The sequence below is a fragment of the Abrus precatorius genome, unplaced genomic scaffold, assembly GCF_003935025.1.
Source record: "Abrus precatorius isolate BTA unplaced genomic scaffold, Abrus_2018 Scaffold7, whole genome shotgun sequence".
NCBI lineage: Eukaryota > Viridiplantae > Streptophyta > Magnoliopsida > Fabales > Fabaceae > Abrus > Abrus precatorius.
The window spans coordinates 32181267-32242654 of record NW_020874417.1 but is presented as its reverse complement, the minus strand read 5'-3'; the positions used below and the strand labels follow the sequence as shown (position 1 = coordinate 32242654).

The 61388-nt window shown below is 33.3% G+C and overlaps 9 protein-coding genes and 1 pseudogene across 14 annotated transcripts in view; 3 read left to right on the top strand and 7 right to left on the bottom strand.

Moving 5' to 3' along the window:
* Nucleotides 1-2049: 2049 nt before the first annotated feature.
* Nucleotides 2050-8492, bottom strand: LOC113872184 (silicon efflux transporter LSI2-like). 3 transcript variants are annotated; one of them, XM_027509520.1, is made up of 4 exons: nucleotides 5323-5788; nucleotides 3642-4897; nucleotides 3352-3541; nucleotides 2050-2719 (listed from the first exon to the last, which is right to left on the bottom strand). In XM_027509520.1, exons 2-4 carry the CDS (start codon nucleotides 4794-4796, stop codon nucleotides 2457-2459), a joined length of 1608 nt encoding a protein of 535 aa, XP_027365321.1. In that variant the 5' UTR covers nucleotides 4797-4897; nucleotides 5323-5788; the 3' UTR covers nucleotides 2050-2456. The 3 variants fall into 3 exon arrangements, with proteins under 3 accessions (XP_027365321.1, XP_027365320.1, XP_027365322.1); XM_027509519.1 differs by having other exon boundaries at nucleotides 5437-5788; XM_027509521.1 differs by lacking the exon at nucleotides 5323-5788 and adding an exon at nucleotides 8466-8492 and having other exon boundaries at nucleotides 2060-2719.
* Nucleotides 8493-9669: 1177 nt separating this feature from the next.
* On the bottom strand, nucleotides 9670-13862 carry LOC113872621. The gene is made up of 2 exons (XM_027510316.1): nucleotides 13588-13862; nucleotides 9670-11918 (listed from the first exon to the last, which is right to left on the bottom strand). The coding sequence occupies exons 1-2, from the start codon at nucleotides 13678-13680 to the stop codon at nucleotides 10527-10529; spliced, it is 1485 nt and encodes a 494-aa protein (XP_027366117.1). The 5' UTR covers nucleotides 13681-13862; the 3' UTR covers nucleotides 9670-10526.
* Nucleotides 13863-18308: 4446 nt separating this feature from the next.
* Nucleotides 18309-23702, top strand: LOC113872104 (sec-independent protein translocase protein TATB, chloroplastic). 3 transcript variants are annotated; one of them, XM_027509378.1, is made up of 6 exons: nucleotides 18309-18743; nucleotides 18814-18923; nucleotides 20556-20615; nucleotides 20705-20837; nucleotides 23114-23260; nucleotides 23364-23702. In XM_027509378.1, exons 1-6 carry the CDS (start codon nucleotides 18527-18529, stop codon nucleotides 23432-23434), a joined length of 738 nt encoding a protein of 245 aa, XP_027365179.1. In that variant the 5' UTR covers nucleotides 18309-18526; the 3' UTR covers nucleotides 23435-23702. The 3 variants fall into 3 exon arrangements, with proteins under 3 accessions (XP_027365179.1, XP_027365177.1, XP_027365178.1); XM_027509376.1 differs by having other exon boundaries at nucleotides 23338-23677; XM_027509377.1 differs by having other exon boundaries at nucleotides 23105-23260; nucleotides 23364-23565.
* A 634-nt stretch (nucleotides 23703-24336) lies between these two features.
* LOC113871641 (N6-adenosine-methyltransferase non-catalytic subunit MTB) lies at nucleotides 24337-29595 on the bottom strand. 2 transcript variants are annotated; one of them, XM_027508741.1, is made up of 8 exons: nucleotides 29431-29595; nucleotides 27724-29343; nucleotides 26822-27669; nucleotides 26313-26396; nucleotides 26060-26164; nucleotides 25822-25930; nucleotides 25371-25522; nucleotides 24338-25071 (listed from the first exon to the last, which is right to left on the bottom strand). In XM_027508741.1, the coding sequence occupies exons 2-8, from the start codon at nucleotides 29246-29248 to the stop codon at nucleotides 24637-24639; spliced, it is 3258 nt and encodes a 1085-aa protein (XP_027364542.1). In that variant the 5' UTR covers nucleotides 29249-29343; nucleotides 29431-29595; the 3' UTR covers nucleotides 24338-24636. The 2 variants fall into 2 exon arrangements, with proteins under 2 accessions (XP_027364541.1, XP_027364542.1); XM_027508740.1 differs by having other exon boundaries at nucleotides 24337-25071; nucleotides 26822-29343.
* Nucleotides 29596-30542: 947 nt separating this feature from the next.
* On the bottom strand, nucleotides 30543-37538 carry LOC113871807 (annotated as a pseudogene).
* A 2268-nt stretch (nucleotides 37539-39806) lies between these two features.
* On the bottom strand, nucleotides 39807-43006 carry LOC113873316 (protein DETOXIFICATION 35-like). Its single transcript, XM_027511380.1, has 7 exons — nucleotides 42454-43006; nucleotides 41345-41970; nucleotides 41068-41124; nucleotides 40748-40986; nucleotides 40537-40655; nucleotides 40227-40313; nucleotides 39807-40115 (listed from the first exon to the last, which is right to left on the bottom strand). The coding sequence occupies exons 1-7, from the start codon at nucleotides 42718-42720 to the stop codon at nucleotides 40038-40040; spliced, it is 1473 nt and encodes a 490-aa protein (XP_027367181.1). The 5' UTR covers nucleotides 42721-43006; the 3' UTR covers nucleotides 39807-40037.
* Nucleotides 43007-44740: 1734 nt separating this feature from the next.
* LOC113871806 (ferric reduction oxidase 2-like) lies at nucleotides 44741-48391 on the bottom strand. Its single transcript, XM_027508907.1, has 9 exons — nucleotides 48202-48391; nucleotides 47459-47568; nucleotides 47400-47403; nucleotides 47178-47352; nucleotides 46852-47086; nucleotides 46384-46711; nucleotides 46028-46271; nucleotides 45183-45886; nucleotides 44741-44880 (listed from the first exon to the last, which is right to left on the bottom strand). Exons 1-9 carry the CDS (start codon nucleotides 48389-48391, stop codon nucleotides 44741-44743), a joined length of 2130 nt encoding a protein of 709 aa, XP_027364708.1.
* A 4605-nt stretch (nucleotides 48392-52996) lies between these two features.
* On the top strand, nucleotides 52997-56220 carry LOC113872874 (probable receptor-like protein kinase At5g24010). The gene has a single exon (XM_027510747.1). It carries the CDS (start codon nucleotides 53266-53268, stop codon nucleotides 55735-55737), a length of 2472 nt encoding a protein of 823 aa, XP_027366548.1. The 5' UTR covers nucleotides 52997-53265; the 3' UTR covers nucleotides 55738-56220.
* A 1433-nt stretch (nucleotides 56221-57653) lies between these two features.
* LOC113873487 (deubiquitinase DESI2-like) lies at nucleotides 57654-59373 on the top strand. Its single transcript, XM_027511627.1, has 4 exons — nucleotides 57654-57788; nucleotides 58437-58698; nucleotides 58804-58871; nucleotides 59056-59373. The coding sequence occupies exons 1-4, from the start codon at nucleotides 57654-57656 to the stop codon at nucleotides 59287-59289; spliced, it is 699 nt and encodes a 232-aa protein (XP_027367428.1). The 3' UTR covers nucleotides 59290-59373.
* A 1657-nt stretch (nucleotides 59374-61030) lies between these two features.
* Nucleotides 61031-61388, bottom strand: part of LOC113872320 — a 2916-nt gene continuing 2558 nt past the window's right edge. The window contains exon 2 of the mRNA XM_027509789.1: nucleotides 61031-61388. This exon is cut by the window's right edge and continues 947 nt beyond it. Within this exon, the coding sequence (XP_027365590.1) occupies nucleotides 61344-61388 (45 nt within the window). The 3' untranslated portion in view covers nucleotides 61031-61343.

The window sequence follows — 61388 nt, the reverse complement described above, 5'->3', positions numbered from 1 at the left end:
TTCAAAATAAATCTTAAATTTTCAGAGGCTTAAACAAATACTGAAAAATTTTAAAACTCAGTTTTTTCAAATGCAAAAATATTTTTTCTGAAATAAAAAAAAGAAGCTTATCACTACCTCTCAAAATACAAAAAGTACCTTTTACAATTATCAACAAACAAGATAAAAAATCGATATTGGCCTAAGAATTGATCATTTAATTATTCAATCACAATACACATTGAATGAAAGAGAAACTTTATTCTTTTACCAATTTTGTTCGTTATCAAACCAAAACATTTATTTATAGGTCGTAAATTTGAGCCTATATTTCTTTATTTAAACTGATATAAATTATAAATACAAGCTTTAAGCATTCTTTGTGTTTGAAATATTTTCTTATCTTAAAATGAGATATCATTTTCTTTTTCTAAAAATTTCTGTGTTCATGACAAAAAGGTTAGTATTTTAAAATATACTAAGACTTTGTGCATTTTTATAACTAGTAAGTTTTCAAGCACTACATAGATATTATTAAATTAAAATAAAAATTTTGTGAATATTATACGATTATTTATTAATTCAATATTTTTTATAATTTTTAAAAAAATATTATAAAATATTAATAACAAGTATCATATTAAATAAAATTGAATAAATAGATTTTTAAAAAATTTTGAACAAAATTATAAAAATATTAAAAAAAAATTCAGTTTGAATTTTTTTTAAAATTCTCAATATAAAAAAAATCACATATGATAGTAAGAAGGAAGATTAATTGTTAAAAGTTATTTAATTTAAATATTTTTGAGATTTTTTTAAGAACTACGAGCAATAAATTATACATAGAAGATAGAAATATTAATCTTAGATGTAAGATAATTATTTAATATATTTTCCTCTAAGACACATCATTATACAGTTATTTAACAATTTAATTTTACTTTTTATTAACATAGATTAAAACTGTTTTTTTTTTTCAAAATTCAGATGTTTATATTTTGAAATTAATTACTAATTTTTTAGTAGTAAAAATTCCCCTTTATCTTTAAATTTCAATTGTTTGTTCTCTCAAAATTATATATTTTATTTTGAATTTTACTTTTTCTGTATATCTCAATTATTTTAGTTTTATATATTAAATTAAACATGCTATCTTAAATCTAATTTAATCTTCAACACTAACATACAACAATCTTTTTATGTTTTGGGTGCTTTTTTCACAAACACTATCTTATAATGTAATATTAGACAAAATTTTTATTTAATCGACCATTAGTACAAGTAGCATATTTGTTATTATAAATTTATGATTGTAAGAGTCCAGAATGTCGATAAACGTTTGTGGGCTGTAGCTGTAGCCGCCCACCTTCTTTTGTTTGGTATATAAAACATAATAAAATATCCATGTTAATCATATAATCACTTTCCTCAATAATGGAGCATGCTTTTCGTTGTAATAAATCAATTCTGAGTACGTCAATAAATCCAAAAAACCTTATAGAGCTTTGCTATTTTCTTTCGATTATCTTCCTACTATATTAAATATATTTTTATCACAAGAAATCAGAATACAAGATTTGAATGTTCATGTTCACTAAATTTACCAAAAGTACTTTAACTTTAGCATCTTGTATTAGTTGCTTGATAAGTAAGGAGAATAAGTTAAGTCAGTTAGCAAAGTTCTGTATATATAACAAGTATACTAGTACTTTAAGCACATTCACTAAGAAATTAATAAATATGGTTTTTCTTTTATTAAAAGTGACGATAAAAAGTGTAGCAATAATTTATTTTTTATTCTTTAACTAGTATCATAAAAATACTTATTAACATTCTTCATAACATAACTAGTGGTTCTTTCCTTATATCCAATGTATATCTTCATTCAAATTAATGAAATCATTTATAATAGGAAATATACGCAAGTTACATGCCGAAAGGCAATTCGGATTGTGCCAATAACCTTCTCTCTCTGATCCAACAATCATTTTATTTATCTTTTACTGCTACTTTGAAATCATCTGAGATTCAAAACGTGCATAAAATGTCTAGGAATCACAATATCTTCAACCTGCCAACATATATAACTGATTTCTGAATCCAAAGGACAGAGTGGCAACACAATAATGGAGGAATAACAACAAATAGTGACAAAATTGATGAGTTTTACAACCAATACTTGGCCTTACTAGATAAGCAAATAGGAAGAACCATTCACATTTGCATACTTTTTAGAAATGTTTATGAGAATTTGATTTGCCCTTACCCTTCCCCTTTTTACTAAATTTCAAAGCAACACTTGGCAACTACCTGCACATATTTATTTTACATAAATGATCAATAACAAGAAGATCAACATCTATTTTCTTAATAAATACCCACAAGTTAAAATATATTGACATGAACTCCGATTTTTCATTCCTTTATTTTGTGCAAATTTTGACAAGAAGTCTCTTTTCAATAAAAAGTCATTATCATCTTATGAGTGCCAAACCAATAGCAGTGACTATGATAGTAGAAGGAAGGCCAAATTTCAGATGACTCCAGAAGGTTAAAGTGTATGGTAGGTTTGGAGCTCGGCGAGCCTGTTCACACACTATCAAGTTAGCAGCTGAACCCAACAGTGAGAGATTCCCTGATATTGTGCTCGCCCAAGCTAAGATCAGCCATGCCTTCTTCTCATCAGCTTTCGAAATTGCAGCAGCTGAGGCTGCTACCCGTCCTCCAAGCAAGAGAACTACAAAATATAAATAGAAGATAAGATTAGTCAATAATCATGTATCATGATATCAAAATTCTTCCATACAGATGGATATAAGTTTGGTGCAGATGTGTAGGAATTCTTATACTTATGACATTGTCTAGTCTACTGAAATTTTCACGAAACAAGTAATCTGAACATAGTTCTTTTGTTGTAGGTATAACCTGCTCTGCAAAATTTTAATGACAATCTAAAATGTTCACTTTCAAGAAAATGACAATCAAGGTTGTCCACTAAACCACAACCGCACCTTTTTATAAGAAAGCTCATAGTGTCAAATTTGTGAAACATATCTTTCATTATCTTTTTTATTTTGAACCTGAACTTTTTTATAAGGTTAGGCCTATGGAGAGCCCAAACTCTCAAGCGCGTTCCCTCTTCTCTGTTTGATCACAATAGAGATGTGTGCATTCACTATATGTCATTTTATATAATATTTTACAATTTCTTGTATCGCTTAATTGTTTTGCAATTTGCAATCAAGAACTTATAAAGATTAAACTCGGTGAAAATGGAGAGTGCAGATTTTAGAAGTCAGGTTCCTATCCAACAAGTTGATGCATTCAATAAATGGTGAATTACTTTGTCAGTAGAATAGATCCACTTACCTGTTGGTACATTTGAAGCCAAATTTGACAGGACAAGTATGACAATTGCAAGCACTGCAATTCCACTAGCGCGATCAACATGAGAATAGGGCTCCATCAAGTCCCACAGAGCACTAGGAATTCCAGTTTTATTGAGGCCATCTACTGTGATAAACATTCCACAAAAGAATATCAAAAGTGAATATGAAACCTGTTACAAGAGGGAAAAAAACTATTCTGAGAGGTTGAACAATATTGTAGTTAATATTTAAAAAAGAAGACAGATAGAAAGAGAAAGATAATATTTATACCTTCTCTAAGCACGGTCTAGCATCTTTGAAATCAAGAACCACTAGAGCAAGCGCAGCAGTAATTGCAGTCCATGACATATTTAAACCTAGAAGTAAAGCAACCAACATTCCTAATGTGATGGCATAAACTCCAGATTTCCACAATACCCTTTTCCACTTTATGATAAAATTGTTTTTTCTTTCTGAAGAGGGCATAAGTGTATCTGCTGCTGCTGAAGTAACCGAAGGGCTAGTTTCCTCTTTTGTCAGAGATGGCACACCATTTGATCCCTCCTTTGATACATTTGAGATTCTTGCAGAATCAAATGTGCTGCTAGGAACACCAAGAATTTCAGTTGCAGTTGCAGTAGCTCGGTTTCTTAGAATTTGAGCTTGAGGAGAGTTCTGAATATTAATAGATTCAAGATTGGAATTCCACTCTTGAGAATTTAAGGACGAAAAATGAGACATAGTGGCTGGTGAAAATCGATGGGAATCAAATTCATCTTCAGCTGCAACTTCTGCACCAGCATCTTCTTCATCCTTATGAATAGACAACAACTTCCAATACATGATTAGAAGAATTAAAGCATTGGCTATAACTCCAGCCACCATAGCTGGAAGAACACCAATCAGAAAATTCCCAAATGAGATTTTACTCTGAACAGCTATAACCAGGTTTTGGGGGTTGCCAATTGGAGTGGCTGAGGACCCTATATTAGCACTGGAAGCAAGGGCAAGTAGGAAAGGAGTTGGTGGGAGGTTGTGCTGCCTCGCAATTTTCAATATGAATTCAGTCAAAACAACACAAGAAGTGTCATTTGTGAAAAGAGCACTTGAGACAGCAGAGATAATACATATTCGACAAAGCAAGTCCTTTGCTCCTCTACTCTTCCAAGCGAGCAACTTCCCTATGTATTTAAACATGTCTGCTCTTTCAAGATACACGCTCACCACCATTGTCCCAAAAAGAAGACCAAGAATTGGGAGATCAATTGTGGCATAAGCTTCATCTGGAGTAATAACTTGAAACAAGACCATAAGCATTGCACCAAGAAGGGACCCTGCAGTTCTACCAATGGGTAGAAAAGGCACAGCTGGGAAAACTGCTAATACCCAGAAGATTGCAAATGCAATTAAACCAAGGACAACTTTTGCAACAGAAGCCAGTGCCATTATTGTGACCAAACAAGCCAACAATTAGTTCCCAGTTTCAACAAAAGAATAAAACCTCCAGCTTTATGCTACCCACAGTAGTTACTCCGTGAGCAAAATTCCTGAACATGAAATGTCAATTGGAAAGTAAGACTTCAGGAAAAATTCAGCCTGTGATACACCATTCTCTCATTCAATCAACTAGACGAGGGTATTATAGTACAAATCAAGAGTGTCAAAAAATATTAGCAATGAAAATAGTGGAGCATATATACACAGACATAACCAATCATTTCACTAGTATCATCTTACCGGGCTTAAGCTGTAGCACAAAATCAAGGTCAAAGTTGAGTAAGAAGCATGATTTATAAGGTTTCATATGAAATAAGAAGGGTGAACAATTCATCCACCACTCCTTTCTGAAAATGCAAGTCTATGCTCATCTTAGGAAAGAAACTGGCTGAGCCATAGGACAACAGTTAGAGCATATATTTAACCAACGGATTCAGCTAAATTGAAACGAAGTAAATGCAAAATCCAATAAAACCTTTATGTTGAGTGTACTATGCAAGTTCTGAGCTAAGATATCATCCCATACAACATTTGCTGGAACTGAACATGAAAACAAAAAACGACACAAACGTGGGACCTTACATCTTACCTATGAAACAAAAAGTTGTGATTGAGTGAAGCCTAACTCATGGATGTGCTGTGGCTAACACGTGAAATTCGGGGATTGGGTGTGTCATTTGAATAAAAAAGGAAGCAACTTGTCAGTTTCTTTTTCTTCATAGAGAATAGCTTGGATTACGTTGACGAATATTTTGGTGAGTCAGAAAAATAGCAAGTCACGGACCGTGGAAGAGAATTGGAGCATCGTCGGTCTTTTCAAGGCACGCCCACGTCAACTCATACTCTATCTATCCACAGTTCACTCCACATGGTTAATAAAGAGTTAAAAGGCCATCGTCAGCACTTACTTAGCTCCTAGCTTCCCAACCACAATTCTGGGAACCAATAAAATATTCTTTTGTTTTTATCGTTGTTGGTCTTAAAACTATGTTATCCTTTGATACCCTCATTGTTATTTTAATAATCTAGGCACTCAATAATTATTCTGTAGTGTAGAATTGAAGAAGCATGCTACCTGATCCATTTAAGGTACTCCACAACGACCAACAAGTTTTAGCGGTTGAAACAAAACTGTTTATATTCAATTTTAACTCATAAAAATGATATTTAAATTTAACAAAAATCTATTTTTTTATATGTTTTTTAATATCTGCATGTTTAATCTGCGTATCACTGGATGAGTTTCGGGTAAAAGAATTTAAATTTAAAATTAAAATCTTACATTTTATCAAACAAGTTTAAGTTAATCACTGAATTGGTCTTCACCTCTAGTTTATACTTAGATTAATTAGACCAATCTCAATTTCTTATCATTTGCATTGACGAAAGGCACAACGCCACAAAATCTACTGAATTAGATTACGTATACCAGTATTTAAGTTTTTAAAATTTTTAAAACCCATTTTTTAAACTATTTTTACAGTTATTTTATATCAAATTAAAATAAATAATATTGTGTATTTAGAGACTCAAATAAAGGATCCAAATCAATCAATCTTGAAAACTGTTATGAAGATTTACTCATTAAAAAAAACCACCATGATTGGATTAAACACGCTCTGTTGAATTAGTGGACATTGTGTTCGAAGACAAAAGGACGGCAATAAAATAAGTTGTATGATAGAGCGAGCTTAATGTTAAACAAGTTTTTCCATATAAATTTAGAAGAGATAGAGACCGTAGAAGATTGATGAAGGGAAATGCTTTAAATGATGCTATGAGAGTTTTCGTGGGCACTGTGTGAAAAGGCAGAATAAATGCATCCAACTTTAGACCATACAACATGTCATTTTCATATCATGAATTCATGATCAGAAAGCTAAATCGCCCAAGTAGGGTAGGCTTCATCTGTTTTCTGGGAGGTGTGACCTTCACCAAATATTGGATGCTATTGCTTGGAGTTGATAAACAATATATATAGTTTATGGATGGAGTCACTCTCAATCAGAGGACACTTTTTAATTATTTCAATTAGGTATGCATTAACCGTTATTTAATAAACAATGGGAAGTCCACTTAAGAAAGTATGTTATATTTTTGTCTATCTTTAAACTACGAAAATAAAATAGTTTTTCTTAGTTTTTCACTCTATCTTTTCCTTATATACGGTTGTAAACTAGATTATACATTAAAAATTATCTATTTGGAATAACACTAAGAAAATAAACGAAAATGCAAGAAATCTATAAGAAAACCTGAGTTTCATTATTCCATGTGTCAAGCACACATATGAGTGAGATGCTACGTGAAATAACAAAATAAGCGCTTAAGTTGTAGTGGCGCACAAGAAAATAATAACAACAAAATATAAAATGTTATTATGTGATAAGTAGCCTCAAACTATAAATAGTTTTTAAAATGCATTTTTTTGGAAATAAATTTTTAAATTTACTCAATTTGGTTAATACGTCATCATACTGTCACACATATATCGTGTAAATGAGAGAACGTTGTTGTTTTAGGATAAAATTTGCATATATTCCTTTAGAGCGTAGACACCTAGAGGTTTAAAAGAGAGATAGAAAGAAATTAAAAGATTATATATAAAAAAAAAATAAGAGAGAAAAAAAAGGATTAGGGTAAGAGTTAAGTTTTCTATGCCTAGAAAATAAAAATAATTATTTTAACTTTTTTTATTTATAAATTGAATTTAAACGAATCATACTTCTAATTTTTTCACATTTGTAATAATGCTATAATTTTTTCTTTATTTTATTTTCTTTTCTCGATCTTTCCTTTATATCATAAGCTCTTTTTTTATGTATAGTTTTTTTAAAATTTAAAAAAGATGAAAATTTTGACAAAATTACAGGAATATAATTTTTTTAAAACTTTTGAATTTATGTATCTACACCAAAAATTATGATTGATTATTTTTAAACTTCACACTTTTATAATTTTCAAAAAAACACCATATTTTTATATATATAATTTATAAAAATCATATATAAAAAAATAATCCTTTTACCATATCACATCATTATATCTTTCACTTTTTCTTTTCCTATTCTGAAAATATATATAACAATCATGTTCCTATTAATTTTATGATTGCAGAGTCTTTAGCTTCTATGCAGTGTTTTTGTCGTAGGGTGGGTAGATGTTTCTTATGTTGCGTGTATTTATCTCCATTATTGAATGCTGGTTTAGGCCTTAGCTCATATGCTTATATGGTATGGATTTGTCTCCTGTGTGGGTGCACTTGCACTTATTCTGCTCTTACTTTTGCATCAAAAGAAAACAGGGGTGGGAAGGCTGTTAATGCATCTAACTGCATGTTTGAAAATTTAATAAAATACGTAAAAGTTATAATCTGTAGTGTTAAATAAAATATTTGTTTTAAAAGAACAAAACTGAAATGTAATAAGATAAGTATTTTTTGTAATGTTTTTTATTAAAACTAAAATTTAATTTCAATAATTTACATCATGATGTGTTTTGACGACTAAAAAAAGGGATGAGGTAGAAAGATCCATAGTGTGTGTAAGCAAAGAATGAGCAACAAACAGAACATTGCATTGTATATGCAAGGAATGAAAGGGAAGAATTGGAGCTTACCTTTTCCAATGTTGTTCCAAAGCAGCCTCCCTTTCTCTTCTCTTCCTCTGTGTCGTGACTCGTGAGTGATTGAGTCATTAAGTAGCCAGTGGATCGGTAAACGGAAGTGCCAAAATTCAAAATTGTGATTGCACCTCTGTTTTGGTTGCAGAGTGCAATAGTCAACAAAGCACCAAATGCATTAATGCAGACTGACGTGTAGTATCTCAAGTCATGTGAGATTCAGAGAATGAGACAAAACGTCAAAAGATTATTAAGAAAAGACTAAGCAAGCAAAACCCACTTCCACAATCTTTATCATTTGAAGAAACTGCTCCTTGGCTAGTGGATGATTTAAATGTTTATTCTTGAGAATAAGACAGTATAATATTTATACGTTATATTCAAATAACTAATAAAATATTTTTAGAAAATTAAAACTTGAGGTTTTAAGTGCATTTATTTTAACATTTTAACTTATAATTAAATTTTTATTTTTTTTTAACATTTTGTATATTTAAAATTGCTCATGTAACACTGTTAGTCTCACCACAAATTCCTGTTGAGGTTGCTTATTTCCATACATTTTCTTCACTTGTACGTGCATGTGTATGTTGCAGTGCACATTTGAATTGTGAGAAATTTCAGTCATTTTAATTTGAGCACTTTTTTCCTAACTCATTTAATGAATATATATAAAAAATAAGATGTAATAAAAATTTATATTTTTAGTAAAATTTATAAGATTATTTTAATCTAAATGACATTTTTCCTAAGAGATAATTTTATTCGAATTACATAAAATTACTATGAATGACAACTTTTTCTTTAAAGTACTTAATATATAAAAATTAAATTTATCGTCATTTATAGAATCGTCCATTTTAAAAGTGTTTAAAAATTACAATAGTAAATATGATATGCGTATACCTATGATTCCTTCTATATATTTACATATAAATCATTGGTTATACAATCATGTGCATTGAAAAAGCCCATCTAGATTATGTTTGTAAAACTCTTGTTTTGTTCGTGTGCAGCATACTGCATATAATCTTTGGGGTGTTTTTAACACCCACTAGGGTTTGACAATGCTTGTTGCTGGAAATGCACACTGCTTTGTTTTTTGTCAACAGAAATGTATACAGCTTAAGCTCCCCATAATTAAGGGCTAGTCACAGTTATTGAAGGAAAAAGTCAATAAAAGAGTGTAATCCTGCCGTGGAAAACGAAGAGACAACCACCTTTTATTACGAGAAGAGTGAAACATTTCTCTAATGATTGAGTTATCTATTTTATGATACTATTTTACATTTTCTCAATTCATTTTTTTTTTCTATCGCGTCACTTTTTATTCTATATTTTTCTCTTTACTCGTATCTCTTGGTGGAAAATTTGAGTAGAATAAAATCTCTTTTCCAACAAGTTTACAGGGAACTTAATTTGTGAACTAAAAGAGATAACACGACAAGAATAAACAACAAAGACAAGCCCAACATACAGTACATAGCACCACAGGCCAGGGGTCCCCCTCTCTGATAAAATCACCTTTACATTTTTCTTTTCTTTGGGTTGAAAAGAGAAATCAATTTGTAGTTTGAACATCCAAATGACGAGCCGGAACAACTTGTTGCAGCCTTTCAGCAGCATATTGGTCCATAGAGGCTATGCACTACTTAGTGGTAGATGGGCACCAGACTGAATTTTTCTTCTTCATTTCCCCTTTCTTTTTTGGGGTAGCCAAAACATCAACTACGCATGAAACTATTGCAGATAATGGAACTAGGGCCTCCATGAAGCTGTAGTTTTCCATAACCCAAGTTCAAAAATACTTTTTTTCCCATTATTGCCCATTAAATGTCCACAATAATTGGTCCCTACTAACTTTGCTCCATTTGTATTCTACTTTAGGTCCTAAGGGACTACTACAACGGCTGTCTCACCTATGTCTTTCACTCACCTATCAATTTACTGTTATTTCCTCGAGACACGTTGAACTGCACTGAGAACAGTGTCACAAGATATGCATCTACTCTTTTGTTCCGAACCATACATGTTAGGTTGTACTGCGGAACTAAACTTTTAAATGATTTCTGACTGTAGCATTGGGAAGAAAGCCCAACTGTTGCTTGATCTACCTTCCTTTCCAACAACCTTCTTGTTCCACCATTCGGAGCCATTGGCAGGATTATCAGAAACATTACCTTTTCTGTTGTCAAAGTTAAATTCTTTGGAAGAATTAAAAGAGTGATGCTTTCGACAGCACTGCTCGTCTCCTTCTCCAGGAGCATCGTCGGCCTTATCATTTGAAGTTTTCCTTGAACACAAATCACAACAACTATTGGAGTTCTTTTGTATAATTCCTCTGTCAATAGGGTCTTCAACCAGTGTACCCTGAGAAGACCCTGGCATGCTTCTAAGCAATGAAGACCCTGATTTATTTGCAAGACATCGTGCAACATCTTCCCCAGTTAATTCAAATGAAACCCTGTGATCGACTAATGCTGCATTAGTTTGACACCCATTCTCCAAATTAGCAAGGGATGCTACCTCGAAAACCTGTTTTCCAACACAGATGCCATTTCTAGAGGTTTCTGTTGCACAATCAGGTGTCAAAGACCCAGAACCCAACCTCGTGTCCTGACACAAACCATCAGGTGTCAAACATCCAGAGCCTAGTTGTGAAGCTGGCTGAACAGCATCAGGTGTCAATGATCCTGAGCCAAGTCTTGAGCCTTGCCCTGCACCATCTGGTGTCAAAGATCCAGATCCAAGCCTCGAACTCCATTTACGTGTAGAGAAGTGTTCAAAGCTCAAGAGCTTTGGTGCTTCCCCTTTGTGGAATTCAAGAACTGGGTGTCTATCAGGGAAAGGAGTAGAACTGCCAGAAGTGGAAACAACTGATCTGGGTGATATGAGTTGGGCGCCAGGGCTTCCCGGATATTGTAAATGAGACTGAAACTCATAATTGGATAATGCAAACTTCTGATTTGTGCTGCTATTTTTACAATCCCGATGTAGAGAAGACGCCAACAATTGAGCAAATGGAACCTCAGGGGATGATGGTGTTGTCAGCTGCACAGATTCTGGAGGTGGAGTAAAAGGAGCAGTAGATGGTTCAGTTGTGAAGTTAGAAAATACAGGTGGTGAGACTAACTGGGTCTCATAGGCATAAGGACCTATGGCAAAAATGGATGCAGGTCCACGAGTAGAGCAAGTATTGACAGTGAGAGAGAGCAATGCAACCGATGATTGAGTAGCAGATGGAGGATCAGATTGGAGAAAAGATGCAGGTGAAGAGGGGGGGACAATGAATGGCATTACAATGGCAGTTGAAGGATTTGGTGCAGTAGTAGCAACTGGGCCTGTTGGTTCAACAGGTTCTGGAATAAAGACAGCATCGCCAATTCTCTTGCTGTTCTTATGAGATCCAAAACACCAATATAGGCTCCAGCAGCCTCCCCAGCGTTTTCTCTGCAGTTAGTGAAGAAATATATGGACATTAAAAGTTGAAACCAAATCAAAAACAGTTCTGTCAATCATAATAATTTAAATTTTTGAACATGTTGATTTTTTATTTTTTTTCCTTAAGCATCAAATTTGAAAAGTTATTTCATTCCAAGTTAAATGGTCCAAGGTCTTTTCTTTAAATATAGACTCTAGTTGAAATGATTCCAATTAATTGAAAGTTTGAGAATGAGATTTGAAAAAGACAGTTTAGAACACAACTAAAAGTAGTCCAAATGTCCAATGTTTCAGGACAGAAATACTTAAGCCCAAACAGAATACATTGCATGATAAGGAGCACAAAATAGAAGAACATTAAATTTTATGATAGATAATCGACATACACATGCGCTGGAGGAGTTGAAAACTTATCGAATCACTTCCTGCAAATTGATATTGTCCCTAAGCGGATGCCACTAAACCATTATAAGGAAAGCAGGGGAAAAATATTTTCGATTCCCTGGGCCTATCGATCATAAGCGTCCCAAACCCAAATGTTTACACTAACTTCTTGATAGTATGCGGAGTAACAACATCAGCAGCCGGTAGAAGTAAAAAGGAATAAATAGCAGCCTTGAACAAAAAGAACATCCCGATATCAGGCAATGATATTGATAAATATCATCCCATTCTGCCATGCTAGATAACGAGAATTCCAACCCATTTACCAGCAGCATTAGGAAGACTTTGACTGCCAATTTCAAATGTAAGTTTTCCAAAAGTAAGTGAATGTGTATCAAGGTTCCCAAACATGGATAGATGCAGTTAGATGGATGAGAAGCATGGAAGGGCAGTTGAATAAGGTCAGTCCTAGGTAATCACTATTGAGTACTGACCAGGGTTTTTAGTCTACCTTAGAACTGAGTCATTGTCAAGACACAATCCCCAGAAAAAGAAAAAGAAAAAAACCTAAATTATCAGCAAAGGCAACGCAAGACAGATCATGGAAGCATTATACCAAGTTGCAGTTCAAACGGTCCAAGAATCAAAATCACCTAGTTCAAGCAGGGCACAAGTTACAACTACGTCATGTACTAAGTGAACTGAATCCCTCATAGATAAGTGGATCAATCACAGAACAGAAAAGGTAGAGAACATTTAAAAAATAAATAAAACTGAAGGTTGCTTTGCTTGCTCCATCTAAGAATGTATTATTTGCATCACTTGAAACAGTTCAATGAATCCCAGTAATTGATTTGCAACATAGGAATTGAACTGGGTTTAATTATGTAAGATACACATGCCTAGCTAGATTGAAGTCCTTAACAAGCCCATCGAAGAACCGAGTTGCTAAAGGTACAGCTTCAAAGTGAAATCAAAGCTACTAGGATTCATAATTAGCTGGGTCACCCAACACCCAAACCTCAATTTCCCACTTTTTGAGAACAACAAAGATCAATATTAAAAAAAAATTAAAAAGCAAAAGAAAAGTGAACAAAAATTTCGATGCCACCACTTGGTCAAAAAAGAGTATGAAAAGTGGAAAAAGAGAACACAAAGCCCGAGATCTCAAGTTCTCTTGTTTCTCGGTAACTAAGCAGAACAGCGAAAAGCGAAACCAAAACAATATGCACATAAATACACACACGAATATAACTGCATGTGAAGCGAAAAGTGAGAGAGAGAAGAGAGGGACCGGCACGGAGGTGGGTTGGACTCTGGATTCAGCGGCGACGATGGCGGAGGCCGCAGCATTGACGGTGTCGACGCTGTTGTTGACAGTTCCCATTGCGGCGACGGTGAGGGAGGATTCCGGTGACCGGAAATGAAAGTTCCGGCGATGTGGGGTCAGAGTTATTGATATGAGAAATAAGGAATAAGAAGTGTTTGGCAGTGTTCATGTGATGGCATGGAACAAAGTCTCGTTTTCTCTCTCTCTCTCTCTCTCTCTCGAATCTTTCATGGGATGGGAATTGGGAATGCTCAAAGCCTCAAACAAATAATGGCCATGGACAAACGACGTCATCGACGCGTCATACATTCAGTAAAATTAATAGAATGTTATTATTAATTCTAGTTTTTAAATACAAATAAAAAATTACTATTTTATAAGTTAACTAAAATTTCATAAATATTTATTTATATAATTGTACGTTTTAATAAATAATTTTTTAAATTGATGACGATAAAATATTAAGACATTTATTTAATATTTAAATTTTATTTAATATTCAATTGGATATTGAAAATTATTAAATGAGTTTTTTAAGAGATACAAAATATTATTTTTTTAAATTATAAAATTTAAAATTTATATTTTTTTAATATTTAAATGTTAATATCTTAACATTTTAAAAATAGTAAATAAAATATTAAATTTTAATTATAAATTTGTGTGTATATTTCATATTTTTATAATATTGTAATAGTCACTAAAACTATATTAAAATTACTTTATTTAATAACTCTTTATTAGATATTAATTTATATTAATCTAACCTATATGTTTACAAAAAAGTTGATTTGTGATATATGCTCTACGATTACGCCGATGTTCAATTAAAAATTCATCGAATCTAATATTTTTTCATTTTAATATTATAGAAAAAATAAACTAGTTTAAAGATAAATATTTATATTTATAAATTTTAATGTTGTAATAAATAATTATTCGTTTATAATAAAAATATATATATACTGATTGGTTACTATAATTATAATAAAAAATCTAATTGAAGTATTTAATATTTCTTAAATCATAAAACTATCAATTTATTGTTGAAATGTATATAATTAAATTAAATAAATAAATTTCATTGTTTCCGTTTTCATTTTTTTTTCTTTTTACAAGTCTATGTATGCATTTCTTTATTTAATCTTTTTATATAAAGAAATCTCCTGAAGGTTTTATGACAAAAGTAATTATTTGTTTTTACAAGTTATTTTAACATCCAACTTACTCAATTTTCACAATTAACAACATTGTGATAATATTGATACAAAGATAAAAATAAGTTCAAATAATGGAGAAGATCATTATGAATACTAAATACATACAAAAAATGATATTTATACAATAAAGTGTCATATATATCTTTTAAAAAAATTTCTTTGTGAGTAAAAAATTATGAAAGCTATTTTTTTTTTATTTCATTGTATAACAAAAAAGCAATATAACTGAAATCAATAAATTATTTTTAGTGTTAATCGTCATTATTTAAGAATACACAATAATAAATAATATTTTTTTTATTAAAAAGTATAGCATTAACATATTAAATTCTACTGTATCCTATGATTTTGATTGTAATATTAAATATATTATGTATAATTTTCTCTCATGGAAATTGAACCTAGCTTGACTGCTGCTACGTAGTTTTCAACAACTATTTAATTTTTAAAGTAAACCACGTTTCTGTGGTTAAAATAGTATTATTAAAAACGTTAACAATCATTGGTTCGTCTAACCAGGATTTCTTAATAATGAAAATCAAGTAACAAGTTTAAGCTAAATGAAGTAATGATTCATGTTGTTAATTAACACAAACGCTCTAGCCTCCAACTCAGAATGCATTTGTGTCAAGTACAAATTTTCACATTATTAAAGTACCTTTTTTCTTCTGTAAAAACGTTAGTTGAAGTACATTTTTGTTAGAGTTCAATTAAGGGAAGAGTTTAGAGTATATCTATGAAAGATTAGTTTTTTAAAAATGAATTATTATAAGGCTATTAAGAAATAATATTAACGTGATTAATAGTTGTGTGTTTTCATAGTACTCACGCAGAGTTAATTGTGGGATCACGACTACCTAGAAGAATTTAAAATGTTTAATGTCAAGACATTAATGATTCAGATTTTTTTGCAATTTTAGAAAAGATGACAGACTGTTGTTTTAATTTATTTAAGTGAAATAAAATTTGTTTAAATAAATTTAATAAAAAATAATTTTAGTTTAAACAAAAAAAATTAATTTAAGTAAATTTAGTCAAAAAATAATAAAATAGTGTTTTAGTATGCTAAATTAGTGTTTAAGTACAAATAAAATATTAAATAATACATTTAAAATATTTAGTGAAATAAAATGCGTAAGAGACTTTTGTAATTAGATAATTATTAATGAAAAATATTTTTTTTAATTTTTTATATTTTAGAAAGGAAAGAGAAATTTTAAAATTTTTTGTAATTTTAACTTAAATAAAAATTATTTTTTAACTAAATTCATTTAAATTATTTTATTTTATCTTAATTTAAAATCATTTTTTCCTAATTTTATTTTAAAAAATTATTTTATTTAAATAAATTTTAACTGCAGATTGCAATTCACTACAACTGGGAAGATTCAGATCGAGACATTAATTGGTCTTCCTCGCCCATTGATCTGATGGCTGTCCAATTAGTTTGCAAATGTTATATTTTCTAGAGAGCCAACTTTACTGTGAACAAAAAGTAATGCACGTGTGCAGATCCACTTGTAAATTGGTGACAAATAAGAATGGGTTTTGATACATGGTCCTCGCACGTGTGTGTGAAAGATAGTGACACACCCTTTATTTTGATATTGCACGAGTGGGTGCTTCACTTCATCAATTCTTAGTTATTATCATCTTCCCCACTTTATTTTTGCTTTTGCTTCTCTCTCTTAAACATTTACTTGAAGCAACTTTTATTAACTTAATAACCACAATTTTAAACATAATCTTCAACCTATCATTATTCGTGTGTTAGATTATTAGCACAAAGTTATCACCAGTAAAGTTAGTAAAGTCAAATAGAGATTTTAAATCAAACATTTGAAGTATTGAAACTAAAACTATAATTAATAAAAATTACTAGAATCTTACATTTAGGCAACTTTTGTGTCTCATCCCTAATAATAACTCTCCAACCTTTTTCAAATACCCCTTTTCATTGAAGGGGGGCTATAATAAATTATAAATTATGTGTTTCACTTTATCGATTCACTTTACAAGTGATAAAAGAGCTGAATATTTAAAGAAAGAAAAATAAAGGAAGCAAAAAGATGAGAAAAAATGAACTTGATTCACCAATCACCAAGCAAGTTAATTGATTGGTGGGGTCTGATCTAGTTGATAAGATGCCCCTCAAATGGGAGGTTAAGGTCCTACAACTCAAACATGTGCTTGCAACCCACATGCATTTAACAAATAGCTGCTACTTCCACAATTTAATATTTGCTTCTACAATCATTTTTGTTTTCCTTTTATATAAAATGGGCTCATACTTGCATTATAGGACATATCTTCTGTTAAATTCGTGCTAATTACCTTTTTTCTATGTAGAAATAAGTTTTTAAAGGGTTTTATTTTTTTCTAAAATTTAATTTCTAACATGAAGTGAAAAAACCACCATCTAAATGATAACATGAAGAAACCCACTAATTTTATATTGTGGTTCCACTAATGTAATTGAATACACCTCTAATAATATTATTTCTTACTTAGAATTGCCCCTCCTTCTTGTACCTATGTATATAATCAACGATAATACAATTAACTCCATTTTTAACAATTATTTTTTTTTTTAAATAGGTGAACTCCTGAATTTGTACTGTTATAGAAGAATTTATCTCTCAACTGGGCCTGAATCATTTGGGTCGGACAAATTTAACTTCTTTTGATAGTTGGGCCACTGTTTTGAATATTTTACATCTGCTAACAAAACGACGTAGTTCCCTTGTGAGGTTATACGTCTCTACCCAAGGGACTGAATATACACTATTAGACTCAAATTATTGAAAGAAAATTCGACAGAAAAATATATAAAATTAAGATGTTTTCGTTCTGACTGTGGAGGAATATGTGCTGACGTTTATCAAATAATTTTTTTATTTGTATAAGTTGATTGTGTAAAAATATTATTTAAAAGAATTGTTACATCAAAATATAAAAATGATTTATTATATTTTTGTTTTAAAAATTCTTAACTTTTATCCTAATTTATAGAATTAAACAAATATTATAAAAATCATAAAATATTCAGTACGTTTGTCTTTCTTTCTTTTTTTTTTCCAAAAAAGTAAATTATAAATTATAAATTAAAGAATACATGTAATTTCATGAAGAAGAGAATAAATGCAAATGATTAAAAATAAAAATAAAAATAAAAATTCTTAATATATGCACGAAGATATGTATGTATAATTTTGTATTTAATAATATTAAATAGTATAAGTTTGATAAAAATTTACTATATTTTAATTTTTTTAACACGTGTTCTTGAAAAAACGTTAAAAAAATAGAATATAAAAAATTATAAAAATAAAATATTCATTATATTAAAAATATTATTAATTTAAAATATTTGTTTGAAGAATTTTTAAAATATAATAAAACATATTTAATGTTTTTTCACACACAGTGGTCAATTCCTAAACAAGCCATGATTATGTCCGGAAGTGAGTATCGTTTGAATTCTTGCTGCAAAAATAACTATCACTGCAAAGATAAGGTTTTGGGAAAATTAGTAAGAAAATCCCCAAATCAATAATAAGCCCGATTGGTAATAATAGAAATACTTTTGATTTGACCATTCAATTGGAGATAGGATTGTTTGTGCGCAGCATTTCTTATTCCACATTCATCAAAATCTTCGAAGAAACAACATAGTCTTCGAAATGACACCATCCTTGGCAATGGCTTCTTCATCAATGTTATGTCCGAAACTGGGTACTTGTGCAGTGTCAGTGTCGTCTTCTACAATTTCACATTCAAAATTTCAACATTTTCATCTCTCTCCGTTGCTCTCTCCACTGGGTCGAGGCCTTTTCTCGCCCTGGATTGGTTTAAAGCATATGGGTATCTCGACTAAGCTAAAACCTCTTCTTCACATAGGTAACGATCGATATATCTCATGTGGGGTTGTGTTTTTCATGTTTGTGGAGCTCATTATAGCCATTTACAGATAGAAAGGGTAAGGTGGTTCATGCGTCTCTCTTTGGGGTTGGAGCTCCTGAAGTTCTGGTCATTGGGGTCGTAGCTTTGTTGGTTTTTGGTCCTAAAGGTCTTGCTGAGGTAAGTTTGATGAGTGTCTACATGACTCTTGCTTTGGTATCATTCTTATGTTTAAAAACCATGCCTATTAGGATTAGTTGAAGAGTTTTGAATGACTTTCTATAATGTTTTAATATTTAGTGATTTTAATTGTTAAAGAAGAAGTGCTGTTGAGTGGAGGTTGAAGAATGGTTTTTAATAATGGCTTGGGGGTGGATAAAATATATATTATCAACAATCAATAACTTGTGCTGAAACATGAAATTGTAAACTTCAATTTCTATGCTGAAAATGGAGGAAGGAAGCTTTGAATCCTTGGATCACTTTGTGATACAGGCTTTGGTACCTTGTGAAGGAACCGGTCGTCTTAAGTCCTAACAGTTTTGTTGGTCCAAGAGCGGTTTTATCTCAAACACTCATAAATAACACTTCATTATTTTTCTCATAGCTTAATTGTAAATCAAAGTTGCATTCTTATGCTAGAGGAATGATGTGTTAGTAACATTTATTCAGGCTGTCATTTGTTGATATTTGTTAATTCTGTGGTTTGCACAAGAGTTTTCTATGTAGGTTTAAGTGATCAAGAATTAACACTCCTGTATACTGTTACTTAGGAAATAGGCTTGTTATATGCTACATGTGAAATCTCAAGTACAAGAGCAAAACCTCCAGGAAACCAAGTAATAGTTAGATGCTGATGGAAATGATTACCTAAACAGTTATTCAATCTGCTTGAAACTCGATGTTCATGTTTTTGTATGAATCAAACTACTTTGGTCTTTCTCTTTCTTACTGCTAAGCAACACAGAAAAGGGAGGCATGTTAATACATGCTCTCTGTTTTTTTCTCATTATTCATCTTAAACATCATTAGGTTGAACTGATGGGAGATAGATGTACTTAAATCTCAATCTTTGTTGATAATAGTGATGGCATGTATTCTGTAGATAGCCGAAAGGCTGTTTTTTTCTTTTTTTTGACAAATTACTTTTTAAATGTAGTTCATCACAGTGAATGTGTGTAATGGTGTACAATGGACTTGAAGAATCCTGTTGTTTCATGCTATGTAATTGGAGGTTAACATGGACCATTGCACCAAACCTATTGGCCATTAGTGGTGTCTTTGTTTCTTGTAGAAAAAATTATGAAGTTACACATCGGTTGATGGGGGTTTACATAAGTAGAATACTTGAAAATGTATGAGTATGACACTATTCCAGATGATGGGTTTTCTTGAGGTCGGAGATTTCTTTATTCTTTGTGCTAACCTTATTGGAGATGTGTACCCCTTTGGGTTTTGGCTTTATCTATACGATAGGATAGGGTTCCATTTCTTTATATAGTTTACAGTGAAACCATAAAAGATAATAGGTTGCTCCACCTACTTGCTTTGCTTGAGAGAATTTTGCATGGAAGCTAAGTTTTCTGCCCCTCGAGTTATAAAAATTGTCTACATTCTCTAATCATTATTATTGAATGACATTAACTTCAACTGTTGGAACTCGGTCATTCACTATAGTGGCACTTTGAGCCTTATTGGATTCCTTGTTTACGTTGTTTTGTCAAATATTTGTTGTTGTTATTGGTAATGATGTTAATCTTTTTTTCCTCCTTCTCTTAACACCCTGGGGTTCAACTGAGTCATTGAATGCAGGTTGCTCGAAATCTGGGAAAAACATTGCGTGCATTTCAACCCACCATTAGAGAGCTTCAGGTTGGTGCTAAATACTTTAGCACAAATTTATTATGCCGAGTCTATTAGATAGATTTTTTTATGTTATTGCTTGCCATTTTTCCCCTTAGGATGTTTCAAGGGAATTTAAGAGTACACTTGAACGGGAGATTGGCCTTGATGACAGTTTAAGTCCAACCCAGAACACATATAGTTCCAGTGTACGCAATGCCGCATCAACTCCATCATCCACTGTTGATTCCAGTGAGTAATCTAATTAATTTTGTTTTCTTTTTTTATTAAAACTTGATTGGTCTACCTGATTGATATATCATCTTATGCATGCTGTCAAAGTCAATTACCATCACTTAACTACAACAATAATTATCTTACTCTACTTCTTAGCTATCAAAGATTATAGAAGTTGATAAAAATCAGAAAAGAAAAATACTAGCAATATATCTTTTAACACACTCTTAGTTATTAGTTAAGATTTATTAAAAATTATAAAAAATACATAATTATCACTTTTTTCTTATTCTTAATTTGATGATTTTCTTTTATAATTTTGTAGTTTTCAATAAATTTTAATTAATAATTAAGAGTGTGTTTAAAAGAATGTGTGCCTAACACTTACCAAAAAATAGAACCAATACAAATGGATAAAAAACCAAACAACTTGGTTGTGCATATTCTTGAATTTTCTTTGAAAACAAAAATAGAAATGAAAATTAAAAGAAAATGAAATTAGACTCAACCCAAACAGTTGATCCCCCAACCTTATGAGGCATATCCTTGTTCCTTCATATTGTGAGTTTTAATCTCCAATCCAATGTATTTATCAATGATAGTAAAAAAGAATATTTAAGACTCTTAATATTGTTCTATAGATACTATTCCAGTGATATTGGATTTGTTAAACTTTCATTATTAAGACCAATAAAAAAGAAGATAAGATTGTAGTTTAAAATGAATGAACGTGAAGCAAGAGGAAAATTTAGTGAGCACTCAAAAGATTTATCAATTATGAATTTGCCTAGGATTTTGATTTCATCTAAGAGCTCCTTAATCTTTTTTTAATTTTATATTTTTGATGATTTAATCCTTGACCATATGATTAATCACTCATTTAAAATTTACTTTTACTTAATAATTATGCAATAATACTATTTTTTACTTTCTTTGTTAGTATTCTTAATGATGACTTAAGACAATTAATAATGAGTGAAGTACAAAGAACCAATGGATTTGTTAATTTAATAAATACTTGTTTCTTAACTAATTAACTAAGGATTATTAAAAACAATTAAATTTTAATTATGAAATAAAAACAGTAACACAAACACTGTTGGTACTGAAATATTTACATTAAAAAATAATAAAAATCAATTCATATCATAGGATTCACTATAGCCAAGCACCTGAGGACAATCCTACCTAATGGGAAATTTCTTTGTTGCACATATCATGTATGGATTGAATTTTTTTTTGCCACATGTATGCATAATCTGTGCTTCAAAAGAATAAATGTTCTTTTCATCCAAGAAATAAATTGAATTTGCACTTGCATGCAAATTGGAACCATTAAATAGCTCAATTCGTATCTCTCCTGGCTTTTAACAAGGAGCTGTGGCTACCCTACACTTCTCATACCCTTAGGTGTCCCTTAAGACCTCCCTATAATAAAAAAGTGGGTCAACATTAAAAATAGAAGAAACATGCTACTAACAGTTCTAAATGAAGAAATCAGATCATAATGATTTAATGAAGACTTGACTATGGACACTACTCTGAAGCTTATGTAGCATTTGGATGTTAGGTTTGAGATTATTTCCCTTTCTGTATTCTTAATACAGCACCTACAGTATGTTTGAGCTAGCAACAAGATAAAAATACATTTCCTTTTAGATTAATGTTAATCTGAATAGACAAAGAAGCAGAGTATGGTTGTTAACTCTGCTGATATTTATCTTTAGATTGTCAGGTCATGTTTGTATGAACTTCTGGCCCCTGTAACAACTAGTTTAGTAGCAAGGTCCAAAATGCTGACAGAAATAGACACACTTCATAAATGCAATATTCTCATGTATAGGTTCTCATTAACATTTTTATCCAAGAAAGTGAATTATTACTTGGCACAAGAGCGCAATTCCCTTGTACAGATATAGTTACATAAGTTTTTTTCTTTCTAAGAATAAACTGCACCCTTTTTTAATCAAATCCAATATGGTTTTTGAGAATTTTTAAGTTCCTGTTGATGCTTCCGAGAACCAAATGGAGCATAATGATCATTGCATAAACACCAAGTACATTGTGGTTATTTTTATCACTTGCATGGTTAATAAATACCATTATTTCTACATGTAAAAAGACATTCTATCTTGTGGTTACTTTTATCACTTGCATGGTTAATAAATATCATTATTTCTACATGTAACAAAGAGATTCTATCTTGTGCTTAATTTTATACGTTGTTAAATTGCCAATATACATACTTGATACCAAATACCAGAATATACTTTTAATATCTGATAACGCAGATGGTACACGAGATCCAATTAGAGCATACAGCTCTGAGGAGTATCTTAAGATTACAGAGGAGCAGCTAAAGGCAGCTGCTGCACAACAGCAGGAGCAGTCACCTCCTCCTCAAGAAGCCAAGATTGAACCTCAAATCCAGCCTCCTGGTTAGTCCTTTTTGGTGAAACTTTTCTCTGTTTTTCTCTCCCTCATTCTATCCTTCTTTGTCTTTCTTACCTTTTAGATGATTGGCTTAATCATGGTGTGCAGCTAAGGAAACAGCTACTACTGTGCCTCCACCTCAGAAGCCAGAAAATGAGACATTACCTCGGGATTCGTAGGGAGTACAAAGTAACTCGTCAAGTTATCACTTCAGTGCCCGAATGTGGGCACTAGTGATGGGTCACGCAATTTTGTTACCTTGTAGTCACTAGAATTATGTAAAAAGTAAAGAAGAAAACCATTGAAACGTAGCGTGTTTCTGAATTTATAGTTAATGAGTTACCAATGCTGTTTGTCTGCCTTTTTTTCTATATCTTAACAGCAACAGAAATAATTATAAGGGTCCTGTTAACAGTGCCTTGAGAAATTAACAGATATAGTGCCTTGAGAAATTAACAGATATAAAGTTTTTATTAAAAATTATACTGGAAATACATTAAAAATTATAGTGGGAGTGCATTAGTAATACTTCTTAATAAAAACTAGGCAATTTTGATATTTTAGGTAGTGCTTTTAAGATATTAGTTAACGTTTGTCTAATAAAGAAAGATAAAAAATGATAAGCATGCATTCGGAATTTGCTAAGATACTTGTTTGGTTCATGAATACCTCTGGGTTACGATAAGTTATCAGGTATTGTCATGAGATTTTGCAAGCAATGTTTGAAACTTGCTATATAATTAATATTTAACAAATGTTGTAGCAATTTATGAAATAAAATATAAAAAATGATAATGATGGCCAGGTAATTTTCCATTACCCTTTAGAACCGTATTTTAATTGTTGAAATGCCATTTTTTTTTTGCTATTGTTGAAATGCTTTTTTAATTTATGTTTTGATAACAAATCTGATTTTCTTAATTGCAGATAGATCTTGTAATTGAGTCATTCTACTCATAATGTACAACGGCTCAATTTTACGTTTTTCTTTTTAATTTTTACCCCTCAACGTTGAAATATACCTACAATAAGAAAAACTTTTAAAAATCCAACAACCTGAAACTAAATAAAAAACAATTTGAACTAAACAACAGGCTTATATATACTTTTGGTTTAACCCTCCGAAAGGTCAACGCTTCCACTTCCACCGGAAGCAAATGAATCAAAATTATATTCTTTTAGAGCATTCGATAAAATAATACACGAAATGTGACTAATTTTACAGTAATCCAACGCTTTTGTTTATTCCCCTGATTAAACAATCGCCAATGCTACCAAAAGAATGCATAGACAAATTGCGAATAATTTTCTTCCCATTGATATTGGTGGGGAAAAAAATTACACGATGCATTATCATGCAATTTATCCTGAGAGAGTTATGCTACAACATATTCATTTGTCTGTAAGATTCAAAATCTAGATAGCCTGTGGATGGTCCATTAAACCCATACATATCCATTACTTTATCATCTGAAGGCAACATAGAGCCCTCACGTCCTTTAAAGCCCTCCAGAGGTGCCCAAGGAGCTGGAGTAGAAGGGTTTGAGCTAGAGGAGTCTTGGCTGACACCAAGTGCAGCCGGATTCTGTGGAGAATTCCCAGCAGGCCTTCTGCTTGACGCGCTAGCTGATGTCAAAGAAATGGATACTGATTGCTGCTGCTGCAGTTGTTGCTGATTCTTCATTGGTGACTTTGGCCTAAGAGCCTCTATATCAGGAGTGGTCACCACCAGATGAGGTGCCTCCGGAGGTGGATTTCTTCCCCCACCTCCCTGCCAAACTTTCCCATCTTTGTCAGCAAAATTCTTGACATATGCCTGAATTTATCCAAATTCAATCAATGGTTGATCAGTCAGGAGAACACAAACTATCGAAATCAAGCAACACACAAAATATTAAGTACAAACTCTGTCAAAGTCAACGGATTGTATATCCAAACAAGATAGAATAAAGTCTAAAAATGCTGGAGGAAATAAAGTCAAAATAAAAACGCTTTATTACCACGAGTCTAAGTATAAGATGGGCTTTCAAAATTTTATTATCAGACCACGTGTGTTTGTACTAGCATCAACTTTAGAAGTCATGTAAGTATATACTAGCATTTCAAATATCTTACCTCTTTATTGAAATTTGAAGATGACAATTCTTTACCAACAGTAAGCCAGCCAGCTCGGATATTGTGATCTTCACCAAATAGTTCAAGTCTCCTCCTTCCAAGGGCAAAGTGTTCAATAATCCTATACATATCTTCAGGCTTTTGAGTTGAACCTGCAAGATACGAGGAAGAATTTGAAGAGATGACCATTTTATTCTTCCATAAGAAACACAACCACCATTGAAGGCACTGTAAGAAACCGGGCATTTTATCTTAAAACAACTTCTACATGATTTTGGTGTTCTGGTTTTAAGTATATAACTTTTCCAACTTATTTCCAACACACACACACACACACACATATATATACACAGATAGATAGATAGAGAGAGAGAGAGAGAGAGGAAAGCAAAATTCATGTATAAAGATAATTAAGATTGTTTATTTTATAGGCACAATTGACCATACTAACCATATGGAGGTTCCTCAGCAATAATTACATCCGTGTCAATGTTGGCATGAATTATGTGGCCATCAGTACTTCGACGAACAGTTCCTTTTATGCCCATCAAGCAATGTTCCTTCACCACACCAAAACAAAAACAGTATAAGGAAGACTACTCTATTTACTTAGTATAAAAATAACTATATACAATAGCACAAATGTTGAAATGAAGCTGTAGATGTACATGAGACAAATTTTAACTCACCTTTGAATGCTGAAACAAAGTATGTGAATCATGCCGCAGTCCAGGAGTTGCATTACTTTTGTTTGTCTTTACCCAACATATATCTTCACACCTACGAAATCCCCACTGTAGAAACCCAGCCCCACCCCCAAGAAGAAAAAAGAATATAAGGATAGAGATCAAGCAACAGAAGACATAAATATGGTATGATAAGAACCATAACAAACGATTAAAGCAAAATCCCATAGGAAATTCCAATATTCAAATAGTGTACCTTCTTTAGACATTGACGACCTTGTTCAAGGCCCACAGCATCACCCACCCAAAGGAAGATGAAAGAAGGGGTATCTGCTATAGCCTAAAACAAGGAACAAAACAAATGAGATGTCTAACTCTAAAAGATAACAATACTATGCACTCATACAAGGAAACCAAAACGAAGGTAGCATTTTACGGCAATGTACTAATAATATATAACAAACTAATATATGCAACTAATTTTTAAAGGAACTCTGATAGTGATAGATCATTATATGATGAGAACCACTTCAAAAAATGCAATTTAGAAGGTAAGCAAATGCTCGAATACCCCACACACACTCTTACCACTTTACCATTTTTATTCTTATCTTTTATTGCACCATAGGGTACTAAAAATAATTAGTAGTTAGCCCAACCAGTTCACTCATAAAGACTTTCATTTGAATTTGAAATCTAAGCAGGATAGAACTTCTCAGCTGAACAAGTATAAGAATGTGTTGTGCAGACAGAATAATAGCTGACCTCAATCTTGAGATTCATTATTTCTTCAAAGGTCCAGTACTCCATGTGGTCAGCAACACCAGGGGCACGGTGCACATACTCCTCCCATGGGGGATCTACAAGAATGACGTCAAACTTTGTCCCAAAGAACTCTGGAGACAGTTCAAATTCTTTCAGATCACTCTTGTAATACATAGGTGCAGATGCAGATTTTTCCACAATCTCATCCTTTTTCTGTATAAGCTCCCTAAGCTTCGGGTAGTCCTCTACAACATTTGTGAGCTCAAGCTCCCTAATGAAATTCTGTGGTCGCATACCAGTGTCAACAAAATTTTGGGAATAATCATTCTGTTCACCTCTGGAAGGAGCTTTACCCAGAGTTCCACCACTTTTAGGAGGAACCCATCCCCCTGGAGTTTTATCAGGAGGGGCTCCTCGAGCCATTGATCCTGTAGGATTAAAACCAGGTGTAGAAATGCTTGGTGGAATTCCCCTTCCAGGGCCTGATTGGTTATAATACATTGCAGGATTTGGTGGGTTCCCTATATTAGCAGGGTTGAATCTTGGACCTGAGGGTACAGGAGACACAGCAGGTGGAACACCCATTATATTCATATCAACACCTCGTGCTCCAGGCCAAACAGCTGGAGTAAATGGTGAAATGAAGACTCCAGGCGAAATTGGTGGACCAGGAGCAGGTGACATTCCATGTGAAAGAGGCTGCATTGGCCCAGGTGGAGGAATTCCAAGAGGTCCATAGGGTGATCCCATCATTGGCAATGGCATTCCAACCTGCTGGTTGTCTCTCCCAGTTGGCCTAATCCTTCCACCTCTACCAACCCTGTTCCCTTTCATTCCTTGTGGACCAGCTCTGTTAAAGGATCCAGAGTCCAGGTTTCCATATTGAGGTTGTGAGCCACCACTACTAGAACTTTGGCTCCCAGTACTGCGAGCAGACACAGCACCTTTCTGACCTCTTCCTCTTCCCCCATAAAATTCATAGTCATCGTCAGCATATCTATCCTTTGGATCTTCACCGGGTGTCCCAGAACCAGGTAAGTCACTCTTTCTAGCTCTTTCTTCCTGATGATATGCCCACTCTTCATCATTAGCACCTGATTTAACATTGTACTGTTGATTAGCTTCGCTTCTCTTGGTATGGTTGGACATAGACTCTGGTTTCCCATAGTCAAAGAACTTGGTCTGGATCTCTATCACATCATAATTGTCATTTGAAATCCCAAACTTTGTAGATGTTTTAACAGCTTCCCCCCTGCTCCCATCTTTTCTACTCCCAAACCGTCCATGAGGCCTGTCATTGTCCATCCTGTCATAACCATGTCTAGGCAACTCCCATTCTCTGTTGTCATCTAAACCACTCTCCTCATTTTTCGAATCTTTGTCAACATTACTCAGCTGTCTCCTTTTCCAACTTTCTTTAGAACTTTCCCTATCCTTCTTCCTGTCATTCCAAGTATCATCTTTTCCTTTGGATCTATCATCCTTATAGCCATCACTCTCAGGTTCCTTCCTTTTAAAGCTACCACTTCGTTCATAATCTGCCTCCGAGTTTTCAGAATCTTGATGGCGTTTTCCACTCCTCTCAGGAGTCCTGGACTTGTTCGAGTTCCCAGTTTCCCTAGTAGCTTTATCCCTAACCCGCAAGTTCCCATCCTCATCTGCATTCCCCGACCTATCCCAGGCTTCAGCTCCATCATAACCACTGGGCGTTCTGTGCTGCCTGGGCTTCTCAACCCTCTCCTCACGACCAACCTCCAGCTGCTCCGACTTCCCTTTACTCTTCCCTCTCTCCGAATCACCTCTTCTATCTTCTTTACCACTGGATTTACCAACCCTCTCACCAGAAGCTTTACCCTCCCCTTGTTCACTCCTAGTAGATCCACTCCTCTCCCTATCCCTAGAACCATCACGCTTAGCCTCAGAACCCTTAGCACTTCTGGAATCCCCTTTCTCAGAAGCACCATCTTGCGTCCTCCTCGCACCCCCAGTGTCAACTTCATCCCACTTCCTTCTAGAAATCCTCCCCTGCTCAGAAGACCCGTGACCACCCTTATCACGGCCACTACTACCTTCACTCTTCTCCGAGTACCTATAATCCTCTTTAGTATTCACATCCTGAAAATCACCTTCACGCTTCCTGGGAATCTTATCAGCACCATCAAACTCTCCATCCTCATACCAACTACTCAACTTTTCCAACGTGCTCTCCTCGTGCCTCTTCTTCACCCCTTGCTTAGAACGCGAATCGTAATCATCACTATCAGTTCTGCTAGAGCGCTTCCTCCTTCCACTCCCATCAGAACCTTCACCCTCTTCCCCATTATTGACGTACTTTCTCGACCTCTCTTTCCTCTTATCGCTAAACTCCCAATCCTCCTCGTCCCTCTCTCGTTTCGAGTAACCACGCCCACTATCACTCGAATCCATCCCCGAATACCAAAATTTAACCTAAATGTGTTTCTCTGGAACTTTCTCGGGGGCGCGTGAATTCGCCCAAACTATGGATTGTTTTTCTTAAATATCTGTAATTTGTACGAGAAAATAAATGAAAATTTTGCTTATTATTGGTATGGTAAGGAAAATTGAGATGGGGAAACGGAGGGTCTTACCGGCGAAGGGGAATGGAGTTGACAATCACAGTGGGTGGCGAGTGCAGAGAGGGAAAGAAGAAGAGGGGCTTCTAACTTTCTCTTAGCCAAGAATACCCCTTTCGACGCTATTTATAGAACTCTAAATTGAATAACTTGTTCGGGCCGATCCTAACAACACCCTAATCTCACTCTGATTCCAGGCCATCTTTTATCTTCTATCCCTTAAAACTAGTTCAGTTGATATTTAAGTCAAATTACACATCAATTTAATCTAATCTAATCAATAATAAAATAAATACAACTATTAATTGTATATTTATGTTATTGTATATTATTATACTTTAACTGTCATCATCTTAATACCAATTTTTATATTTATTGTGTCAATTTATATAATATTTTAAGTGTTATTTCTTTTTCAATAAATGAATAATTGAATCTATAACTATAGATAATATTAAGTTAGAATTTTAAATTTACCGTTTTATATAGATTTGGATAAATGTGTTGAATATATACGATCAAATCTCATGCGATTGCATTGGGATTTGTTAGTTAATATATTTAAATTTTATAAAAAAAATCATATAAAAATGCTTTGAATTTGCCTCAAAGATAATTTGTTCATTTCAAAATAATGTAATTTTTTTATATGAAATTACATCATCAATCTAAAAACAACGGTAAATTTATTAATGGTGGATTTCAAGGGCCAATAGTATAAAATAACGGTGGATTTATTAATATAGAAGATAAAAAATTATATGAGAAAGAAAAAATTTAAAAACAAATTAATTTAGTTTTGAACATCCTAATATAAAATTTATGTACGATACATTGTTGAATGACTCAACAGTAGTATAAAATTAACATTATTTAAACCACTAAAAATTAGCATCCTACATCGTATGTATAAAATTTAAAACGTATTCACTTTTATCATACATTAAACGTCTTCTGATAATATAACACCAAACCCTCAAATCACATAAAAGAGAACAAAGTGCACGAAGTAAAATCTGGACAAACAGTACTTAATACTTGAAAATATCAAAACTACAAATGTCTTTTTTTTTTTTTTACCCTAAATTTTTCTTCATTCAATCTATAATGAAAATAATAATAGTTCTCTAAACAACCTCTACGAGAAACTCCTTATCTTGCTCCAATCTCTCCATTGCTTGAGACTCCAATGTTAGCTCCACATCAATGCTTCTCCCTCCACTTTTCCCCTTATACAAGTAAATCATTCCATCAAACTTGTTATTAGATCCACCCCTAACATTTTCTGGCTTCCCCAATCCAAAATCCACATCATAAACCTTAAACCTTGGTGAACTACCCACCGCCACAGAATTAACCCCAGCATCTTTGAATTGAAACATCTTTGGTGCATTTTCCCACCCTTTGTTACGCTTCTCAATGGCTCCTGCATTGTGTGATTCAATGGCTTCCTGGATCAACGAAGCACCAAATTGTGGCGGGTGGGTCAACAATAACCCGGTTACCGTAACGGTAAATATTGCTTGAATAAGGTTTCCAAAGTAAGTATACGGCATTGGCGGGTCAACCCGTTTCCGACAATCCGCAAAGACAGTGAATACGGTCTGCTCTTCGGGTTTGAGGTTGCGTGCATGGCTTACGTGGCGCCAAATATGCACTGAGAGGGCTTGGAATGTTGAGAAAAGTTTTGAATTGTCTGATGGAGGGTTTTCGTTGACCGTTGACTTTATTTCTCGATGGCTGACTCGGAAAACCTGAAGATCTTTTCCCTCAGTAGTGGGCCAGGCTTGGGCTTCGCATCGCCGTGTGATGCGGTGGTTTGGCCCGAATGGGGGGCGAGGTCTAACTTCACGCGCGTGTTTCGTGGCTTGGTCCGTTCGAGGAAGGGCGGTGCTGACGTGGAGGGAACACCGCGGCAAATCTCGGCCCATGAGCTCATAAAATGCCACGTGGAGGTGCCATCAAGGACCGCGTGGTTGAACGCACACCCCATTGCGAGTCCGTCTTTGAGCTTAGTTAGCTGTGGATAAAACCATCTTGTATTCTTGTTATCAATGAACCCATGAGAATTGAGAATTAGGAAAGCAAAGAATAAATAAATACTATATAGCAACAGATTGTGATCGTTGTTGGTACATAGGAATGTGATGGTCCAGACTCCGAGCAAGAGCAACTACTTTTGCTTTAGGAATTTATAATACTAAGAAAAGATCAATAAATTTCACAATTATCACTTGTTTTCTTTGATTAAACACTAATGCTAATTAACAATCCAATAAAATTTATGTGAATCTTATATATTTTTAAACACATGTTAAAATTGTTAGTCTCACATCATGTATAGCAAAAGTCAAACAAATTGTTGTATGTTTTGTAAAAAAAATTTGCATGCTTTTTGGTGACATTTATTGCCGGACAAAGAAAGGCTGAAGCTTTGCTTATAAATATCAAGCTTCCTTCGTCCATTTTGTGCATCCAACACCATCGAATGTAATCCCACGAGAAGCAATACCTAGTATATAGAGAGAAAAAATACAGAGAGATAAAATAATATTCTTCTGTGAGGTGTTCCTAGTGAGTGAGTTTTTTCTTGTTTTTCAATAGAGAGTGTCATTGTTCTCTCCTTGTATATAGAGAGAAAGTGTAATATTTCTTTCACTAAGTAAAATTATTTCTCTGGTCTTGCTCGTGGTTTTTCCCTTATCTGTTGAGGGTTTTTCACATAAAATTACTGTGTTCAGTTCCTCTTTTCTTATCTCTATTTTAGCTGTGTGATATTACTCAGTTATTCTGGTACCTAACAGTGGTATCAGAGCCGATGGTTCGGTAGGATATTCTTAGTATGCTCTGTGGTTGCAGCTTAGTCTGATCTTCCACATCAGAAAAGATTAATTCCTTGTTGTTGGAGAATCATCCTTGATTGTTGACGTTGCGATATTATTCACGATGTGGTTGTATACTTTTATAGTGATTGTTAATGTATATTGAAATTATTCTGGTGCGCGGTAAAAGTATACAATACTGTTCACGTATACTGTATTATTTACGGTGAAATTGTGTAAATCGGTTTAGTTAAAAATGAAGGCAAAATTTGAGATTGAGAAATTCAGTGGGAGTAACTTCTCCCTGTGGAAATTGAAGATAAAGGCAATTTTGAGAAAGAAAAATTGTTCGACAGCAATTGAAGGTAGACACGATGACATTATCGATGAAAAGTGGAAAGAAATAGATAATAACGTTGTTTCTACCTTGCACTTAGCAATGACAGATTCAATTTTGTCAAGCATTGCAGAAAAGGATACTGCAAAGGAGATCTGTGATACCCTCATCAAACTATATGAGGTGAAATCACTTCACAATAGAATATTTTTGAAAAGGGGGTTGTATACTCTTCGGATGAGTGAGTCCACATCAGTAACGTACCACATCAACAATTTGAATACGTTGTTTGCTCAGCTTATAGCGTTAGATTTCACAATACCAGAAAATGAGCGTGCCAAACTTTTGCTTCAGAGATTGCCAGATTCGTATGATCAACTCATCATCAATATAACAAATAATAATATTGTTGGTCGCTTGCACTTTGATGATGTTGCCAGAGCCATTCTTGAAGAAGAATCTAGACGCAAAAATAAAGAAGATAGTAAAGAAAGTTCAAAGCAAGTGGAAGCATTGACGATGACAAGGGGAAGATCAACGGAGCGTGGCCCCAGTGGGAGCCAGAACCATGGTAGATCAAAGTCTCGAAGACGAAAGAACTTTAAAATGCTACAATTGTGGCATGAAGGGGCACCTGAAGAAAGATTGTTGGTATAAGAAGAAAAATCCGGAGAAGTCTTCTGGAACAAGAGGGTGTGTTGCTAGTACCTTTGATGGTGGAGAAATCCTGTATAGCGAAGCAGCAATCAGTTCTAAAGGAGGGAGACAGCTCACTGATGTTTGGATAATGGATTCAGGAGCGACATGGCATATGACTCCACAACGAGACTGATTTTGCACTTATGAGCCTATCTCAGAAGAATCTATGTACATGGGTGTGTACATGGGAAATGATAATGCCTTAGAAATTGCTGGAGTTGGTACCGTCAAATTAAAAATGTATGATGGTACTATTCGCACAATTCAAGGAGTACGCAATGTGAAGGGATTGAAGAAAAATCTATTGTCTATAGGGCAATTAGATGACCTCGGTTGTATGACCCATATTGAAGGTGAGATCTTGAAAGTGGTGAAAGGTGCTTTAGTAGTGATGAAAGCAGAGAAAATTACTACTAATCTATACATGCTTCTAGGAGATACATTGCAGACAGTAGATGCATTAGTTGCTTCAACTAGTCAAGAAGAAATGACGATGATGTGGCATCGTAAATTGGGCCATATGTCAGAACGTGGCTTGAAGATTCTTGCAAACCGCAATCTCCTTCATGAGGTCAAATTGGTAAATTTACCTTTTTGTGAGCATTGTGTGACTAGTAAGCAGCATAGATTGAAATTTAATAAGTCTACTACTAGAAGCAAACATATATTAGACTTGATTCATTCTGATGTTTGGGAGTCACCAAAAATGTCCCTAGGAGGAGCAAAATATTTTGTATATTTCATTAATGATCATTCTAAGAGATTATGGGTGTGCCCAATCAAGAAGAAGTCTGATGTATTTCCAGTATTTAAGGAGTTTAAAGCACAAGTGGAGCTTGAAACTGGTAAGAAAATCAAGTGCTTGAGGACAGACAATGGAAGAGAATATACAAGTGGTGAATTTATTGCATTTTGCAAGCAAGAGAGTATTCAGAGGCAATTCACAGTGCCACATACACCTCAGCAGAATGGTGTAGCAGAGCAGATGAATAGAACTCTCCTGGAGAAGACAAGAGCTATGTTGGAGACTGTGAGTCTAACCAAGTCTTTCTGGGCAGAAGCAGTCAAAACTGTCTGTTACTTGATAAATAGGTCACCATCAATTGCTATTGGTCTTAAGATGCCAATGGAGGTGTGGAAAGGAAAGCCAGTAGATTACTCTTCTCTACATGTATTTGGTTGTCCTGTGTATGTTATGTACAACACCCAAGAAAGAACAAAGCTAGATCCAAAATCCAGGAAATGTATATTCTTGGGTTATGCTGATGGTGTTAAGGGGTATCACCTGTGGGATCCCACTGCCCGCGTGGTTATTGTCAGCAGAGATGTAATTTTTGCAGATAATGAACTGCAAGGTGAGCAGAAAAATGATAGCACTTCTAAAGAAGCTACTGCTGTTCAGATAGATAGAAAGTCTGGAGAAGATGATTCTTCTAAAGCAGAACCAGAACACGAAGAACAAGAACCAGATAATGCTGATGATGGAGAAGTTCGAAAATCATCACGTCAGACAAGAAAACCATCTTGGCACTCAGACTATGTGATGGCAAGCCACGATGCATATTGTCTTCTAACAGAAGAAGAAGAACCGTCAACATTTCAAGAGGCTGTGAGCAATCCAGATGCTTTTCTGTGGATGACAGCAATGCAGGAAGAAATGGAAGTCTTACATAGAAATAAGACATGGAAACTTGTAACACTTCCAGAAGGTCGAAAAGCCATTGGAAACAAATGGGTTTACAAGATCAAACGAGATGGCAATGATCAAGTGGAGCGGTATCGTGTTAGACTGGTGGTCAAAGGATATGCTCAGAAAGAAGGCATTGATTTCAATGAAATTTTCTCTCCAGTGGTTAGACTTACCACTATCAGAGTAGTCCTAACTATGTGTGCTACATTTGATTTACATCTTGAACAGTTAGATGTAAAGATTGCTTTTCTTCATGGAAAACTTGAAAAAGAAATATATATGCTCCAACCAGAAGGCTTTAAAGAATAAGGAAAAGAAAACTTGGTTTGCAGGTTAACTAAATCTCTGTACGGTCTAAAGCAGGCGCCAAGATGTTGGTACAAGAGATTTGATTCCTTCATTATGAGCCTCAAATACAACAGACTGTGTTTAGACCATTGTACATACTACAAGAGATTTGATAATGATACTTTTATCATTTTACTGTTGTATGTGGACGACATGTTGGTTGTAGGCCCCAACAAATATCAAATCCAGAAATTGAAGGCACAATTGGCTAGGGAGTTTGATATGAAGGACTTGGGACCAGCAAACAAGATTTTAGGGATGCAAATTCACCGAGACAGAAAAGATAGGAAAGTTTGGCTCTCTCAGAAGAATTACTTATTGAAAGTTTTGCAGTGCTTCAACATGCAAGACTGTAAGCCAATTTTTACCCCTCTCCCTATCAATTATAAATTATCCTCAAGTATAGGTCCTAGCAATGAAGCAGAGAGGATAGAAATGTCTCGAGTACCGTATGCATCAGCGGTGGGAAGCCTTATGTATGCCATGATTTGTACTAGACTAGACATTGCACAAGCAATGGGAGCAGTCAGTAGGTTCATGGCAGATCCTAGTAAAGAGCATTGGAATGTTGTAAAAAGGATCCTGAGATATGTTAAAGGAACCTCCAGTGCTGTATTATGTTTTGGAGGGTCAGAGTTTATTGTCAGAGGATATGTTGATTTTGATTTTGCAGGTGATCTTGATAAAAGAAAATCTACTACAGGCTATGTGTTTACACTTGTAGGAGGAGCAGTAAGCTGGTTATCTAAATTACAATCTGTTGTAGCTTTATCTACTATAAAAGCAGAATACATAGTAGCGACTCGGGCATGCAAGGAAGCAATCTGGATACAAAGATTATTGGAAGAACTCGAGCACAAGCAACCAAAGATTACAGTGTATTGTAACAGTCAGAGTGCCTTGCACATTGCAAGAAATCGAGCCTTTCATTCTAGGACAAAACACATAGGAGTGCAATATCATTTTGTTCGAGAAGTAGTGGAGGAAGGAAGTGTGGATCTACAGAAGACTCATACAAAAGATAACCTAGCAGATGTTATAATAAAGCCAATCAATACTGACAAGTTTAAATGGTGCAGGTCCTCCTATGGCCTATCAGAAACGTAATTGTAGCAGGAAATGACAAGAAGAGAAAGAAAAAAAAAATTGAAAAGATCACAAAAGTGACTTTAAGTGGGAGATGATTTTGGATTCAACATAAAATTGTAATGTGTGAAGATATGATTAAATATGATTAGTTTAATCATAATCTTCAAGTGGGAGAATTGTTAGTCTCACATCATGTATAACAAAAGTCAAACAAATTGCTGTATGTTTTGTCAAAAGTTTCTGCACGCTTTTCGGTGGCATTTATTGCCAGACAAAGAAAGGCTAAAGCTTTGCCTATAAATAGTAAGCCTCATTCGTTCATTTTATGCATCTAACACCATCGAGTGTAATCCCACGAGAAGCAACACCTAATATATAGAGAGAAAAAATACAGAGAGATAAAATAGTATTCTCTTGTGAAGTGTTCCTAGTGAGTGGGTTTTTTCTTGTTTTTTAAGAGAGAGTGTCATTGTTCTCTCCTTGTATATATAGAGAAAATGTAATATTTCTTTCACTTAATAAAATTATTTCTCTGGTCTTGTCCGTGGTTTTTTCTTTATCTATTGAGGATTTTTCACGTAAAATTACTGTGTTTAGTTCTTCTTTTCTCATCTCTATTTTAGCTGTGTGATATTATTGAGTTACTCTGATATCTAATAAAAATAAAATAAAATAAAATTACCTGTATTGCCAACAAGGGCGTGTGCATCCCTTCCAAATTCAAGATCCCAGTGTAAGGTACCAAATCTTTCAAAATGCTGTTACTCTGAGGCACAGTTAGATGAGCCACCGGAATGTGATCAGCAAGTGCCTCTATGACCTCGACACCAGCCATGTCATCATCATATTCAACTCTAAACACCCCTTCTTCATCTTTCCCTAGTTTGCCAGCTAGTGGGTGGAAATCTTCCAAGGCCACACTAAGCCCATCTTTCAGTTTCTTCACCATTCCCTCAAACTCAAACCCATTCCCTTTGTAAAAAAGAAGCTTCTGGTTGTAGTAGAAAGCTAGGTAGGGAAGATCAAACGTCACTAGTTGATACTCCTTCTTCCCAATTTCCTTGTTGGGCTTCACGTGGCTTTTACCAGTGATCTTCACTTTCAGACCACCTTCATTCTTCACCACTTCTGCTGCCATTTTTTGAGAAAAAGACAACCTTAATGAGAAAGTGTCTGGCGACAACGTATATATGTCAAAGAAAAACTTAGTGGGTTTTATGTGACATTTGATTTGAGTTGATATTTGTAGAATTGCATGAGCGCTGTTGGGCAACCTTTATGGTACTTTCATGGGAGCCGTTGTGGACCAATTAATAACCTTATAGCAATATGTTGCTGCTTGATCTGGATCTGGTGGTGGGTACGTGTTGCGTATATTAAATTATTTATTTTGTCAACATAAGTTAAATTGAATTCAAGTCCATAAAAATAAATAAATTCTCATTTTTATATCTTTAATATAATAAATGTGTTTTAATAAAAATATGTTATTTGTATATGTTTAGGCCTGAATCTAAAGATTATGATTAACAAAACTGTTATATTATTAAATCTTGTTAAGCAGCTTGAGTTTTTTAAATTTATTTTATTTTACCCTTATTTTGTCTTAATTTAATCTTATTCCTTGTAATTGATAACTAGCACTAATTTGACATCAAATAAAAAAATTATAAGCTAAAAGCAAAATAAAAAAATTAAAAGATTAAAGTATATTAATTTTTATATGGCAATTTAATTATCCTACGTTTGAGCTTTGAATAGACGTAAGTTCATGAGCTAACTCATGTTTGATTATCTTGATCTAAAATAGTTTTATTCTTTAAAAAATGTACTTTTCTATATATGGAGAGTTGAAAATTTCAAATTAAATTTTCTTATAAAATTATTTTCAAGATAAAGGTTACAAACATAAATGATCTTACTTAAATTTTATTAAATAAAATTATATAAAATCAAATCAACCGTAAGAAAAAAAAAAGCCATCAATCGAAGTTTTAAGCAAAGAGTTATAATTAGACTACAAAATGAATAGAGTAAAGAGTACCAAGTTTATTTTTAATTGTTGTATTTGTTGTTGTGTATTTTATACTTTTTTAATATTTAACTGATATCACATCATCACCAAAACTATTTAATATCATTTTTAAAAAATAATTTTGATATAAACTGAGACATTTAACATTAACATTTACATTTACGTGAGTAATATTCAATAATTTTTTAAGTATGGCACCATTATTGACTAGATTACGGATGATCAAACTTGTGTGCAAGTGTCTTACGCTTCATAGCCAGCCAAAAATTTGAGTCGGTGAAGATACAAATTTTGCACATCGAAACCAGAAGTCTAAAAGAAAACGCACACATATATGACAAACTGGCACATTCACTTAATTAAGTAATTTACGTGATCTGTGTATAAAATCTAATGTAAATTATTTATTTATTTTAGTCTAGAAATAAATTATTTGTTGAGTATTAGTATGAAATGTTGCTAGTGGATCAAAGCTGAATCAAAGGATCTGTTACCCTGTTATACCAAAAAATTGTCTGTAATTATGGATTATGTGGTCCAGATACTCATACTAAATATGATATGTATGTATCTTTTTATAAATTAAAAAAGTTTGACATAAGAGTGATCAGAGAAGCAACTTTTTATGAATCACTCGATAATTTGTATGAACAGAGCAATTTATAATGCAAATTTTAGCACTATAATTGGTACCTACATTTAAATTCAAAATATTCATTATTTCCTACGACTAAAACAATCCTGTCGCAACTGAAGTTGTAATCAAAGCTTTACATTTACATTTTGCCAAAATCTATCCTTAGTCAAAAACCAATAATCAAACTAGAAATGAATAACTACAGTGGCATTGCAGATAAAGTAATAAGAGCGCTAAATCTAATGAAAAACTACAGTGGAATAATAAAAATGGCAACTGAACTTAGAACTAGAAAGCAGAGCTCCTGATGAAAAAAATAAGCGCATGGCGCTCAGTGAGTATATAGTAATTATAAAAGGCGATCATTAGTAGTAAACCCTATTATAATAAAGAAAACTGCGAAAACTGTGCCTGGTTTATGAAGGATTTGCATCTCAACCCATCTTATCCATTCATAATTTTATATTATTATTATTTATAAATTAAATAAATTATATATTTCTAATAGTTGTCATTCTACAGTAAAAATGCATTGCAGAAGATCTCTTCCGATTTATGAATGCTATATTCAACCCAACGACACTTCATTAAATTATGTTTCTTATTTGATTACAAATAATTCAACAGTTCTTTTCAACTTTTATCATATTTATTAATTGTAACCGAACGAGATCTATCCCATATCGTTATTTTTTATAAGAATAAAGATTGTAATCAAATAAAGAATATATGATAAAAACGAGTTAACCGCTGCTCATTTTCATTAAATCATTTTTTTTTAAATTTTCACCGAGGCATCAGATAATTAAAAAAAATGAAAAACAAAGAGACAGGAATATGAACCAAGTTTTTTTGTATTCAAAATTCTCAGAAGACAACCCATTAACAGCAACATAAAATGCAAAATGGACCAAATGGATTTCTGAGACTGAGAATCAGAATTTGACTCAACTTGAAGGGAGAGATTATGTAGAAGCTACTATCTTATCACCTTCTATGGCACGTCCACCCCATTTCCGCATGCGTTCATTTGTTTCATCGACCTTCAATCAGAAGAGCCAAACGAGTAATGGTACGTTTAAGATGAGAAATGAACCAGAAAAAATAATAAAAATAGAGTAAAAATGATAGAGAGAATGCGAAGCATTGCCTACCTCTTTGTTCCAATTGGTTTTGTAAAGAACGAACAAGAGCAGCACTGTCTGGAGAGCTATTCCACATATCATGCCTCCCCATAGTCCCTAAACAGAAAATAAAATAAAATCAAATTCAGAATCATTTTTTCCTCTCCTCTTTTCAGTTTTATTTTCTATCAACAAACCAAAAGCAATGATTTGCTAAATCTATTATTTTTCATTTCTCTTATTTTCTTCAGATCGAAATGGAGAAAAGTCAACATGTTTTACTAAATATAATTTTTTTCATGGACATAGAAATAGGGTAGTGAGTGAGTGAGTACATTACCTTCACCCCCAATTTTGCTACATAACCAAGAACAATCCCAAGTGGAAGGCCAAACAAGTAATAAGAACCTAAATTGATGTAAGCCACCAGGGCCTGCCACCCACCTCCAATAGCAACACCTGTAAGAATGATTTCAAAATTGTAAATAATATAAGGGGATGATCGGTTACCATTCATAAATTAAACAAAGAAAATGTAAATCATTTTGTACCGGAAATGACTGGTTGAACACTGTTTAGAACCATTGTCACGGCTAGGAGATCTGCTAGTTTGGCAGCTGCCTTTTGCAAAGGCACACTGTTTGTAAAAATGATGGCAAAATAGTCTCTAGCTACCAAAATAATTCCCATGAAAAGGAGTCCGATCAAAAGTGATTCAACCACTGTCACATAGACAGAGTATTTGGCAGCTCTTGGACGTCGAAGTCCAAGTTCATTGGCAACTCGGACACTGAAATAACCAATGCTAATAGTATGTAGTTGCTATACATATTCAAAAGTGTATGACACAAGTTTTGGATCGAGTGCATACCCGATAGCTGCATTTACTCCAATAAAGATAATGGCTTCCCATCCATTGTAATTCATGCTACCAAACATCGAATGCATTAGCAAAAGGTTACGTTAAAGTCCCATTTCGACTATAGAGCTAAGATGTTACAAACAAAACTTAAGTAAAGTTGTTTAACTATTAGACGGCACCTGAGTTTTGATTTTACAAGACATCCTTAGTTTCAGTTGTATATGTGCAAAGTGAAAACCACTAAGGATGAGTTTCAAATTTCATGCAGCATAGATATGCCACTTACCATATAGAGAGGGAATCAACAGCAATCACTGCATTATCAAGGTGACCGACAAGAACTATGATACTCGTCATGTACCAAACTTCAAGGCAAAGCATAACAGCTGATGCAAGAGAGAGCCTAACAAAGGCCCAAATATCCTTAAGAGCCAACCATGATAATCCTTTCCATCCATCTTTACACCAACCCACAACATAAACAAGTTGAGCCACTGCGATTCCCCAACTTGTGATATCAAATGCCACGGCTGAGCCAGCTAAGCCTAAATCTAACACATAAATAAAGAGCCAGAGCAATCCAAAGTGTATAATAAGAGCCACAAACCCAATCCATGCAATGACGTTAACCTTACTTTGAGCTTGAAGGAACTTTTGGGTTGGAAAACTGATGGAGAGTGAAAGAAACTGAGGAATTACTAAAATAGATAAATATCCAGCGAGATCAGCTACATCTTTCTGTTGGCCAAGAAGCTTTAAAATTGGAGCAGCAAAAATGTATAATGGCAAGAGCAAAACACTTGTCGTAAACAAAATTATCCACGAACGTTGCAAATAAATACCAAGCATATGAACCTGCCCAGCTCCAAAAGCTTGACCGCAGAGCGTCTCAGCTGCGCTCCCCATGCCAAGCTACAGTTTTTGTGGACTACCATCAGATTTCGTTCTTAACAATTTTCTACCATTTTCAAAGGCAAGTTTGATAAATCAACAACACAAAGTAAAAACACACTGGTTGGCAAGTAAAAATCAATTCCAACTTCAAAATGAACATCTCATGTCAATTGCAACATTTCATCCCAATAAAATAACATAAATGTTCTGCATCTTCATAATTAGGATTCCCTTTGTTTAATTTCACATATAAAGACAGTTAGAAAATAGAAACCAGCCCTTAAAATATTTGAAATCCATTGCCCTGGAAACGGATTTAATGCAGTCTAAGGAGAGTGCATTTGGTAAAATCAACAACTCGCTGAAATTCACAAAAGCTAAAAAGGGAATAAGGAAAAGCAAATAATGAAATACAACGAGTGTTATTCACTGTAGCAAACAACAACACACAAATTCACGTAAATTTAAAACCTTTCTTCATAGGGCAGAGAAGAAACTAACCATGAAGCCAAAAGCAAAAGTGCCAAGGACAGAGTTAACGAGAGACATAGCAGAGAGTTCAACTTCACCAAGATGGCCAACGAAGATGATGGTAAAAGAGTTGACACCATACTGACACAACAAGTTGAAAACTATTGGCAGTGCAATCTGCCATATTTTCACTGTTTCAATCCGCACCACCTTCCACCCCTCCTTCCACCCCTTCACCTCCGCGTAGTCACCGTCCTCCGCCACCAACGACGAACCACTAAGCAGAGGAGCATCCATCTCAATCACTAATTACCTACGCTAAGTGTTGTGTTAATTAGTTGCATGCAACCCTAGACTCAACAAGCACTGTAATTATACTATCGGTGCTCTCTCTCTCATATTTAATTCTGCATGTGCTTCTAGAACCAATGCAATTTTCGTTTTGTTTAAAAACTAATAACTATGATCTTGAAAATATTTTTTGGACAGTGCCTTATTCGGTTATAGTTGACATTTGAGAAGGGGAGAACGATGATCTCTCAGAAAATATCTGTATATTGTTTTGGAGTTTAATGAAGTTCTTGTTTTTTTTTCTTTTGTCTTTCTTAATTTTTAGTATTTCAACAAAATATCTCATCTTCGTTGGATTAATTTTCGGAGAAAGCTGAGATTTTTAAGTTCTTTCAACGGTTATTTTCTAGAATTTCACACAAATTTGTTGTAATTTATATATTTATTTTTTCTATCTAATTGTTAACTTTATTCTGATCTTTATTTTTTTCTGCCCATAAATTCTAAATTTGATGTCCCAATCAGAATAAAAGAAATTTACGGTTTCAGAAGGAAACGAAGGTCGAAAGAGAGGTTGACACGAAACTACGTGCGAATGGGGTTGGAAAACTAAATCAAAACATAAAATGGAAATTTTTACAAATATACACAAATTATTAATTTGGACTTAGATATTTTTTATTTTTCAATTTTTTATTTATTGTCTTTAAAAGATAAGAAAAAATTCTATTAGATTTCATAAATAGTATGTATTTTTATTGAATTTTTAAAAATGAGATTAAATGAAAAACTTGCAAATATGTTTAAAAGTTAAATAATTTTTTATAATATATTTATTTAAAAATAAAAACTAAATAAAAATGAAAAATCTTAATTATATCTGTCAATTAGTTGTAAGAATTAAAAAAATGATTATTTGACATATCTGCCGCAAGATGCAATTGCAGTAGTATTTATTACAGTATGTAGGTGGTTGATGCCCACTCTGGTTCTTAAAGGTTTTGGCAATGAGAAGGGGTTGGTGCAGAAAAATCTTTTTCATCGTTGAAATTACCAACCAAGCACTTTTTAACTCTCCTATTTCATGAAAAAAAAGCAAAGCTAAGACACAGAACAAACATCCTGGGCATGGGTATACTTTTGTAATGCTTAAATTAACCCTTTAGGCTAACAAATTTTTTCTTTATGAATCTTCCAAATTAGTGTTGCAATGAAATTAGTTAAAAAATCAATAATGTGTAGCAAATTATTGAAGTTATGTTTTCGTATACTTTCTTTTAAGTATTCATAAATAGAAAAGAATATAAAAAATACATATTTATTATATTGAAGGTATAAAAGTAATATCAAAAACATCTTTTTTTTAATATAATTTTATTATTGTTAGTTTTTTATCCTTAACTTTAAGAAAATTATTTTTTAATGTATTTCACTTTTTACTCCTTAACTAGGTAGGGTACTTAATTTTTTTCCTTATTTATTTGTGTTTTTTTTTTAGATGTGTATATGTAATTAAAAAAAGCAAGAAATAGAAAAAAAAAAAACAATTTTGCTAGTATCAATTTTTATGATAGACGTTAAACATACAAAATAGGAAGTTTTTATTGATAAACAAATATTCATTATATTTTTGTATTTCTTATGTAATAAATACTTATCTTTTAATAAAATCTTATTATTTTTAAACACTTGAAGTTAATTATAAAAACCAATATTAATAATTTTTATTATTAAATATATTGTCTCATGGGGTATAATTTTTTAGTTATTCAAATAACATACTTCTAATGTTATTTTCTCATATTTCTATTATATTGCAAAGGAGAAAAAATATTAAGATGCTCTTGTTTAATTTCACTAACTTTAGAAAAAGATTGGTTTGAAATTTTTTCAAGTCCTAAATTCATAAACATCTCATGTCTTCTTATTTCAAAATCCTTTCCTCCATCGCCCAACAAATGTGAATTTCTTGATTGTCTCCACTAGATGAGAAAAACTTCTGTAACAAAAATACAGTATTTGTAGCTCACAAGCTGAAGCTGATGGACTCAAAACGTAGGTCATCTGTGGAACAAGAGGTGCAGATTGATGCAACTTCATGTGTCATTTTTCTTGGCCCACTAACAAGAACTCCAATGCTTGATCCATCACAGCCAGAGAGTATTTCTGCCAAAGAACAAATATTTTCCTTTTTAAGATTTTAATTTAACATTGGAAGCAATTTTTACTTTTTACTTTTTATAAAATATAGCTGGAAACTTATGTTAACAATCTCATAATTTGAGAATCACATCTTTCAATATGCTCGATAAATCACTAAATTTTTGGTTTGATGTCATTTAGCATAAAAATATTCAATATAAACATATTTAACTGAACTTCAAGAAATGAAATGGTACTGAAAGGATGGAAAAACCGTGTGACTAACTAATTTGAAATAAATGAGACAAAAAATTAAATATTCTTACTTCTTATGTCAGGTCTTTCCCCATAATGTATTTTAGCTGTTTGGACAATGGATTGGAGGGGAAGAGACTCTAATTCTCTGTCAGCAATGTAGTATCCTGAAGCTGGAGAAGTTGGTGGAGTTGATGTATAAGTATTTTTAATCTGTCCCAAATCCTTGTTCTGTTTCTTGGTCCAGAGAAAAGCAGATGTAGCTGCAATGGCTATAGACACGCATATCAATAACATGTTTAGACTGGACCTTGACAAATAAGGGTATACCAGGTCTGAATTATGATCAATTGGATATATGTAATATCTAGTTAGGATGGCAATAAGTAGAAGGAATAATATAAAGGATGACGAGATGACAATGCTGAGATAGAGCCAACTGTTCTGTCCTAAGACTGCAGAAATTGGTTCATCTAATGCATTAGACTTGAACCATAATGTTTGAAGGAGCTTTCTGTCATTCATTTCTGGCTGTTTCTCTGTGGTTACATAGGCTTCAATCTTAAGCTGCAAACGTGAGATGTCAAAGGTGGTGCCTGAAACGGGAAGGATGAGGTCTATCATGGTGAGATCAATGGACTTCTTGAAGGCACATATAAGAAGAACTCTAGGAGTTTTGCCCCCTGCAGTGTTGGCCTTAAAGAGGAGCGAACGGATTATGGAAATGAAAGGAGTAATGCCACTTCCTCCACTCACCATCACTAGCATTTCATACCTGCATGGAATTTTTTTATCAAGTCATGCCTGATGAAAGAATATCTATTTATACTTAAATGTTGAGTGTGAAATCCACCAAAGAAAAGAATGAAATTCATTAAAACATAGAGGAAAGGCTCCTTTAATAAGTTTCAAGTACCTTGAGAAAAAGGTTGAAGCCGGTCCATAGGGCCCTTCAATGGAGACATCAAGGTGGGACATTGGAGATGAAGATGATAGCTTCTGGTACAAAGTATGGGACCAGCTTCCTGAACTTTTTATGACAACACTTAAGGTATCAGAATCACTACTACTGCAGGAGGTGATTGTAAAAGGGTGCCACTGCAACTTGGAAATACTAGGAACATTTATGAAAATGATACTTGTAGGAGCATAACACAATCCTGTCGAAGCAAAATGAGAAGAAAAAAAAAATTTGTTACTTACAATTGAGCCAAATACACAGTTCATATAAAGAACTTCTCAGTGTCTTCATTCACTAATTACTATCCTCACCTGGGTTCTTGGAGAAATTCAGTTCAACAGCTTCACAAGGCAAAACACGGGCAGAAACCAACCGAATTTTCTGGTGGGACTGTAGAAATCTCAGGTACCGGTCGATCAAGAACAGGTAAAATCCTGGAAGCACTATGCAAGAAGAGGAAAATCCCACATGTAGCACAAAGAAGACTACAAAGACAATATAAAGGTGATGAATGTAGAAGAAAAGCTCAAACACTTTTCTCCTTATGAAAGGTAAGGTAGCAGCCCACATGGTTAATCCAGCAAGCAGAGCAACTGCTCCAGCTACATTTGAGATGCCAGCTTTGTTCCATTTGAATATCTGCAATGAAAGTTTGTGGATTGTGATGTCTGGTCAGTAGTTTGAAGATGGCCTAATAATAATTTATGACCTGAAAATTGGCCAAGAAAAAAAAATAGGAAATTTACTTATCAAGTTGATTGGAATAAATGATTATTTACCTGTGAGATTTGATGAGTATTGTCCCAAAAAATAATATAACACAGTCCGTGGGCTGTGAATAGGGCCATTGCAACATGTCCTAGCCAGATATGATACTTGATACTTCCCTCTGAAGTTAAGCCAATGAACCGCAAAACTGAAGACCCTCTTGAGACAGGAAAGAACAGTAAAGCTAAGCAAATATTTCCAACAAGGCCTAAAGCCAGGGCTGAATTTTCCAGCTTGGCTTCCCACCTGTGCAACAAGAACCATTCTGTTACAAAGATGAAGGCATTTTATGACTGGAAATTCATGTCAAATTAAGAGTGGTAAGTTATTTCCTTACACTTGTTCTCTCTCGCTAGCTGCCTGTAGTGCCACGCTTGCAAACATGCCATGTAAGTAGGAACAAAAGGACCAGATTAATAGTAAAATAAACATTATAATGAAAACAATCTCTGTCATAGAGATAATCCCAAGAGCACCATTTACAAGCAGTGGTCTTTTCCATGATGCGAATCCTAAAGGTCCCACATCACTGAGAACAAGAAATCAGTCATACATTTACTTGGCTGGGCATTGATATGTTATGTTAAAAAACACGATGAAACAAATAAAGTATGAAACAATGTACCTTTCAGTATTATGATTAGAACGTTTTTGCTCAAAATGAAGGTATAGACTGGCCAAGGTGGCTATAAGTAAAATGGGAAATATATATAAAAGTATGGTTGTTCCTGTGCAAATAAATGAAGTTCATTAACAGAGCCTACCTACAAATCTGTGAAATAAATACATAAAAATAAATATCTATTTCTCAGGCATCTGTTTTTCTTGTTTTGAAAAATGAATTTGGTTCAATTCCTGTAGATTCACTGTCTATTTGGGATTTAGGCCTTATGTGAGAATTAATCACCAGTGACAGTAACCACTGTAAATAATAAAAATAAAACAAAAAAATTGCATGACCAAAAAATTTCCCAATATTATTTTTGAATAAATGGTTCATTTTGACTGAAATAATGTCTTTGGCACACAACATTCAACTATAAATTTTAATAACTTTTTTGAATGAAAAATGTTAATTGATACGAAATATTTTTTTACAAAAATTATTTGGAAAAGACTGTGACTAATAAAGTGTTGAATGACCGTACTTATAGGTGGTTAATGGCCATAATTTAAAATATAACTAAAAAAAGATATCAGATCATAAAGTTATCTACCATTTCATCAGAATTTTGATTTGCAAGAACTGTTGTTCTGTTAGATGGTGAAACCTGATATCTACAATTAATTACTACCTTCCTTGTACGTACATTTTAAATGTCATCTTTTTATTTTTTCCATTCTGATTTATAGTGACAAACCTTCTTGGCCGAAGTATATTGGATGTGTCTTTGCTTGAATGTCAGGTAACCAATGAAGAAAGAAGGTGTTTGTGGGCATCATAATCCAAACCATTATATACCCAAGAAAGATCAACACCGAGAACCACCATATTCCCATTTGCAAAAATTTCAGAGTCCCACAAGCAGCTATACTCGTCTCTGAATCCATGACTTTCACTTCCTCTCTCTTGCGGTTAAGATGATTCCCTTTTGTTGGAAATTATTCAATGCTCATGCATATATATAACTCTTAGCCAGTGGATCATAGATTTTAAATCTCATACACATAAGGTGGAAATAATTTTTAAATTAACGATTCCGATTGATCACATGTAAATTATTTAACAGTTTAGGTGAGTTCTCTTAAAATATTGCAAAGTTGGTCCTTCTAACGTCCATACATGAGGAGACCGGTTTTCAAGAGTGAAATTTGACTCCTATTTAAGAAGTAAAAATTGGTGAAACTCATTTTATATTGGCCTTATTGTTCCTTACAATGCAATTGTCAATTGTCACAGTTTTAAAGGCACATTTTTGTTTTCATAGAAGCCTAGCTTGTCTTTACAGTAACATACGGTAGAGCGAGTTCCCATGTGGTTGTGGGGGAACAAAGTTGAAATCGTCATATGATGTCTTTTGAAGAAAAGAGTTCTAACGTCTTGCTCTCCCTCACTAACCGTACCCAGTTATGTCTTTTTCTCTTTCGTCTCACTCAGCTAAGTTCAAATTTCAGTATATGGGACCATTCCAATGATTTATATATAATATTCTTAAATGTTTTGTATGATATGTAGATTGAAACATGCCAATCCAAATGGATACTGTTCTGGTCCTTCTGCAGTCTCTTTACTTTGCTCAAATTCAATTTTTATTTATACCAAAAAGTATCTATAGCATGATATGGGCATAACTTGATTGACATTTTTTTAATCACACATATAAACTTGAGAAAAAAAAAATAGTTTTCACTTAATGCATAGAGAAAGAAAAGAGAGAAGATATTGAGTTCATGGATGGTAGCATATAAAGAACAAGGGAATTTCACGTGTTTTAAGACACCGAGACCAAATCCAATGCCAAGAAAAGTTGCAATGGCAATTCCAAATATACCAGCAAGAATGGGAGGCACAATGAGAGAGTTCCAACATTGGCATTTGATGCAATAAGCAACAGCTTCAAGTCAGAACCAAAAAGTCTTCCCAGTCGAAGGATCACAACAAGATGGATTGCTACCTGAACAAAAGAAAACACAAAAATACTGGGTGCTGTGTTGATCACGCTCCATATGCTCCCACTTGCACCAATCACCGCAAAGAACACCTACTCCTCACAAGTGCCAAAAGCCATAAACCTGTCACTTTCTGATATTGATATCCGAAACATATTTTGCTTCTTACTAACACGGGACAATAATTAAGATTTCAAAATAATAATTATATTTATATACTTTTATAGTTTTTTATTTTATTTTATCTCTTTTCTATCATATTATTTACCCTTTTTTAAACCTTTTTTGGCCTTTATACTTTCCTCTTTTTTCTACCTCATATCTCTGAAGTGAGGTGTACGACTAACATTGTTTATTTAAAAAAAAATGAAGTAAGATACAATGGTGTGATATGAATAGCCATTATTAAATTGAAAATCTTACAAGAGATTGACATTGATTCAATTTAGATAAGTTTCTAAATAAATTATTATTTTAGAAAAAAATTAATGTAAAATTTGAATAAATCTTTTTTATAAGTTAAAAAAGCTTATACTTTTCAAGTTTTAATGAAACTAAATAAGAAAAGTTCTAATTTTTTTAAAAAAAAAACATAAGTTAATTTTAACTTATGAAAACAATTTATTGAATTTTGTTACTTAATTTTTTATTTTTATAAGAATTTACTGAAAAATCTATCCAAATTGAACAATTGTCAAATATGATAGCAAATGAGTTAAATTTGAAGCAATTTTTGTTTGTATCTTTCCTATATATCTTTGCGGATACACGATAACTTGTTTGATAGTAAATGAAAATTGAAAAGCTTGGGTGTGATGGAGAGCGAGTCACCTGCATGAGAATCAATGGCTAGAAGTACGGCAATTGCTGTCACCACTGTAAGAAAGGTGCCACCGTACATATGGCAACAGAAAGTTTCAGAGACAGCCATTTGTAGCACTGGAAGCTTGTTACCAGACTCAGACAAATCACTAATTCCTTACCACAACAAAAATCATATTTATACACCAATAAATGTTAGAAAAGAGTCATCATGCATATCATGAATGTATATTTTTTTGTGAGAACATAAATAAATAAAATTGTGATGTATAATGTGATTTGACAGAAAAAGAAAAAGGAAATAAAAATATTATACAATTATACTGAAATTAAAACTCATAAATTTTAAACTTCCCTCTATATCTATTTTTCTCAGCGCCATTGAACAATATTTTTATTTCTCTTTCGTTGGATTACATTATTTGTCGTACTTTTTCTTTGTTTTATTTATTTCTCTTACCTCCACAGGCTGTAAATTATTTGAATTATGATATAGGACTTTTGTAAGTTGGTGTAAATTTATAAATAAAGTAAACTATATATTAAAGAGTAAGATTAATTAGTTTTATCATTATAAATTTTTTAATATAAAATATTTAAATAATAATTAATTGTAAGTTCAATTTTATTTAATTTTTTTATAAGTTATTTAAAATTCTTCACGTGTTTTAAAATTAAAAAAATATATGTATAACGGTAAAATGATGAAATCTAATTAATTATTAACTGATTTTATCTTATTTTAAAATCAGGCACTAAGTTCCAAATCCCAATAAAAACAAAATAATGTTCACAAATCACTACAATCATAACTGTAGAAATAAAATAAAACTCGGAATCAAACATAAATCTTTTAAAGGAATCACTTCAGTCGTCATCTATAAAATACTTAACTGACCTTAAGTATTTTTTCTTATGTGTTTTGGTTATTTTATTTCAGTAAAAATTCAAATTTTAATTATACAATCAATGTTCTCATAAAATTGTATTATCTTCATCTTAATTTTTTAACTATATTTTATTTCATGACTATTGATTCGCTTATCGATCAAGACGATCGAGTCATTACAAGCCAATACCGTCCATCCAATATTTTAATAATATATCAATAAATCACATTACTTAAATTTTGGTGCGTTTATCCCAAACTATGTATCCGATTATGATGACCTTAGAAAAATCCAACAAAACATCTTACATATGCATCTGCTAAATGTAATAATATTATCAATATGCTTCTGGTGTTGTTGGGCTCTAATAAATTGTTTTTCTTAGAAACTTTCTTGCTTCTTCTTGTAATTCAGTAGCCTTTAAGCAAAGCAAACTTCAAGCTTTCAAACAACGGTTGCCTTTGAAAACAAATAACTGAAAAGCATAAAAATTTATCAAAATAATTGATTTTATAGTTAGCCAATCTATAATTGAATCTCAACATAATAAAAATTATCAAAAAGCATAAAAAATTCAAAATTTCAGTAGCAATTTTTTGTTAATAGAAAGTATGAAAGCTGTGTGGTGAACACGTGACTTTGTAAGAACGATATTATGGAAGAAGCGACAATATAAACAATTGCACTAATTAATGAGAAGCATACAAACAATGGTCCATACACCAAATAAATGAAAAAAGAGTTAATATTTTTTTTCATATAATTATTTTAATAATTGTAACTAATAATGATGACATTTTCTATAAAGCTGAGATAGCTTAAAGCAACCGTATACTTATTGAACTTCACTAGTCAACAAATTTCAATCGGTTTCAGCTGGCATTTCTTAATAGCTATCTAAAATCCAAAATATGATAACCTCAATTGATAACAAAATGGACTAGAAAATGAGTAAGAAAAGAAAACATAGTGTTATTGGGCTAAGGCATGTGATATATGACTAGAATACCCAGAGAAAAGATTAAATTAATAGGGCACTTCCTAGTGAAGCTGGCATGCATAATGCAAATGGGCTTTTGAACTGGAACTCAATAAGAATATAATTGTATCCTATTACCACATAAAGATAAGGGTGGCGAGACACAAACACTATATGTGGTTGCCAATTGGAGATTTGAATCTGAAAGGTACATTATCTTACCTCAGCTGTGGAAATTTGTCAAATGCTCCTATGTGTGAGTGTGACCTCTAAACCGTTCGCGAGGTGTGAACAAGTTATGATGTTATTTACGCATTTTCTCTAGGAGGAAACGCGGAGAAAGAGCTTTCGCCTCTTTGTGGAAAGGAAACCAAAGTCTATTCTCGGGACCTTTTTTCCTTTTTCTGGTCCATTCATTGATAGATCCAAACCCAAGCATTTCCGCTATTTGATACTAAAATTATCTATATAAACTGTTTTTAAGTTAATGATTGTGTTTTTTTTTTTTCAGAAATTTTGTTGTCTACAAATTTAGATGTATGGTATCAAAAAAGATTTAGGACAGCACTACATTTCTTTATTTTTTGTCATTTAATTTTTAAAAAATATATTTACGTGCAATTTTTTAAAAACATTTCCATATTTACCGTACGAGAAAAAAAAAACCTTTTCCAGATTGAATAAAAATAGATTCATTAATTTTTGTTCTAATAGTTTATCTCAGCAGTTTTCACCTATGTGGAGAATATGTAAGAAATTTCTGATGTGCATGCAACTGACATCTTAATTCGCCAAAAGCTGGTCTACTTCCCACCGTTATATAAAACTGAAAGCAGAGAAATCTAATGCAGATTTGTGTGAAACGTCCAAAAACATACAGGTTCTAAACAAATTACCATCAAAAGCAATTCCTTTGACTTTAGTGACCAAATTCATGTATTTTATTACATCTTCCATCTCAAATCTTCACTGAGACTGAAGTCACTGTCTCTCTGTCTATGTTGTCTTCTTGTTGCAGTTCTGGTCACTTTTCCTTTTTGTATCCTCTTGCTACTCATGACATGGGTTTTCTTTAGCCTGATACTCACACTCTTCAAGGAACCAAAATCCCAAGCCACTCTTACATGGACACCCAAAACCTCATTATACCTTTAGTCTTTCTCTTTTTCATACCCTCCTTAGTTTCCTTCACTCCTACAGATAACTACCTTCTTAGCTGTGGAACACACAGCAATGTTTCTCTCTTCAACCGAGTCTTCATGAGCGATTCCAACAACCCAGGCTCCACTTTTCTCTCTGCAGATAACACCATTTCACTCACATACCAAAAGCCACCTCAAAATTTGCCCACTTTGTACCGCACAGCCAGAGTTTTCAGAAGCACTGGGAGATACACGTTCAACATGAAGAAAAACGGTACCCACTTGGTGCGTTTTCATTTCTCCCCCTTTAAAGCTCAAACTTTTGATCTGAAATCTGCGAAATTCAGTGTCTTTCTTAATGGGATTTCGGTCATGCGCAATTTCCAGCCACCTAGTGATGTTCTGCTCAAAGAGTTTATTTTGAAGATAGAATCAAACTCGCTTGAAATTTTGTTTAGACCTGTTGGTAACTCAGGTTTTGCCTATGTTAATGCTGTGGAGGTGTTTACTGCCCCTGTGGATTTTGTTATAGATTTTGGAGCCAGGTTGGTTGGTGCTTCTGGGGTAGAGGAGTATAGAAACCTTTCATCTCAGGTTTTGGAAACTATTCATAGGATTAATGTTGGAGGTTTAAAAATTACTCCTTTCAATGACACCCTTTGGAGGACTTGGATTCCTGACGAGGATTATCTGGTGTTTAAGGGTGCAGCTAAGCCCGCAGTTAGCACTAACACACCAAATTACCAAAAGGGAGGTGCGAGTAGAGAGATCGCGCCTGAAAATGTTTACATGACTGCTCAACAGATGAATAGGGGAAACTCAAGTTTAGCTTCAAGGTTCAACATAACTTGGAATTTCCCTGTGTCTCCTGGTGGGGTTCCACACTTGGTTAGGTTGCATTTCTGTGATATTGTTAGTCCTGCCCTCAACTTGCTTTACTTTGATGTGTATATCAATGGGTACATTGCATATAAGGATCTTGATTTGTCAACCCTCACAATCCACACGCTTGCGTCACCAGTGTATGTGGATTTTGTCGCAAATTCAGATAATTTAGGTGTCATTCAAGTAAGTGTTGGTCCTTCTGACCTGAGCAGTGCTATAAGAATGAATGCTATATTGAATGGTGCAGAGATAATGAAGATGGTGAATGATGTAGATACAAATACTGTGCATAGGAGGAAGAAGTTGCGGGTGTTGGTGGGTTCCATTGTTGGAGGAATTGTTGTTTCACTTTTAGTGATAACTGCTTTTCTACTTGTTATTAAATGCAGGAACATGAAACCAAAACAGAAGACAGTGGACAGTGTTGGATGGACCACTTTGGGCATGTTTAGAGGGAGTTCCCTTAGTAGAACATCTGAACCTGGTTCTCATGGATATCTTGGCTTGAAGATCCCTTTTGCTGAAATCCAATCAGCAACAAACAATTTTGACAGAAATCTGATTATAGGGTCCGGTGGGTTTGGCATGGTATACAAGGGAGTGCTCAGAGACAATGTGAAGGTTGCTGTCAAGAGAGGCATGCCGGGGTCTAGACAAGGCCTTCCTGAATTCCAGACTGAAATAACCGTTTTGTCAAAAATTCGCCATTGCCACCTTGTTTCACTAGTTGGTTTTTGTGAAGAAAATTCAGAAATGATACTTGTGTATGAGTATGTGGAAAAAGGTCCACTGAAGAGGCATTTGTATGGTTCAGCACTACAACCACCTCTATCATGGAAGCAGCGTCTTGAAATATGCATTGGTGCAGCTAGAGGTCTTCACTATCTTCACACTGGTTTTGCTCAAGGAATCATCCACCGTGACATTAAATCAACTAACATATTGCTTGATGAAAACTATGTGGCCAAAGTTGCTGACTTTGGTCTTTCAAGGTCCGGGCCATGTATCAATGAAACACATGTGAGCACTGGTGTGAAAGGTAGTTTTGGTTATCTTGATCCTGAGTATTACAGGAGGCAACAACTTACAGATAAATCAGATGTTTATTCATTTGGAGTTGTGCTTTTTGAGGTTCTTTGTGGTAGACCTGCTGTTGATCCACATCTCACTAGAGAACAGGTGAATTTGGCAGAATGGGCACTTGAATGGCTGAATAAGGGAATGCTGGAGCATATTGTTGACCCTCATCTTGTTGGACAGACCAATCAAAGCTCATTGAAAAAATTTTGTGAAACTGCAGAGAAATGTGTGGCTGAGTATAGTGTTGATAGGCCAACGATGGGTGATGTCTTGTGGAATTTGGAATATGCACTTCAACTTCAAGAAAGTGGACAACAAAGGGAGCCACGTGCTGATAGTAGTAGTAGTGAAGCTGTGAGTATGACAACTACATTTATTCATGGAAATCCTTCTACCAACGGAAGAGCAAAGAGGGATTATGATATTGGTTCTTCAGACATAAGTACTAGCCAAGTGTTTTCCCAGTTAATGAACAATGAAGGCAGATAGAGAGAGCTGTATGTTGCAAATATAGCAGTTCTTGCTGATGTAGTAAAACAAAAAAATCACATAAGAGGTATTAAATCATTACCAAGGCTTTCATATTCTTTTTTTTCCTGGAAGTTTTCTTTTCTTTTAAAGAAATTGCATCAAAACCATAGTTACCAAGATTTACTAATGGAAAGCTCCTTATATGGTTTATATCATTTATGTTATACAGCAATGCATTATTTATTTCAGTATTTTTTTATTTCAATTCCAATCCTTAGTGTTCCGGTGGATGAAGTCATGAACCGTCACGTCACATATATGTATTGGTTTTCTTTTAGAACTTTCATGAGACAAAATTGGATATTGTAGAAGCTGGGTGGAATTTTAGATGGCCCAAATCTCTTATCAGTTATCGCCATACAGGGTTTTCAGAGCAGGTGTTCATTGTTCTTGAACAACTTGCTATAGAGAATAGAAACTATTCAAATAGAGCTTGTTTAATTTTTTTCATCAGGAGAATGCATAACGTGAATGCACTAAACATCACCACAACACTGCCTAGTACCATTCCGAATAAACAACATGATGCTATCAAAAGGGATTTAGAATCTTAGATACCTCAATTGTTGTCCTCTTCAAGGAGGCTTTTCAAACAAAATCATAAATAACACTCCTTCGGTACTTAACCAAACAGTTGTGACTCTGAAATAAGTGAATTTTAACATCTAATACATGTTTGAGACCAGAAAATCTAATAAATATTTTTAAATAGCAGTTATGTTTAGTGCAACTGGCAAAACGGGCTATTCGATCCATTTGGGTTAATTCATGGCAAGTTACGGGCTTTATTGGGTCAGATTTAAAAAAATCGAACTTCCAAAAATAATACTCAAAATATATAAAGTATATTTTTCTCCCTCCTTATCTATTATGTAGATATTTAGCTTGAAACTAAAATAAATTAACATTCTATAAAGGGTCATTGTACAATCAGTTTATCAATTTCAAAGGGACCCCTCTTCATTTTTTCACTCCTCTCCTTTACAACATTAGAATGCTTCTCTAATAAAACAATGTAAGATTAGAACGGCACACCAAAAACAAGTTACAGAGATGGGAGCGCATCGACAAATTGTGGTTGGTTAGGCATGGCTAGCCATCAGTGTGTTGCCACCTCCTAAGATTAGATTACTTATTTCCCTTTAAGAATTTAATTGCATAAAAAAAACACTCTTAAAATGTGTAAGCTGTTATACACTTTCTTCCATTACTTTTACTATATATATATATATAATGATAAAATGGTTTAAAAAATAATAAATTGTGTTTGGTTAAAAGTTCTACAAGAGACTTAAACATTAAAAATAATTTTATAAATTAAGAATTTAAAGTTAGTATTAAAAACTAATTTTAAAATAAAAATACTTTCATGGAACGTTTGGTATGTAATTTTTTTAATTTAACAATACTCATGTGGAGTCATACGGTATATAGAAAATTCAGTTAATTAATTATAAAATTAGGAGTGGCAGAAAGGTTGATTGTAAAATTAAGATATTCGGGATAATTATTTATTACTTTATAATAAAAATAGTTTAATAAGAGGGTCAACTATGATTTGAAATCCTACTTAAGAATCCTAAAATGTGTGTGCTCCATTTCAGTTAATATTTGAGAAGTAATTACTTTTATTTAGATAAAAAATGAAAAATAAAATAATTTAAAAAAGAATCTAACCAAAACAATGATATCGGTGTAACAGATTTGTTGTTGAAGTGAGAGTCTTTACGGAATCGCATGAACACGGAGATATTTGTGATTCGGTATTTGCAGTTCTTTGCATTTGTGACAATTAAGTTGGTTCTGTTACCTCTAAAATAGAAATTCAAGAAAGAACAGTGCTAGATAAAAAGATAAGAGAGTTACTGGTGAAGATGGCGAAAGTGATAGTGCACATATACGACGTCACCAATAATCAGTCGCAGAGGCTGAACAGCACTGTTCTTCACATCAACAGAATCTTCAAAGATGGCATTGGTCTTGGTGGTATATTCCACAGCGCCGTTCAGGTCCTCTCTACATCATCACTCTTTCTTTTGCTTCTTCCTGTCACTCTCTATTCCAAATTACAGCGTTACTCTTCCCTACCATAAGATTATTTTTTTTGGTTTTATTTTTTAATGCCATTTTAGTCTAAAAAAATGAAGTAGAATTTTAAGAAAAAAAAATTAAAGACTACTGTAAGAGGGTTTTTTTTGGTACACGAATAATATTTTAAAGAAAGAAAATGATGCTTCATTCTGAGACAAATTTTTTTGGCCTAATTCAAAGAATATTCATTGAGAATTTATATCTCCTATAAGAGTTTAATTGTATATTTACATGTAATCTGGTTATAATTATTAATGAAATATAATATAATCATTTAAGTTTGCATAAAAACATTTATTTTTTATATTAACAAATTTAAAATACATCATTTTTGTATTTTTTTTAACAGATAAAAATGAATAACTTTCTATAGAATTTTATAATAAAAATATTGTATTTTTAAGGTTTTGAGATGCATGGTTGATGACATAGAAATATGAAAAGTGAGTCAGAAATGGATCCTTATTACCTCATTCTTCTAGTGAAAAGTGAGTTTCAAATCAAGTTATGTGGGCCTTTGCATTTATTACCCGTTGAAACGGGTTTGTGCTAATTTTTACACACAGGTTTATGGAGATGAAGAATGGTCATTTGGATTCTGTGAGGCAGGAACTGGGGTTTTTAGTAATCCTTCGGGAAAGAACACTATGTATACATATAGAAAATCCGTTGTTATGGGGAAAACAAACTTTAGCGTTTTCAAGGTAAATCGAATATTGAGAGAACTCTGTAGAGAGTGGCCTGGTAATTCGTATGAACTCTTATCCAAAAACTGCAACCACTTTTGTGATGAATTCTGTGTAAGGCTTGGCGTCCCCAAACTTCCAGGTGAACACCTATTTAGCTTTTATTACTCTACTCAGTTTCTGTCATGTATACATGATTTTGTAAATTTCCACCTTCCACTGTTTATTCTTGCAATTTTCATGACAGGTTGGGTTAACAGGTTTGCTAACGCTGGTGATGTTGTTATGGTAATGGCTGGGAATACAGCATCAAAGGTGAGGTTTATTTCCTTAAAAAAAGTTTCTCAGCTATGGTGATTAATTTTGCTCCTTACATTTCTATGATCTAGGTTCATTTCAATTATATTTTGGCCTCATGAACTTTATGGTTGTTAGTATTGGCATGTGATATTATGAGAAAATATATGGTTGCACCGACAATAATAAGTGGTTATTGTAGTTTCGGCAAGCCAAAACAGAGATTGTATCAGCAAGCAAAGGAGCATACAGGTTCCTCTTAGGTGTTAAAACTTGTGTGGATTCCCCTAGTAATTCCAATAGAGAAGGATCTCCTAGAGTTCAAGCTGCTTGGTTGAAAAGTCTTATTTCTAATAGTGTCAAATCATCCAGTGGTTCAGAAACTAAGAATCAGGGTGTGGTTGAGCCTCAACAACAAAGGCGAAACACAATATGACAAGCCAATGCTCTACCACAAAGTTGGGATCTTCAGTCTTCACTGCCAAAGGCATAGCTCTGCTATGCGTATTTTATGTTTAATAGGAAAAGCCAACTTTATATGTTATTTGTTGTCTATTGAAATTTAGTGAACATTTATTAATTAACTCATTTTGTTGTTGGTGTCTCGTAAGAAAGTTCGAAGAATGTAAAATCGTGCTGTTCTTATTTCCTATGAAATTCGCTCGGTTATTGATTTATCGATGGAAGGTGTGTAGTGAACAACACGTAATAATGTCTTTTCAGCCAAAATATGAATGGCCAAATATGATACAGTTTTTACAAAATAAAATTGATGTTTACCACAAAAGCCCGAGAGTCTGTTGTATGAGCTTATTCTTTTAAAAAATGTAGAATATACATTTAACTTCCATGATATATTTTATATTAAAACATCTTTCATAGTAGAAGAAATTAACTGTATATATTTGTCAAACGTGCTATATTGTAAATGAAAATCACATTTTGGGTAGCCGAAGAAAGTTTTCCTTCGAAAAAAATTATCTCGAGCTGTTTTTTCTTGCCCTGGTAAGTATGTGAATCAGAATTGGAATGTAAACAAACAGGCAGTACTTGTCAGATTTATAATTGGTATTTTGTTTTCATTCAAATTCTTCTATAAATTTAATGTTAAAAAATTGTCAGACTAATTGATAAATATTCACACCATCACTTTAAATATAAATTATTTGTTTGGTATGAAAAAAGTATGTAACATTATATATTTAACTAATGTAAATATCAATTCAGGTTCAGTCTACACAAATTGCAGCAAACGAGACCCGGAATTGGTGATGCATGTAATGATGTAAGCCATAAGATAATGGGGAGTACTTTGCCAGAACCAACACAACCAAAGTCAATGGCGTGAAGCCAATAGCATTAAACTACATACTCAAAAAAGAAAGTAGCAGTGTTGTCAATTATAAGACATTTGCTGAATAACATAACCATCATTATTCTTGACATCGGGTCTCCAACTTGGCAGCATAATGCGTAGTCTTGTTACATTTTCAGCTGTGCTTCCTAAGATGCTGCTGTAGTGTTACACCTTGTTTCCTTTTGCGTCAGTGATTGAAGAGCGCATTACTCACTTATTGACTTAAAATTGGAAGGGGTAGCATCACGTGGACATTGTTCATCCGTATCCATCTTTGCTTTGTAGTTTTATTGTTTAATACTACATATGAAAAGTCAAACCAACTGTTTAATTGCCAAATTGCGTTGGCTACTTGGCTTCAAGCAATAACACAATTAAAAATATTCCATAAGCAAGAATCCAACATATAAGACTCCAGCTCTTCCATTTTAAAATGATTATATACTAATATTAACACTAGAACGATATTGTGCAAGATTCAAAGAGCCCACAGAAAATACTAGGAATCCCGTTATTTGATTGATCATTTATAAAAAGAACTAACAAGACAGAAGAAGACAATGAATACAAGATGGTGATTAGTTTGGAAAAAACATTGTTTTTTTTTATTATTTATTATTATTTTCATTTCTAATTACAAAAGTACTATATTTTTTTAGTTTCAAACATTTCTGTCTTGAAAATTATAAGTGTTTTATTTTCTCATACATTCATTAAAAATAAAAACACGATAACTTCTTAATAATTTAAAGTAAAAGAAAAGAAATAAAAAAATTGAATAACTCCAACTCATGAGTCGTAATGCTATAGGCAATAATGCAACTATTTAAATTAAGCGTCCACTCTTGCATTTATATTATTGGTAATCAACTCAAAAATTATAAATCTCTACAACACTAGAGTATGAAAGTCACTCCACAAAGGAAATTAGCAGCCTTGCATAATACAGTTAATGCAAATCAGAACAAAATATGGTGACACAGCAACATTGTTCAACCACAACAGAAGCAGAGTGCGGTTGACAAGCACATATCATATAATAATGTACAGAAGACAACCTCCAGTAACACGAGCAAGACTTCATCATCCACCACCACCAAAGACACACCATTAACTATAATTTCAGCATTCCATTAAAAGAGAATCCTATCTTCATCTGCATTCTCTGCAATCTGGAG

Bases quoted from the DNA above. Each gene is read 5' to 3' on its own strand.
- LOC113872184 (XM_027509521.1), bottom strand. From the start codon at position 4,796: ATGGCACTGGCTTCTGTTGCAAAAGTTGTCCTTGGTTTAATTGCATTT. The intron at 3,542-3,641 runs GTATAAATATTA...CTCTTGTAACAG, and splicing joins CTAGACCGTGCTTAGAGAAG to GTTTCATATTCACTTTTGAT. The intron at 2,720-3,351 runs GTAAGTGGATCT...TATATTTTGTAG, and splicing joins GGCTTCAAATGTACCAACAG to TTCTCTTGCTTGGAGGACGG.
- LOC113872621 (XM_027510316.1), bottom strand. From the start codon at position 13,680: ATGGGAACTGTCAACAACAGCGTCGACACCGTCAATGCTGCGGCCTCC. The intron at 11,919-13,587 runs GTCCCTCTCTTC...CACTAACTGCAG, and splicing joins TCCAACCCACCTCCGTGCCG to AGAAAACGCTGGGGAGGCTG.
- LOC113872104 (XM_027509376.1), top strand. From the start codon at position 18,527: ATGACACCATCCTTGGCAATGGCTTCTTCATCAATGTTATGTCCGAAA. The intron at 18,924-20,555 runs GTAAGTTTGATG...CATTGAATGCAG, and splicing joins GTCCTAAAGGTCTTGCTGAG to GTTGCTCGAAATCTGGGAAA. The intron at 23,261-23,337 runs GTTAGTCCTTTT...CTTACCTTTTAG, and splicing joins ACCTCAAATCCAGCCTCCTG to ATGATTGGCTTAATCATGGT.
- LOC113871641 (XM_027508740.1), bottom strand. From the start codon at position 29,248: ATGGATTCGAGTGATAGTGGGCGTGGTTACTCGAAACGAGAGAGGGAC. The intron at 26,397-26,821 runs GTCAGCTATTAT...TCCTTGTTTTAG, and splicing joins TAATGAATCTCAAGATTGAG to GCTATAGCAGATACCCCTTC. The intron at 25,523-25,821 runs GTTAGTATGGTC...CGTATCTTGCAG, and splicing joins TGCTGAGGAACCTCCATATG to GTTCAACTCAAAAGCCTGAA.
- LOC113873316 (XM_027511380.1), bottom strand. From the start codon at position 42,720: ATGGATGCTCCTCTGCTTAGTGGTTCGTCGTTGGTGGCGGAGGACGGT. The intron at 41,125-41,344 runs GTAAGTGGCATA...GATGTTTGGTAG, and splicing joins GTTGATTCCCTCTCTATATG to CATGAATTACAATGGATGGG. The intron at 40,116-40,226 runs GTAGGCAATGCT...TTCTGATTGAAG, and splicing joins AAACCAATTGGAACAAAGAG to GTCGATGAAACAAATGAACG.
- LOC113871806 (XM_027508907.1), bottom strand. From the start codon at position 48,391: ATGGATTCAGAGACGAGTATAGCTGCTTGTGGGACTCTGAAATTTTTG. The intron at 46,272-46,383 runs GTGAGGATAGTA...TTGCTTCGACAG, and splicing joins GAATTTCTCCAAGAACCCAG to GATTGTGTTATGCTCCTACA. The intron at 45,887-46,027 runs GTACTTGAAACT...AATTCCATGCAG, and splicing joins GCTTCAACCTTTTTCTCAAG to GTATGAAATGCTAGTGATGG.
- LOC113872874 (XM_027510747.1), top strand. From the start codon at position 53,266: ATGGACACCCAAAACCTCATTATACCTTTAGTCTTTCTCTTTTTCATA.
- LOC113873487 (XM_027511627.1), top strand. From the start codon at position 57,654: ATGGCGAAAGTGATAGTGCACATATACGACGTCACCAATAATCAGTCG. The intron at 57,789-58,436 runs GTCCTCTCTACA...TTTTACACACAG, and splicing joins TATTCCACAGCGCCGTTCAG to GTTTATGGAGATGAAGAATG. The intron at 58,872-59,055 runs GTGAGGTTTATT...TGGTTATTGTAG, and splicing joins CTGGGAATACAGCATCAAAG to TTTCGGCAAGCCAAAACAGA.